Here is a 72,089-nt window from a genome sequence, read left to right as displayed (position 1 = left end):
AGTTGTTTGATAAGGTGGGCAAAGCTTATACTTGGGCCAGAAGGCAGAATATAGGAAACTACATGAAAACATGAATAATTCAATGAAAATGACTGTAAACAGATGAGAACTTGTTTAGAACAGCTGAAAGAGAATCTCCAAGTCAGTTCTTAGTGTAGAAAAGGTAGCTAAGATAAGGGAAATCCTTAATTCCAGTTAAGATCACATGAAACACTGTATGAATCCTATATTCATTACTTAAAGGAGACTAGAGTGGTAAATGTGTGTTATACAAGGCAGAATACCATTGAAATAGAGAAAGAAACAAGTTCGGGAGCTTTGGAAAGCCTTACACTTCACTGAAATGTAGTACTACACTCTATAACACAGTTGAGAGACAATGTTCCCTAGCTCCCTCAGTTCATAACAGTGTGTAGGAAGTTGTTTGATAAAGTGGGCAAAGCTTATACTTGGGCCAGAAGGCAGAATATAGGAAACTACATGAAAACATGAATAATTCAGTGAAAATGACTGTAAACAGATGAGAACTTGTTTAGAACAGCTGAAAGAGAATCTCCAAGTCAGTTCTTAGTGTAGAAAAGGTAGCTAAGATAAGGGAAATCCTTAATTCCAGATAAGATCACATGAAACACTGTATGAATCCTATATTCATTGCTTAAAGGAGACTAGAGTGGTAAATGTGTGTTATACAAGGCAGAATACCATTGAAATAGAGAAAGAAACATGTTCGGCAGCTTTGGAAAGCCTTACACTACACTGAAATGTAGTACTACACTCTATAACACAGTTGAGAGACAATGTTCCCTAGCTCCCTCAGTTCATAACAGTGTGTAGGAAGTTGTTTGATAAAGTGGGCAAAGCTTATACTTGGGCCAGAAGGCAGAATATAGGAAACTACATGAAAACATGAATAATTCAGTGAAAATGACTGTAAACAGATGAGAACTTGTTTAGAACAGCTGAAAGAGAATCTCCAAGTCAGTTCTTAGTGTAGAAAAGGTAGCTAAGATAAGGGAAATCCTTAATTCCAGTTAAGATCACATGAAACACTGTATGAATCCTATATTCATTGCTTAAAGGAGACTAGAGTGGTAAATGTGTGTTATACAAGGCAGAATACCATTGAAATAGAGAAAGAAACATGTTCGGCAGCTTTGGAAAGCCTTACACTACACTGAAATGTAGTACTACACTCTATAACACAGTTGAGAGACAATGTTCCCTAGCTCCCTCAGTTCATAACAGTGTGTAGGAAGTTGTTTGATAAAGTGGGCAAAGCTTATACTTGGGCCAGAAGGCAGAATATAGGAAACTACATGAAAACATGAATAATTCATTGAAAATGACTGTAAACAGATGAGAACTTGTTTAGAACAGCTGAAAGAGAATCTCCAAGTCAGTTCTTAGTGTAGAAAAGGTAGCTAAGATAAGGGAAATCCTTAATTCCAGTTAAGATCACATGAAACACTGTATGAATCCTATATTCTTTACTGAAAGGAGACTGGAGTGGTAAATGTGTGTTATACAAGGGAGAATACCATTGAAATAGAGAAACAAACACGTTCGGCAGCTTTGGAAAGCCTTACACTTCACTGAAATGTAGTACTACACTCTATAACACAGTTGAGAGACAATGTTCACGAGCTGCCTCAGTTCATAACAGTGTGTAGGAAGTTGTTTGATAAAGTGGGCAAAGCTTATACTTGGGCCAGAAGGCAGAATATAGGAAACTACATGAAAACATGAATAATTCATTGAAAATGACTGTAAACAGATGAGAACTTGTTTAGAATAGATGAAAGAGAATCTCCAAGTCAGTTCTTAGTGTAGAAAAGGTAGCTAAGATAAGGGAAATCCTTAATTCGAGTTAAGATCACATGAAACACTGTATGAATCCTATATTGCTTACTTAAAGGAGACTAGAGTGGTAAATGTGTGTTATACAAGGGAGAATACCATTGAAATAGAGAAACAAACACGTTCGGCAGCTTTGGAAAGCCTTACACTTCACTGAAATGTAGTACTACACTCTATAACACAGTTGAGAGACAATGTTCTCTAGCTCCCTAAGTTCATAACAGTGTGTAGGAAGTTGTTTGATAAGGTGGGCAAAGCTTATACATGGGCCAGAAGGCAGAATATAGGAAACTACATGAAAATATGAATAATTCATTGAAAATGACTGTAAACAGATGAGAACTTGTTTAGAACAGCTGAAAGAGAATCTCCAAGTCAGTTCTTAGTGTAGAAAAGGTAGCTAAGATAAGGGAAATCCTTAATTCTAGTTAAGATAACATCAAACACTGTATGAGTCCTATATTCATTACTTAAAGGAGACTAGAGTGGTAAATGTGTGTTATACAAGGCAGAATACCATTGAAATAGAGAAAGAAACAAGTTCGGCAGCTTTGGAAAGCCTTACACTTCACTGAAATGTAGTACTACACTCTATAACACAGTTGAGAGACAATATTCCCGAGCTGCCTCAGTTCATAACAGTGTGTAGGAAGTTGTTTGATAAAGTGGGCAAAGCTTATACTTGGGCCAGAAGGCAGAATATAGGAAACTACATGAAAACATGAATAATTCATTGAAAATGACTGTAAACACATGAGAACTTGTTTAGAACAGCTGAAAGAGAATCTCCAAGTCAGTTCTTAGTGTAGAAAAGGTAGCTAAGATAAGGGAAATCCTTAATTCCAGTTAAGATCACATGAAACACTGTATGAATCCTATATTCTTTACTGAAAGGAGACTAGAGTGGTAAATGTGTGTTATACAAGGGAGAATACCATTGAAATAGAGAAACAAACACTTTCGGAAGCTTTGGAAAGCCTTACACTTCACTGAAATGTAGTACTACACTCTATAACACAGTTGAGAGACAATGTTCCCGAGCTGCCTCAGTTCATAACAGTGTGTAGGAAGTTGTTTGATAAAGTGGGCAAAGCTTATACTTGGGCCAGAAGGCAGAATATAGGAAACTACATGAAAACATGAATAATTCAGTGAAAATGACTGTAAACAGATGAGAACTTGTTTAGAACAGATGAAAAATATTCTCCAAGTCAGTTCTTAGTGTAGAAAAGGTAGCTAAATCCGGGAAATCCTTAATTCGAGTTAAGATCACATCAAACACTGTATGAATCCTATATTGCTTACTTAAAGGAGACTAGAGTGATAAATATGTATTGTATAAGGCAGAATACCATTGAAATAGAGAAAGAAACACGTTCGGCAGCTTTGGAAAGCCTTACACTACACAGAAATATACTACTACACTCTATAACACAATTCAGAGACAATGTTCTCTAGCTCCCTAAGTTCATAACAGTGTGTAGGAAGTTGTTTGATAAGGTGGGCAAAGCTTATGCTTGGGCCAGAAGGCAGAATATAGGAAACTACATGAAAACATGAATAATTCATTGAAAATGAGTGTAAACAGATGAGAACTTGTTTAGAACAGCTGAAAGAGAATCTCCAAGTCAGTTCTTAGTGTAGAAAAGGTAGCTAAGATAAGGGAAATCCTTAATTCCAGTTAAGATCACATGAAACACTGTATGAATCCCATATTCTTTACTTAAAGGAGACTAGAGTGGTAAATGTGTGTTATACAAGGCAGAATACCATTGAAATAGAGAAAAAAACACGTTCGGCAGCTTGGGAAAGCCTTACACTTCACTGAAATGTACTACTACACTCTATAACACAGTTGAGAGACAATGTTCACGAGCTGCCTCAGTTCATAACAGTGTGTAGGAAGTTGTTTGATAAAGTGGGCAAAGCTTATACTTGGGCCAGAAGGCAGAATATAGGAAACTACATGAAAACATGAATAATTCATTGAAAATGACTGTAAACAGATGAGAACTTGTTTAGAACAGATGAAAGAGAATCTCCAAGTCAGTTCTTAGTGTAGAAAAGGTAGCTAAGATAAGGGAAATCCTTAATTCGAGTTAAGATCACATGAAACACTGTATGAATCCTATATTGCTTACTTAAAGGAGACTAGAGGGATAAATGTGTATTATATAAGGCAGAATACCATTGAAATAGAGAAAGAAACACGTTTGGCAGCTTTGGAAAGCCTTACACTACACAGAAATATACTACTACACTCTATAACACAGTTCAGAGACAATGTTCTCTAGCTCCCTAAGTTCATAACAGTGTGTAGGAAGTTGTTTGATAAGGTGGGCAAAGCTTATACTTGGGCCAGAAGGCAGAATATAGGAAACTACATGAAAACATGAATAATTCATTGAAAATGACTGTAAACAGATGAGAACTTGTTTAGAACAGCTGAAAGAGAATCTCCAAGTCAGTTCTTAGTGTAGAAAAGGTAGCTAAGATAAGGGAAATCCTTAATTCTTGTTAAGATAACATCAAACACTGTATGAGTCCTATATTCATTACTTAAAGGAGACTAGAGTGGTAAATGTGTGTTATACAAGGCAGAATACCATTGAAATAGAGAAAGAAACAAGTTCGGCAGCTTTGGAAAGCCTTACACTTCACTGAAATGTAGTACTACACTCTATAACACAGTTGAGAGACAATGTTCCCGAGCTGCCTCAGTTCATAACAGTGTGTAGGAAGTTGTTTGATAAAGTGGGCAAAGCTTATACTTGGGCCAGAAGGCAGAATATAGGAAACTACATGAAAACATGAATAATTCATTGAAAATGACTGTAAACACATGAGAATTTGTTTAGAACAGCTGAAAGAGAATCTCCAAGTCAGTTCTTAGTGTAGAAAAGGTAGCTAAGATAAGGGAAATCCTTAATTCCAGTTAAGATCACATGAAACACTGTATGAATCCTATATTCTTTACTGAAAGGAGACTAGAGTGGTAAATGTGTGTTATACAAGGGAGAATACCATTGAAATAGAGAAACAAACACTTTCGGAAGCTTTGGAAAGCCTTACACTTCACTGAAATGTAGTACTACACTCTATAACACAGTTGAGAGACAATGTTCCCGAGCTGCCTCAGTTCATAACAGTGTGTAGGAAGTTGTTTGATAAAGTGGGCAAAGCTTATACTTGGGCCAGAAGGCAGAATATAGGAAACTACATGAAAACATGAATAATTCAGTGAAAATGACTGTAAACAGATGAGAACTTGTTTAGAACAGATGAAAAATATTCTCCAAGTCAGTTCTTAGTGTAGAAAAGGTAGCTAAATCCGGGAAATCCTTAATTCGAGTTAAGATCACATCAAACACTGTATGAATCCTATATTGCTTACTTAAAGGAGACTAGAGTGATAAATGTGTATTATATAAGGCAGAATACCATTGAAATAGAGAAAGAAACATGTTCGGCAGCTTTGGAAAGCCTTACACTACACAGAAATATACTACTACACTCTATAACACAATTCAGAGACAATGTTCTCTAGCTCCCTAAGTTCATAACAGTGTGTAGGAAGTTGTTTGATAAGGTGGGCAAAGCTTATACTTGGGCCAGAACGCAGAATATAGGAAACTACATGAAAACATGAATAATTCATTGAAAATGACTGTAAACAGATGAGAACTTGTTTAGAACAGCTGAAAGAGAATCTCCAAGTCAGTTCTTAGTGTAGAAAAGGTAGCTAAGATAAGGGAAATCCTTAATTCCAGTTAAGATCACATGAAACACTGTATGAATCCTATATTCTTTACTTAAAGGAGACTAGAGTGGTAAATGTGTGTTATACAAGGCAGAATACCATTGAAATAGAGAAAAAAAACACGTTCGGCAGCTTTGGAAAGCCTTACACTTCACTGAAATGTAGTACTACACTCTATAACACAGTTGAGAGACAATGTTCCCTAGCTCCCTCAGTTCATAACAGTGTGTAGGAAGTTGTTTGATAAAGTGGCCAAAGCTTATACTTGGGCCAGAAGGCAGAATATAGGAAACTACATGAAAACATGAATAATTCAGTGAAAATGACTGTAAACAGATGAGAACTTGTTTAGAACAGCTGAAAGAGAATCTCCAAGTCAGTTCTTAGTGTAGAAAAGGTAGCTAAGATAAGGGAAATCCTTAATTCGAGTTAAGATAACATCAAACACTGTATGAATCCTATATTCATTACTTAAAGGAGACTAGAGTGGTAAATGTGTGTTATACAAGGCAGAATACCATTGAAATAGAGAAAGAAACAAGTTCGGCAGCTTTGGAAAGCCTTACACTTCACTGAAATGTAGTACTACACTCTATAACACAGTTGAGAGACAATGTTCCCTAGCTCCCTAAGTTCATAACAGTGTGTAGGAAGTTGTTTGATAAAGTGGGCAAAGCTTATACTTGGGCCAGAAGGCAGAATATAGGAAACTACATGAAAACATGAATAATTCAGTGAAAATGACTGTAAACAGATGAGAACTTGTTTAGAACAGCTGAAAGAGAATCTCCAAGTCAGTTCTTAGTGTAGAAAAGGTAGCTAAGATAAGGGAAATCCTTAATTCCAGTTAAGATCACATGAAACACTGTATGAATCCTATATTCATTGCTTAAAGGAGACTAGAGTGGTAAATGTGTGTTATACAAGGCAGAATACCATTGAAATAGAGAAAGAAACATGTTCGGCAGCTTTGGAAAGCCTTACACTACACTGAAATGTAGTACTACACTCTATAACACAGTTGAGAGACAATGTTCCCTAGCTCCCTCAGTTCATAACAGTGTGTAGGAAGTTGTTTGATAAAGTGGGCAAAGCTTATACTTGGGCCAGAAGGCAGAATATAGGAAACTACATGAAAACATGAATAATTCAGTGAAAATGACTGTAAACAGATGAGAACTTGTTTAGAACAGCTGAAAGAGAATCTCCAAGTCAGTTCTTAGTGTAGAAAAGGTAGCTAAGATAAGGGAAATCCTTAATTCCAGTTAAGATCACATGAAACACTGTATGAATCCTATATTCATTGCTTAAAGGAGACTAGAGTGGTAAATGTGTGTTATACAAGGCAGAATACCATTGAAATAGAGAAAGAAACATGTTCGGCAGCTTTGGAAAGCCTTACACTTCACTGAAATGTAGTACTACACTCTATAACACAGTTGAGAGACAATGTTCCCGAGCTGCCTCAGTTCATAACAGTGTGTAGGAAGTTGTTTGATAAAGTGGGCAAAGCTTATACTTGGGCCAGAAGGCAGAATATAGGAAACTACATGAAAACATGAATAATTCAGTGAAAATGACTGTAAACAGATGAGAACTTGTTTAGAACAGATGAAAAATATTCTCCAAGTCAGTTCTTAGTGTAGAAAAGGTAGCTAAATCCGGGAAATCCTTAATTCGAGTTAAGATCACATCAAACACTGTATGAATCCTATATTGCTTACTTAAAGGAGACTAGAGTGATAAATATGTATTGTATAAGGCAGAATACCATTGAAATAGAGAAAGAAACACGTTCGGCAGCTTTGGAAAGCCTTACACTACACAGAAATATACTACTACACTCTATAACACAATTCAGAGACAATGTTCTCTAGCTCCCTAAGTTCATAACAGTGTGTAGGAAGTTGTTTGATAAGGTGGGCAAAGCTTATGCTTGGGCCAGAAGGCAGAATATAGGAAACTACATGAAAACATGAATAATTCATTGAAAATGAGTGTAAACAGATGAGAACTTGTTTAGAACAGCTGAAAGAGAATCTCCAAGTCAGTTTTTAGTGTAGAAAAGGTAGCTAAGATAAGGGAAATCCTTAATTCCAGTTAAGATCACATGAAACACTGTATGAATCCTATATTCTTTACTTAAAGGAGACTAGAGTGGTAAATGTGTGTTATACAAGGCAGAATACCATTGAAATAGAGAAAAAAACACGTTCGGCAGCTTGGGAAAGCCTTACACTTCACTGAAATGTACTACTACACTCTATAACACAGTTGAGAGACAATGTTCACGAGCTGCCTCAGTTCATAACAGTGTGTAGGAAGTTGTTTGATAAAGTGGGCAAAGCTTATACTTGGGCCAGAAGGCAGAATATAGGAAACTACATGAAAACATGAATAATTCATTGAAAATGACTGTAAACAGATGAGAACTTGTTTAGAACAGATGAAAGAGAATCTCCAAGTCAGTTCTTAGTGTAGAAAAGGTAGCTAAGATAAGGGAAATCCTTAATTCGAGTTAAGATCACATGAAACACTGTATGAATCCTATATTGCTTACTTAAAGGAGACTAGAGGGATAAATGTGTATTATATAAGGCAGAATACCATTGAAATAGAGAAAGAAACACGTTTGGCAGCTTTGGAAAGCCTTACACTACACAGAAATATACTACTACACTCTATAACACAGTTCAGAGACAATGTTCTCTAGCTCCCTAAGTTCATAACAGTGTGTAGGAAGTTGTTTGATAAGGTGGGCAAAGCTTATACTTGGGCCAGAAGGCAGAATATAGGAAACTACATGAAAACATGAATAATTCATTGAAAATGACTGTAAACAGATGAGAACTTGTTTAGAACAGCTGAAAGAGAATCTCCAAGTCAGTTCTTAGTGTAGAAAAGGTAGCTAAGATAAGGGAAATCCTTAATTCTTGTTAAGATAACATCAAACACTGTATGAGTCCTATATTCATTACTTAAAGGAGACTAGAGTGGTAAATGTGTGTTATACAAGGCAGAATACCATTGAAATAGAGAAAGAAACAAGTTCGGCAGCTTTGGAAAGCCTTACACTTCACTGAAATGTAGTACTACACTCTATAACACAGTTGAGAGACAATGTTCCCGAGCTGCCTCAGTTCATAACAGTGTGTAGGAAGTTGTTTGATAAAGTGGGCAAAGCTTATACTTGGGCCAGAAGGCAGAATATAGGAAACTACATGAAAACATGAATAATTCATTGAAAATGACTGTAAACACATGAGAATTTGTTTAGAACAGCTGAAAGAGAATCTCCAAGTCAGTTCTTAGTGTAGAAAAGGTAGCTAAGATAAGGGAAATCCTTAATTCCAGTTAAGATCACATGAAACACTGTATGAATCCTATATTCTTTACTGAAAGGAGACTAGAGTGGTAAATGTGTGTTATACAAGGGAGAATACCATTGAAATAGAGAAACAAACACTTTCGGAAGCTTTGGAAAGCCTTACACTTCACTGAAATGTAGTACTACACTCTATAACACAGTTGAGAGACAATGTTCCCGAGCTGCCTCAGTTCATAACAGTGTGTAGGAAGTTGTTTGATAAAGTGGGCAAAGCTTATACTTGGGCCAGAAGGCAGAATATAGGAAACTACATGAAAACATGAATAATTCAGTGAAAATGACTGTAAACAGATGAGAACTTGTTTAGAACAGATGAAAAATATTCTCCAAGTCAGTTCTTAGTGTAGAAAAGGTAGCTAAATCCGGGAAATCCTTAATTCGAGTTAAGATCACATCAAACACTGTATGAATCCTATATTGCTTACTTAAAGGAGACTAGAGTGATAAATGTGTATTATATAAGGCAGAATACCATTGAAATAGAGAAAGAAACATGTTCGGTAGCTTTGGAAAGCCTTACACTACACAGAAATATACTACTACACTCTATAACACAATTCAGAGACAATGTTCTCTAGCTCCCTAAGTTCATAACAGTGTGTAGGAAGTTGTTTGATAAGGTGGGCAAAGCTTATACTTGGGCCAGAACGCAGAATATAGGAAACTACATGAAAACATGAATAATTCATTGAAAATGACTGTAAACAGATGAGAACTTGTTTAGAACAGCTGAAAGAGAATCTCCAAGTCAGTTCTTAGTGTAGAAAAGGTAGCTAAGATAAGGGAAATCCTTAATTCCAGTTAAGATCACATGAAACACTGTATGAATCCTATATTCTTTACTTAAAGGAGACTAGAGTGGTAAATGTGTGTTATACAAGGCAGAATACCATTGAAATAGAGAAAAAAAACACGTTCGGCAGCTTTGGAAAGCCTTACACTTCACTGAAATGTAGTACTACACTCTATAACACAGTTGAGAGACAATGTTCCCTAGCTCCCTCAGTTCATAACAGTGTGTAGGAAGTTGTTTGATAAAGTGGCCAAAGCTTATACTTGGGCCAGAAGGCAGAATATAGGAAACTACATGAAAACATGAATAATTCAGTGAAAATGACTGTAAACAGATGAGAACTTGTTTAGAACAGCTGAAAGAGAATCTCCAAGTCAGTTCTTAGTGTAGAAAAGGTAGCTAAGATAAGGGAAATCCTTAATTCGAGTTAAGATAACATCAAACACTGTATGAATCCTATATTCATTACTTAAAGGAGACTAGAGTGGTAAATGTGTGTTATACAAGGCAGAATACCATTGAAATAGAGAAAGAAACAAGTTCGGCAGCTTTGGAAAGCCTTACACTTCACTGAAATGTAGTACTACACTCTATAACACAGTTGAGAGACAATGTTCCCTAGCTCCCTAAGTTCATAACAGTGTGTAGGAAGTTGTTTGATAAAGTGGGCAAAGCTTATACTTGGGCCAGAAGGCAGAATATAGGAAACTACATGAAAACATGAATAATTCAGTGAAAATGACTGTAAACAGATGAGAACTTGTTTAGAACAGCTGAAAGAGAATCTCCAAGTCAGTTCTTAGTGTAGAAAAGGTAGCTAAGATAAGGGAAATCCTTAATTCCAGTTAAGATCACATGAAACACTGTATGAATCCTATATTCATTGCTTAAAGGAGACTAGAGTGGTAAATGTGTGTTATACAAGGCAGAATACCATTGAAATAGAGAAAGAAACATGTTCGGCAGCTTTGGAAAGCCTTACACTACACTGAAATGTAGTACTACACTCTATAACACAGTTGAGAGACAATGTTCCCTAGCTCCCTCAGTTCATAACAGTGTGTAGGAAGTTGTTTGATAAAGTGGGCAAAGCTTATACTTGGGCCAGAAGGCAGAATATAGGAAACTACATGAAAACATGAATAATTCAGTGAAAATGACTGTAAACAGATGAGAACTTGTTTAGAACAGCTGAAAGAGAATCTCCAAGTCAGTTCTTAGTGTAGAAAAGGTAGCTAAGATAAGGGAAATCCTTAATTCCAGTTAAGATCACATGAAACACTGTATGAATCCTATATTCATTGCTTAAAGGAGACTAGAGTGGTAAATGTGTGTTATACAAGGCAGAATACCATTGAAATAGAGAAAGAAACATGTTCGGCAGCTTTGGAAAGCCTTACACTACACTGAAATGTAGTACTACACTCTATAACACAGTTGAGAGACAATGTTCCCTAGCTCCCTCAGTTCATAACAGTGTGTAGGAAGTTGTTTGATAAAGTGGGCAAAGCTTATACTTGGGCCAGAAGGCAGAATATAGGAAACTACATGAAAACATGAATAATTCATTGAAAATGACTGTAAACAGATGAGAACTTGTTTAGAACAGCTGAAAGAGAATCTCCAAGTCAGTTCTTAGTGTAGAAAAGGTAGCTAAGATAAGGGAAATCCTTAATTCCAGTTAAGATCACATGAAACACTGTATGAATCCTATATTCTTTACTTAAAGGAGACTAGAGTGGTAAATGTGTGTTATACAAGGCAGAATACCATTGAAATAGAGAAAAAAACACGTTCGGCAGCTTTGGAAAGCCTTACACTTCACTGAAATGTACTACTACACTCTATAACACAGTTGAGAGACAATGTTCACGAGCTGCCTCAGTTCATAACAGTGTGTAGGAAGTTGTTTGATAAAGTGGGCAAAGCTTATACTTGGGCCAGAAGGCAGAATATAGGAAACTACATGAAAACATGAATAATTCATTGAAAATGACTGTAAACAGATGAGAACTTGTTTAGAACAGATGAAAGAGAATCTCCAAGTCAGTTCTTAGTGTAGAAAAGGTAGCTAAGATAAGGGAAATCCTTAATTCGAGTTAAGATCACATGAAACACTGTATGAATCCTATATTGCTTACTTAAAGGAGACTAGAGGGATAAATGTGTATTATATAAGGCAGAATACCTTTGAAATAGAGAAAGAAACACGTTCGGCAGCTTTGGAAAGCCTTACACTACACAGAAATATACTACTACAGTCTATAACACAGTTCAGAGACAATGTTCTCTAGCTCCCTAAGTTCATAACAGTGTGTAGGAAGTTGTTTGATAAGGTGGGCAAAGCTTATACTTGGGCCAGAAGGCAGAATATAGGAAACTACATGAAAACATGAATAATTCATTGAAAATGACTGTAAACAGATGAGAACTTGTTTAGAACAGCTGAAAGAGAATCTCCAAGTCAGTTCTTAGTGTAGAAAAGGTAGCTAAGATAAGGGAAATCCTTAATTCTAGTTAAGATAACATCAAACACTGTATGAGTCCTATATTCATTACTTAAAGGAGACTAGAGTGGTAAATGTGTGTTATACAAGGCAGAATACCATTGAAATAGAGAAAGAAACAAGTTCGGCAGCTTTGGAAAGCCTTACACTTCACTGAAATGTAGTACTACACTCTATAACACAGTTGAGAGACAATGTTCCCGAGCTGCCTCAGTTCATAACAGTGTGTAGGAAGTTGTTTGATAAAGTGGGCAAAGCTTATACTTGGGCCAGAAGGCAGAATATAGGAAACTACATGAAAACATGAATAATTCATTGAAAATGACTGTAAACACATGAGAACTTGTTTAGAACAGCTGAAAGAGAATCTCCAAGTCAGTTCTTAGTGTAGAAAAGGTAGCTAAGATAAGGGAAATCCTTAATTCCAGTTAAGATCACATGAAACACTGTATGAATCCTATATTCTTTACTGAAAGGAGACTAGAGTGGTAAATGTGTGTTATACAAGGGAGAATAGCATTGAAATAGAGAAACAAACACTTTCGGAAGCTTTGGAAAGCCTTACACTTCACTGAAATGTAGTACTACACTCTATAACACAGTTGAGAGACAATGTTCCCGAGCTGCCTCAGTTCATAACAGTGTGTAGGAAGTTGTTTGATAAAGTGGGCAAAGCTTATACTTGGGCCAGAAGGCAGAATATAGGAAACTACATGAAAACATGAATAATTCAGTGAAAATGACTGTAAACAGATGAGAACTTGTTTAGAACAGATGAAAAATATTCTCCAAGTCAGTTCTTAGTGTAGAAAAGGTAGCTAAATCCGGGAAATCCTTAATTCGAGTTAAGATCACATCAAACACTGTATGAATCCTATATTGCTTACTTAAAGGAGACTAGAGTGATAAATGTGTATTGTATAAGGCAGAATACCATTGAAATAGAGAAAGAAACACGTTCGGCAGCTTTGGAAAGCCTTACACTACACAGAAATATACTACTACACTCTATAACACAATTCAGAGACAATGTTCTCTAGCTCCCTAAGTTCATAACAGTGTGTAGGAAGTTGTTTGATAAGGTGGGCAAAGCTTATACTTGGGCCAGAAGGCAGAATATAGGAAACTACATGAAAACATGAATAATTCATTGAAAATGACTGTAAACAGATGAGAACTTGTTTAGAACAGCTGAAAGAGAATCTCCAAGTCAGTTCTTAGTGTAGAAAAGGTAGCTAAGATAAGGGAAATCCTTAATTCCAGTTAAGATCACATGAAACACTGTATGAATCCTATATTCTTTACTTAAAGGAGACTAGAGTGGTAAATGTGTGTTATACAAGGCAGAATACCATTGAAATAGAGAAAAAAACACGTTCGGAAGCTTTGGAAAGCCTTACACTTCACTGAAATGTACTACTACACTCTATAACACAGTTGAGAGACAATGTTCACGAGCTGCCTCAGTTCATAACAGTGTGTAGGAAGTTGTTTGATAAAGTGGGCAAAGCTTATACTTGGGCCAGAAGGCAGAATATAGGAAACTACATGAAAACATGAATAATTCATTGAAAATGACTGTAAACAGATGAGAACTTGTTTAGAACAGATGAAAGAGAATCTCCAAGTCAGTTCTTAGTGTAGAAAAGGTAGCTAAGATAAGGGAAATCCTTAATTCGAGTTAAGATCACATGAAACACTGTATGAATCCTATATTGCTTACTTAAAGGAGACTAGAGGGATAAATGTGTATTATATAAGGCAGAATACCTTTGAAATAGAGAAAGAAACACGTTCGGCAGCTTTGGAAAGCCTTACACTACACAGAAATATACTACTACACTCTATAACACAGTTCAGAGACAATGTTCTCTAGCTCCCTAAGTTCATAACAGTGTGTAGGAAGTTGTTTGATAAGGTGGGCAAAGCTTATACTTGGGCCAGAAGGCAGAATATAGGAAACTACATGAAAACATGAATAATTCATTGAAAATGACTGTAAACAGATGAGAACTTGTTTAGAACAGCTGAAAGAGAATCTCCAAGTCAGTTCTTAGTGTAGAAAAGGTAGCTAAGATAAGGGAAATCCTTAATTCTAGTTAAGATAACATCAAACACTGTATGAGTCCTATATTCATTACTTAAAGGAGACTAGAGTGGTAAATGTGTGTTATACAAGGCAGAATACCATTGAAATAGAGAAAGAAACAAGTTCGGCAGCTTTGGAAAGCCTTACACTTCACTGAAATGTAGTACTACACTCTATAACACAGTTGAGAGACAATGTTCCCGAGCTGCCTCAGTTCATAACAGTGTGTAGGAAGTTGTTTGATAAAGTGGGCAAAGCTTATACTTGGGCCAGAAGGCAGAATATAGGAAACTACATGAAAACATGAATAATTCATTGAAAATGACTGTAAACACATGAGAACTTGTTTAGAACAGCTGAAAGAGAATCTCCAAGTCAGTTCTTAGTGTAGAAAAGGTAGCTAAGATAAGGGAAATCCTTAATTCCAGTTAAGATCACATGAAACACTGTATGAATCCTATATTCTTTACTGAAAGGAGACTAGAGTGGTAAATGTGTGTTATACAAGGGAGAATAGCATTGAAATAGAGAAACAAACACTTTCGGAAGCTTTGGAAAGCCTTACACTTCACTGAAATGTAGTACTACACTCTATAACACAGTTGAGAGACAATGTTCCCGAGCTGCCTCAGTTCATAACAGTGTGTAGGAAGTTGTTTGATAAAGTGGGCAAAGCTTATACTTGGGCCAGAAGGCAGAATATAGGAAACTACATGAAAACATGAATAATTCAGTGAAAATGACTGTAAACAGATGAGAACTTGTTTAGAACAGATGAAAAATATTCTCCAAGTCAGTTCTTAGTGTAGAAAAGGTAGCTAAATCCGGGAAATCCTTAATTCGAGTTAAGATCACATCAAACACTGTATGAATCCTATATTGCTTACTTAAAGGAGACTAGAGTGATAAATGTGTATTATATAAGGCAGAATACCATTGAAATAGAGAAAGAAACATGTTCGGCAGCTTTGGAAAGCCTTACACTACACAGAAATATACTACTACACTCTATAACACAATTCAGAGACAATGTTCTCTAGCTCCCTAAGTTCATAACAGTGTGTAGGAAGTTGTTTGATAAGGTGGGCAAAGCTTATACTTGGGCCAGAAGGCAGAATATAGGAAACTACATGAAAACATGAATAATTCATTGAAAATGACTGTAAACAGATGAGAACTTGTTTAGAACAGCTGAAAGAGAATCTCCAAGTCAGTTCTTAGTGTAGAAAAGGTAGCTAAGATAAGGGAAATCCTTAATTCCAGTTAAGATCACATGAAACACTGTATGAATCCTATATTCTTTACTTAAAGGAGACTAGAGTGGTAAATGTGTGTTATACAAGGCAGAATACCATTGAAATAGAGAAAAAAACACGTTCGGCAGCTTTGGAAAGCCTTACACTTCACTGAAATGTAGTACTACACTCTATAACACAGTTGAGAGACAATGTTCACGAGCTGCCTCAGTTCATAACAGTGTGTAGGAAGTTGTTTGATAAAGTGGCCAAAGCTTATACTTGGGCCAGAAGGCATAATATAGGAAACTACATGAAAACATGAATAATTCATTGAAAATGACTGTAAACAGATGAGAACTTGTTTAGAACAGATGAAAGAGAATCTCCAAGTCAGTTCTTAGTGTAGAAAAGGTAGCTAAGATAAGGGAAATCCTTAATTCGAGTTAAGATCACATCAAACACTGTATGAATCCTACATTGCTTACTTAAAGGAGACTAGAGTGATAAATGTGTATTATATAAGGCAGAATACCATTGAAATAGAGAAAGAAACACGTTCGGCAGCTTTGGAAAGCCTTACACTACACAGAAATATACTACTACACTCTATAACACAGTTCAGAGACAATGTTCTCTAGCTCCCTAAGTTCATAACAGTGTGTAGGAAGTTGTTTGATAAGGTGGGCAAAGCTTATACTTGGGCCAGAAGGCAGAATATAGGAAACTACATGAAAACATGAATAATTCATTGAAAATGACTGTAAACAGATGAGAACTTGTTTAGAACAGCTGAAAGAGAATCTCCAAGTCAGTTCTTAGTGTAGAAAAGGTAGCTAAGATAAGGGAAATCCTTAATTCTAGTTAAGATAACATCAAACACTGTATGAGTCCTATATTCATTACTTAAAGGAGACTAGAGAGGTAAATGTGTGTTATACAAGGCAGAATACCATTGAAATAGAGAAAGAAACAAGTTCGGCAGCTTTGGAAAGCCTTACACTTCACTGAAATGTAGTACTACACTCTATAACACAGTTGAGAGACAATGTTCCCTAGCTCCTCAGTTCATAACAGTGTGTAGGAAGTTGTTTGATAAAGTGGCCAAAGCTTATACTTGGGCCAGAAGGCAGAATATAGGAAACTACATGAAAACATGAATAATTCAGTGAAAATGACTGTAAACAGATGAGAACTTGTTTAGAACAGCTGAAAGAGAATCTCCAAGTCAGTTCTTAGTGTAGAAAAGGTAGCTAAGATAAGGGAAATCCTTAATTCCAGTTAAGATCACATGAAACACTGTATGAATCCTATATTCTTTACTTAAAGGAGACTAGAGTGGTAAATGTGTTTTATACAAGGCAGAATACCATTGAAATAGAGAAAAAAACACGTTCGGCAGCTTTGGAAAGCCTTACACTTCACTGAAATGTAGTACTACACTCTATAACACAGTTGAGAGACAATGTTCCCGAGCTGCCTCAGTTCATAACAGTGTGTAGGAAGTTGTTTGATAAAGTGGGCAAAGCTTATACTTGGGCCAGAAGGCAGAATATAGGAAACTACATGAAAACATGAATAATTCATTGAAAATGACTGTAAACACATGAGAACTTGTTTAGAACAGCTGAAAGAGAATCTCCAAGTCATTTCTTAGAGTAGAAAAGATAGCTAAGATCCGGGAAATCCTTAATTCGAGTTAAGATCACATGAAACACTGTATGAATCCTATATTCTTTACTTAAAGGAAACTAGAGTGGTAAATGTGTGTTATACAAGGCAGAATACCATTGAAATAGAGAAAGAAACACGTTCGGCAGCTTTGGAAAGGCTTACACTTCACTGAAATGTAGTACTACAGTCTATAACACAGTTGAGAGACAATGTTCCCTAGCTGCCTCAGTTCATAACAGTGTGTAGGAAGTTGTTTGATAAGGTGGGCAAAGCTTATACTTGGGCCAGAAGGCAGAATATAGGAAACTACATGAAAACATGAATAATTCAGTGAAAATGACTGTAAACAGATGAGAACTTGTTTAGAACAGCTGAAAGAGAATCTCCAAGTCAGTTCTTAGTGTAGAAAAGGTAGCTAAGATAAGGGAAATCCTTAATTCCAGTTAAGATCACATGAAACACTGTATGAATCCTATATTCTTTACTTAAAGGAGACTAGAGTGGTAAATGTGTGTTATACAAGGCAGAATACCATTGAAATAGAGAAAGAAACACGTTCGGCATTTTTGGAAAGCCTTACACTTCACTGAAATGTAGTACTACACTCTATAACACAGTTGACAGACAATGTTCCCGAGCTGCCTCAGTTCATAACAGTGTGTAGGAAGTTGTTTGATAAAGTGGGCAAAGCTTATACTTGGGCCAGAAGGCAGAATATAGGAAACTACATGAAAACATGAATAATTCATTGAAAATGACTGTAAACACATGAGAACTTGTTTAGAACAGCTGAAAGAGAATCTCCAAGTCAGTTCTTAGAGTAGAAAAGGTAGCTAAGATCCGGGAAATCCTTAATTCGAGTTAAGATCACATGAAACACTGTATGAATCCTATATTCTTTACTTAAAGGAAACTAGAGTGGTAAATGTGTGTTATACAAGGCAGAATACCATTGAAATAGAGAAAGAAACACGTTCGGCAGCTTTGGAAAGGCTTACACTTCACTGAAATGTAGTACTACAGTCTATAACACAGTTGAGAGACAATGTTCCCTAGCTGCCTCAGTTCATAACAGTGTGTAGGAAGTTGTTTGATAAAGTAGGCAAAGCTTATACTTGGGCCAGAAGGCAGAATATAGGAAACTACATGAAAACATGAATAATTCAGTGAAAATTACTGTAAACAGATGAGAACTTGTTTAGAACAGCTGAAAGAGAATCTCCAAGTCAGTTCTTAGTGTAGAAAACGTAGCTAAGATAAGGGAAATCCTTAATTCGAGTTAAGATAACATCAAACACTGTATGAATCCTATATTCATTACTTAAAGGAGACTAGAGTGGTAAATGTGTGTTATACAAGGCAGAATACCATTGAAATAGAGAAAGAAACAAGTTCGGCAGCTTTGGAAAGCCTTACACTTCACTGAAATGTAGTACTACACTCTATAACACAGTTGAGAGACAATGTTCCCTAGCTCCCTCAGTTCATAACAGTGTGTAGGAAGTTGTTTGATAAAGTGGCCAAAGCTTATACTTGGGCCAGAAGGCAGAATATAGGAAACTACATGAAAACATGAATAATTCAGTGAAAATGACTGTAAACAGATGAGAACTTGTTTAGAACAGCTGAAAGAGAATCTCCAAGTCAGTTCTTAGTGTAGAAAAGGTAGCTAAGATAAGGGAAATCCTTAATTCGACTTAAGATCACATGAAACACTGTATGAATCCTATATTCATTGCTTAAAGGAGACTAGAGTGGTAAATGTGTGTTATACAAGGCAGAATACCATTGAAATAGAGAAAGAAACATGTTAGGCAGCTTTGGAAAGCCTTACACTACACTGAAATGTAGTACTACACTCTATAACACAGTTGATAGACAATGTTCCCTAGCTCCCTCAGTTCATAACAGTGTGTAGGAAGTTGTTTGATAAAGTGGGCAAAGCTTATACTTGGGCCAGAAGGCAGAATATAGGAAACTACAAGAAAACATGAATAATTCAGTGAAAATGACTGTAAACAGATGAGAACTTGTTTAGAACAGCTGAAAGAGAATCTCCAAGTCAGTTCTTAGTGTAGAAAAGGTAGCTAAGATAAGGGAAATCCTTAATTCGAGTTAAGATCACATGAAACACTGTATGAATCCTATATTCATTGCTTAAAGGAGACTAGAGTGGTAAATGTGTGTTATACAAGGCAGAATACCATTGAAATAGAGAAAGAAACATGTTCGGCAGCTTTGGAAAGCCTTACACTACACGGAAATGTAGTACTACACTCTATAACACAGTTGAGAGACAATGTTCCCTAGCTCCCTCAGTTCATAACAGTGTGTAGGAAGTTGTTTGATAAAGTGGGCAAAGCTTATACTTGGGCCAGAAGGCAGAATATAGGAAACTACATGAAAACATGAATAATTCAGTGAAAATGACTGTAAACAGATGAGAACTTGTTTAGAACAGCTGAAAGAGAATCTCCAAGTCAGTTCTTAGTGTAGAAAAGGTAGCTAAAATAAGGGAAATCCTTAATTCGAGTTAAGATCACATGAAACACTGTATGAATCCTATATTCATTGCTTAAAGGAGACTAGAGTGGTAAATGTGTGTTATACAAGGCAGAATACCATTGAAATAGAGAAAGAAACATGTTCGGCAGCTTTGGAAAGCCTTACACTACACGGACATGTAGTACTACACTCTATAACACAGTTGAGAGACAATGTTCCCTAGCTCCCTCAGTTCATAACAGTGTGTAGGAAGTTGTTTGATAAAGTGGGCAAAGCTTATACTTGGGCCAGAAGGCAGAATATAGGAAACTACATGAAAACATGAATAATTCAGTGAAAATGACTGTAAACAGATGAGAACTTGTTTAGAACAGATGAAAAATATTCTCCAAGTCAGTTCTTAGTGTAGAAAAGGTAGCTAAATCCGGGAAATCCTTAATTCGAGTTAAGATCACATCAAACACTGTATGAATCCTATATTGCTTACTTAAAGGAGACTAGAGTGATAAATGTGTATTGTATAAGGCAGAATACCATTGAAATAGAGAAAGAAACACGTTCGGCAGCTTTGGAAAGCCTTACACTACACAGAAATATACTACTACACTCTATAACACAATTCAGAGACAATGTTCTCTAGCTCCCTAAGTTCATAACAGTGTGTAGGAAGTTGTTTGATAAGGTGGGCAAAGCTTATACTTGGGCCAGAAGGCAGAATATAGGAAACTACATGAAAACATGAATAATTCATTGAAAATGACTGTAAACAGATGAGAACTTGTTTAGAACAGCTGAAAGAGAATCTCCAAGTCAGTTCTTAGTGTAGAAAAGGTAGCTAAGATAAGGGAAATCCTTAATTCCAGTTAAGATCACATGAAACACTGTATGAATCCTATATTCTTTACTTAAAGGAGACTAGAGTGGTAAATGTGTGTTATACAAGGCAGAATACCATTGAAATAGAGAAAAAAACACGTTCGGCAGCTTTGGAAAGCCTTACACTTCACTGAAATGTACTACTACACTCTATAACACAGTTGAGAGACAATGTTCACGAGCTGCCTCAGTTCATAACAGTGTGTAGGAAGTTGTTTGATAAAGTGGGCAAAGCTTATACTTGGGCCAGAAGGCAGAATATAGGAAACTACATGAAAACATGAATAATTCATTGAAAATGACTGTAAACAGATGAGAACTTGTTTAGAACAGATGAAAGAGAATCTCCAAGTCAGTTCTTAGTGTAGAAAAGGTAGCTAAGATAAGGGAAATCCTTAATTCGAGTTAAGATCACATGAAACACTGTATGAATCCTATATTGCTTACTTAAAGGAGACTAGAGGGATAAATGTGTATTATATAAGGCAGAATACCTTTGAAATAGAGAAAGAAACACGTTCGGCAGCTTTGGAAAGCCTTACACTACACAGAAATATACTACTACACTCTATAACACAGTTCAGAGACAATGTTCTCTAGCTCCCTAAGTTCATAACAGTGTGTAGGAAGTTGTTTGATAAGGTGGGCAAAGCTTATACTTGGGCCAGAAGGCAGAATATAGGAAACTACATGAAAACATGAATAATTCATTGAAAATGACTGTAAACAGATGAGAACTTGTTTAGAACAGCTGAAAGAGAATCTCCAAGTCAGTTCTTAGTGTAGAAAAGGTAGCTAAGATAAGGGAAATCCTTACTTCTAGTTAAGATAACATCAAACACTGTATGAGTCCTATATTCATTACTTAAAGGAGACTAGAGTGGTAAATGTGTGTTATACAAGGCAGAATACCATTGAAATAGAGAAAGAAACAAGTTCGGCAGCTTTGGAAAGCCTTACACTTCACTGAAATGTAGTACTACACTCTATAACACAGTTGAGAGACAATGTTCCCGAGCTGCCTCAGTTCATAACAGTGTGTAGGAAGTTGTTTGATAAAGTGGGCAAAGCTTATACTTGGGCCAGAAGGCAGAATATAGGAAACTACATGAAAACATGAATAATTCATTGAAAATGACTGTAAACACATGAGAACTTGTTTAGAACAGCTGAAAGAGAATCTCCAAGTCAGTTCTTAGTGTAGAAAAGGTAGCTAAGATAAGGGAAATCCTTAATTCCAGTTAAGATCACATGAAACACTGTATGAATCCTATATTCTTTACTGAAAGGAGACTAGAGTGGTAAATGTGTGTTATACAAGGGAGAATAGCATTGAAATAGAGAAACAAACACTTTCGGAAGCTTTGGAAAGCCTTACACTTCACTGAAATGTAGTACTACACTCTATAACACAGTTGAGAGACAATGTTCCCGAGCTGCCTCAGTTCATAACAGTGTGTAGGAAGTTGTTTGATAAAGTGGGCAAAGCTTATACTTGGGCCAGAAGGCAGAATATAGGAAACTACATGAAAACATGAATAATTCAGTGAAAATGACTGTAAACAGATGAGAACTTGTTTAGAACAGATGAAAAATATTCTCCAAGTCAGTTCTTAGTGTAGAAAAGGTAGCTAAATCCGGGAAATCCTTAATTCGAGTTAAGATCACATCAAACACTGTATGAATCCTATATTGCTTACTTAAAGGAGACTAGAGTGATAAATGTGTATTATATAAGGCAGAATACCATTGAAATAGAGAAAGAAACATGTTCGGCAGCTTTGGAAAGCCTTACACTACACAGAAATATACTACTACACTCTATAACACAATTCAGAGACAATGTTCTCTAGCTCCCTAAGTTCATAACAGTGTGTAGGAAGTTGTTTGATAAGGTGGGCAAAGCTTATACTTGGGCCAGAAGGCAGAATATAGGAAACTACATGAAAACATGAATAATTCATTGAAAATGACTGTAAACAGATGAGAACTTGTTTAGAACAGCTGAAAGAGAATCTCCAAGTCAGTTCTTAGTGTAGAAAAGGTAGCTAAGATAAGGGAAATCCTTAATTCCAGTTAAGATCACATGAAACACTGTATGAATCCTATATTCTTTACTTAAAGGAGACTAGAGTGGTAAATGTGTGTTATACAAGGCAGAATACCATTGAAATAGAGAAAAAAACACGTTCGGCAGCTTTGGAAAGCCTTACACTTCACTGAAATGTAGTACTACACTCTATAACACAGTTGAGAGACAATGTTCACGAGCTGCCTCAGTTCATAACAGTGTGTAGGAAGTTGTTTGATAAAGTGGCCAAAGCTTATACTTGGGCCAGAAGGCATAATATAGGAAACTACATGAAAACATGAATAATTCATTGAAAATGACTGTAAACAGATGAGAACTTGTTTAGAACAGATGAAAGAGAATCTCCAAGTCAGTTCTTAGTGTAGAAAAGGTAGCTAAGATAAGGGAAATCCTTAATTCGAGTTAAGATCACATGAAACACTGTATGAATCCTACATTGCTTACTTAAAGGAGACTAGAGTGATAAATGTGTATTATATAAGGCAGAATACCATTGAAATAGAGAAAGAAACACGTTCGGCAGCTTTGGAAAGCCTTACACTACACAGAAATATACTACTACACTCTATAACACAGTTCAGAGACAATGTTCTCTAGCTCCCTAAGTTCATAACAGTGTGTAGGAAGTTGTTTGATAAGGTGGGCAAAGCTTATACTTGGGCCAGAAGGCAGAATATAGGAAACTACATGAAAACATGAATAATTCATTGAAAATGACTGTAAACAGATGAGAACTTGTTTAGAACAGCTGAAAGAGAATCTCCAAGTCAGTTCTTAGTGTAGAAAAGGTAGCTAAGATAAGGGAAATCCTTAATTCTAGTTAAGATAACATCAAACACTGTATGAGTCCTATATTCATTACTTAAAGGAGACTAGAGAGGTAAATGTGTGTTATACAAGGCAGAATACCATTGAAATAGAGAAAGAAACAAGTTCGGCAGCTTTGGAAAGCCTTACACTTCACTGAAATGTAGTACTACACTCTATAACACAGTTGAGAGACAATGTTCCCTAGCTCCTCAGTTCATAACAGTGTGTAGGAAGTTGTTTGATAAAGTGGCCAAAGCTTATACTTGGGCCAGAAGGCAGAATATAGGAAACTACATGAAAACATGAATAATTCAGTGAAAATGACTGTAAACAGATGAGAACTTGTTTAGAACAGCTGAAAGAGAATCTCCAAGTCAGTTCTTAGTGTAGAAAAGGTAGCTAAGATAAGGGAAATCCTTAATTCCAGTTAAGATCACATGAAACACTGTATGAATCCTATATTCTTTACTTAAAGGAGACTAGAGTGGTAAATGTGTTTTATACAAGGCAGAATACCATTGAAATAGAGAAAAAAACACGTTCGGCAGCTTTGGAAAGCCTTACACTTCACTGAAATGTAGTACTACACTCTATAACACAGTTGAGAGACAATGTTCCCGAGCTGCCTCAGTTCATAACAGTGTGTAGGAAGTTGTTTGATAAAGTGGGCAAAGCTTATACTTGGGCCAGAAGGCAGAATATAGGAAACTACATGAAAACATGAATAATTCATTGAAAATGACTGTAAACACATGAGAACTTGTTTAGAACAGCTGAAAGAGAATCTCCAAGTCATTTCTTAGAGTAGAAAAGATAGCTAAGATCCGGGAAATCCTTAATTCGAGTTAAGATCACATGAAACACTGTATGAATCCTATATTCTTTACTTAAAGGAAACTAGAGTGGTAAATGTGTGTTATACAAGGCAGAATACCATTGAAATAGAGAAAGAAACACGTTCGGCAGCTTTGGAAAGGCTTACACTTCACTGAAATGTAGTACTACAGTCTATAACACAGTTGAGAGACAATGTTCCCTAGCTGCCTCAGTTCATAACAGTGTGTAGGAAGTTGTTTGATAAGGTGGGCAAAGCTTATACTTGGGCCAGAAGGCAGAATATAGGAAACTACATGAAAACATGAATAATTCAGTGAAAATGACTGTAAACAGATGAGAACTTGTTTAGAACAGCTGAAAGAGAATCTCCAAGTCAGTTCTTAGTGTAGAAAAGGTAGCTAAGATAAGGGAAATCCTTAATTCCAGTTAAGATCACATGAAACACTGTATGAATCCTATATTCTTTACTTAAAGGAGACTAGAGTGGTAAATGTGTGTTATACAAGGCAGAATACCATTGAAATAGAGAAAGAAACACGTTCGGCATTTTTGGAAAGCCTTACACTTCACTGAAATGTAGTACTACACTCTATAACACAGTTGACAGACAATGTTCCCGAGCTGCCTCAGTTCATAACAGTGTGTAGGAAGTTGTTTGATAAAGTGGGCAAAGCTTATACTTGGGCCAGAAGGCAGAATATAGGAAACTACATGAAAACATGAATAATTCATTGAAAATGACTGTAAACACATGAGAACTTGTTTAGAACAGCTGAAAGAGAATCTCCAAGTCAGTTCTTAGAGTAGAAAAGGTAGCTAAGATCCGGGAAATCCTTAATTCGAGTTAAGATCACATGAAACACTGTATGAATCCTATATTCTTTACTTAAAGGAAACTAGAGTGGTAAATGTGTGTTATACAAGGCAGAATACCATTGAAATAGAGAAAGAAACACGTTCGACAGCTTTGGAAAGGCTTACACTTCACTGAAATGTAGTACTACAGTCTATAACACAGTTGAGAGACAATGTTCCCTAGCTGCCTCAGTTCATAACAGTGTGTAGGAAGTTGTTTGATAAAGTAGGCAAAGCTTATACTTGGGCCAGAAGGCAGAATATAGGAAACTACATGAAAACATGAATAATTCAGTGAAAATGACTGTAAACAGATGAGAACTTGTTTAGAACAGCTGAAAGAGAATCTCCAAGTCAGTTCTTAGTGTAGAAAACGTAGCTAAGATAAGGGAAATCCTTAATTCGAGTTAAGATAACATCAAACACTGTATGAATCCTATATTCATTACTTAAAGGAGACTAGAGTGGTAAATGTGTGTTATACAAGGCAGAATACCATTGAAATAGAGAAAGAAACAAGTTCGGCAGCTTTGGAAAGCCTTACACTTCACTGAAATGTAGTACTACACTCTATAACACAGTTGAGAGACAATGTTCCCTAGCTCCCTCAGTTCATAACAGTGTGTAGGAAGTTGTTTGATAAAGTGGCCAAAGCTTATACTTGGGCCAGAAGGCAGAATATAGGAAACTACATGAAAACATGAATAATTCAGTGAAAATGACTGTAAACAGATGAGAACTTGTTTAGAACAGCTGAAAGAGAATCTCCAAGTCAGTTCTTAGTGTAGAAAAGGTAGCTAAGATAAGGGAAATCCTTAATTCGAGTTAAGATAACATCAAACACTGTATGAATCCTATATTCATTACTTAAAGGAGACTAGAGTGGTAAATGTGTGTTATACAAGGCAGAATACCATTGAAATAGAGAAAGAAACAAGTTCGGCAGCTTTGGAAAGCCTTACACTTCACTGAAATGTAGTACTACACTCTATAACACAGTTGAGAGACAATGTTCCCTAGCTCCCTCAGTTCATAACAGTGTGTAGGAAGTTGTTTGATAAAGTGGGCAAAGCTTATACTTGGGCCAGAAGGCAGAATATAGGAAACTACATGAAAACATGAATAATTCAGTGAAAATGACTGTAAACAGATGAGAACTTGTTTAGAACAGCTGAAAGAGAATCTCCAAGTCAGTTCTTAGTGTAGAAAAGGTAGCTAAGATAAGGGAAATCCTTAATTCCAGTTAAGATCACATGAAACACTGTATGAATCCTATATTCATTGCTTAAAGGAGACTAGAGTGGTAAATGTGTGTTATACAAGGCAGAATACCATTGAAATAGAGAAAGAAACATGTTCGGCAGCTTTGGAAAGCCTTACACTACACTGAAATGTAGTACTACACTCTATAACACAGTTGAGAGACAATGTTCCCTAGCTCCCTCAGTTCATAACAGTGTGTAGGAAGTTGTTTGATAAAGTGGGCAAAGCTTATACTTGGGCCAGAAGGCAGAATATAGGAAACTACATGAAAACATGAATAATTCATTGAAAATGACTGTAAACAGATGAGAACTTGTTTAGAACAGCTGAAAGAGAATCTCCAAGTCAGTTCTTAGTGTAGAAAAGGTAGCTAAGATAAGGGAAATCCTTAATTCCAGTTAAGATCACATGAAACACTGTATGAATGCTATATTCTTTACTGAAAGGAGACTGGAGTGGTAAATGTGTGTTATACAAGGGAGAATACCATTGAAATAGAGAAACAAACATGTTCGGCAGCTTTGGAAAGCCTTACACTTCACTGAAATGTAGTACTACACTGTATAACACAGTTGAGAGACAATGTTCACGAGCTGCCTCAGTTCATAACAGTGTGTAGGAAGTTGTTTGATAAAGTGGGCAAAGCTTATACTTGGGCCAGAAGGCAGAATATAGGAAACTACATGAAAACATGAATAATTCATTGAAAATGACTGTAAACAGATGAGAACTTGTTTAGAACAGCTGAAAGAGAATCTCCAAGTCAGTTCTTAGTGTAGAAAAGGTAGCTAAGATAAGGGAAATCCTTAATTCTAGTTAAGATAACATCAAACACTGTATGAGTCCTATATTCATTACTTAAAGGAGACTAGAGTGGTAAATGTGTGTTATACAAGGCAGAATACCATTGAAATAGAGAAAGAAACAAGTTCGGCAGCTTTGGAAAGCCTTACACTTCACTGAAATGTAGTACTACACTCTATAACACAGTTGAGAGACAATGTTCCCGAGCTGCCTCAGTTCATAACAGTGTGTAGGAAGTTGTTTGATAAAGTGGGCAAAGCTTATACTTGGGCCAGAAGGCAGAATATAGGAAACTACATGAAAACATGAATAATTCATTGAAAATGACTGTAAACACATGAGAACTTGTTTAGAACAGCTGAAAGAGAATCTCCAAGTCAGTTCTTAGTGTAGAAAAGGTAGCTAAGATAAGGGAAATCCTTAATTCCAGTTAAGATCACATGAAACACTGTATGAATCCTATATTCTTTACTGAAAGGAGACTAGAGTGGTAAATGTGTGTTATACAAGGGAGAATACCATTGAAATAGAGAAACAAACACTTTCGGAAGCTTTGGAAAGCCTTACACTTCACTGAAATGTAGTACTACACTCTATAACACAGTTGAGAGACAATGTTCCCGAGCTGCCTCAGTTCATAACAGTGTGTAGGAAGTTGTTTGATAAAGTGGGCAAAGCTTATACTTGGGCCAGAAGGCAGAATATAGGAAACTACATGAAAACATGAATAATTCAGTGAAAATGACTGTAAACAGATGAGAACTTGTTTAGAACAGATGAAAAATATTCTCCAAGTCAGTTCTTAGTGTAGAAAAGGTAGCTAAATCCGGGAAATCCTTAATTCGAGTTAAGATCACATCAAACACTGTATGAATCCTATATTGCTTACTTAAAGGAGACTAGAGTGATAAATGTGTATTATATAAGGCAGAATATCATTGAAATAGAGAAAGAAACACGTTCGGCAGCTTTGGAAAGCCTTACACTACACAGAAATATACTACTACACTCTATAACACAATTCAGAGACAATGCTCTCTAGCTCCCTAAGTTCATAACAGTGTGTAGGAAGTTGTTTGATAAGGTGGGCAAAGCTTATACTTGGGCCAGAAGGCAGAATATAGGAAACTACATGAAAACATGAATAATTCATTGAAAATGACTGTAAACAGATGAGAACTTGTTTAGAACAGCTGAAAGAGAATCTCCAAGTCAGTTCTTAGTGTAGAAAAGGTAGCTAAGATAAGGGAAATCCTTAATTCCAGTTAAGATCACATGAAACACTGTATGAATCCTATATTCTTTACTTAAAGGAGACTAGAGTGGTAAATGTGTGTTATACAAGGCAGAATACCATTGAAATAGAGAAAAAAACACGTTCGGCAGCTTTGGAAAGCCTTACACTTCACTGAAATGTAGTACTACACTCTATAACACAGTTGAGAGACAATGTTCCTGAGCTGCCTCAGTTCATAACAGTGTGTAGGAAGTTGTTTGATAAAGTGGGCAAAGCTTACACTTGGGCCAGAAGGCAGAATATAGGAAACTACATGAAAACATGAATAATTCAGTGAAAATGACTGTAAACAGATGAGAACTTGTTTAGAACAGCTGAAAGAGAATCTCCAAGTCAGTTCTTAGTGTAGAAAAGGTAGCTAAGATAAGGGAAATCCTTAATTCCAGTTAAGATCACATGAAACACTGTATGAATCCTATATTCTTTACTTAAAGGAGACTAGAGCGGTAAATGTGTTTTATACAAGGCAGAATACCATTGAAATAGAGAAAAAAACACGTTCGGCAGCTTTGGAAAGCCTTACACTTCACTGAAATGTAGTACTACACTCTATAACACAGTTGAGAGACAATGTTCCCGAGCTGCCTCAGTTCATAACAGTGTGTAGGAAGTTGTTTGATAAAGTGGGCAAAGCTTATACTTGGGCCAGAAGGCAGAATATAGGAAACTACATGAAAACATGAATAATTCATTGAAAATGACTGTAAACACATGAGAACTTGTTTAGAACAGCTGAAAGAGAATCTCCAAGTCATTTCTTAGAGTAGAAAAGATAGCTAAGATCCGGGAAATCCTTAATTCGAGTTAAGATCACATGAAACACTGTATGAATCCTATATTCTTTACTTAAAGGAAACTAGAGTGGTAAATGTGTGTTATACAAGGCAGAATACCATTGAAATAGAGAAAGAAACACGTTCGGCAGCTTTGGAAAGGCTTACACTTCACTGAAATGTAGTACTACAGTCTATAACACAGTTGAGAGACAATGTTCCCTAGCTGCCTCAGTTCATAACAGTGTGTAGGAAGTTGTTTGATAAGGTGGGCAAAGCTTATACTTGGGCCAGAAGGCAGAATATAGGAAACTACATGAAAACATGAATAATTCAGTGAAAATGACTGTAAACAGATGAGAACTTGTTTAGAACAGCTGAAAGAGAATCTCCAAGTCAGTTCTTAGTGTAGAAAAGGTAGCTAAGATAAGGGAAATCCTTAATTCCAGTTAAGATCACATGAAACACTGTATGAATCCTATATTCTTTACTTAAAGGAGACTAGAATGGTAAATGTGTGTTATACAAGGCAGAATACCATTGAAATAGAGAAAGAAACACGTTCGGCATTTTTGGAAAGCCTTACACTTCACTGAAATGTAGTACTACACTCTATAACACAGTTGACAGACAATGTTCCCGAGCTGCCTCAGTTCATAACAGTGTGTAGGAAGTTGTTTGATAAAGTGGGCAAAGCTTATACTTGGGCCAGAAGGCAGAATATAGGAAACTACATGAAAACATGAATAATTCATTGAAAATGACTGTAAACACATGAGAACTTGTTTAGAACAGCTGAAAGAGAATCTCCAAGTCAGTTCTTAGAGTAGAAAAGGTAGCTAAGATCCGGGAAATCCTTAATTCGAGTTAAGATCACATGAAACACTGTATGAATCCTATATTCTTTACTTAAAGGAAACTAGAGTGGTAAATGTGTGTTATACAAGGCAGAATACCATTGAAATAGAGAAAGAAACACGTTCGACAGCTTTGGAAAGGCTTACACTTCACTGAAATGTAGTACTACAGTCTATAACACAGTTGAGAGACAATGTTCCCTAGCTGCCTCAGTTCATAACAGTGTGTAGGAAGTTGTTTGATAAAGTAGGCAAAGCTTATACTTGGGCCAGAAGGCAGTATATAGGAAACTACATGAAAACATGAATAATTCAGTGAAAATGACTGTAAACAGATGAGAACTTGTTTAGAACAGCTGAAAGAGAATCTCCAAGTCAGTTCTTAGTGTAGAAAACGTAGCTAAGATAAGGGAAATCCTTAATTCGAGTTAAGATAACATCAAACACTGTATGAATCCTATATTCATTACTTAAAGGAGACTAGAGTGGTAAATGTGTGTTATACAAGGCAGAATACCATTGAAATAGAGAAAGAAACAAGTTCGGCAGCTTTGGAAAGCCTTACACTTCACTGAAATGTAGTACTACACTCTATAACACAGTTGAGAGACAATGTTCCCTAGCTCCCTCAGTTCAAAACAGTGTGTAGGAAGTTGTTTGATAAAGTGGCCAAAGCTTATACTTGGGCCAGAAGGCAGAATATAGGAAACTACATGAAAACATGAATAATTCAGTGAAAATGACTGTAAACAGATGAGAACTTGTTTAGAACAGCTGAAAGAGAATCTCCAAGTCAGTTCTTAGTGTAGAAAAGGTAGCTAAGATAAGGGAAATCCTTAATTCGAGTTAAGATAACATCAAACACTGTATGAATCCTATATTCATTACTTAAAGGAGACTAGAGTGGTAAATGTGTGTTATACAAGGCAGAATACCATTGAAATAGAGAAAGAAACAAGTTCGGCAGCTTTGGAAAGCCTTACACTTCACTGAAATGTAGTACTACACTCTATAACACAGTTGAGAGACAATGTTCCCTAGCTCCCTCAGTTCATAACAGTGTGTAGGAAGTTGTTTGATAAAGTGGGCAAAGCTTATACTTGGGCCAGAAGGCAGAATATAGGAAACTACATGAAAACATGAATAATTCAGTGAAAATGACTGTAAACAGATGAGAACTTGTTTAGAACAGCTGAAAGAGAATCTCCAAGTCAGTTCTTAGTGTAGAAAAGGTAGCTAAGATAAGGGAAATCCTTAATTCCAGTTAAGATCACATGAAACACTGTATGAATCCTATATTCATTGCTTAAAGGAGACTAGAGTGGTAAATGTGTGTTATACAAGGCAGAATACCATTGAAATAGAGAAACAAACATGTTCGGCAGCTTTGGAAAGCCTTACACTTCACTGAAATGTAGTACTACACTGTATAACACAGTTGAGAGACAATGTTCACGAGCTGCCTCAGTTCATAACAGTGTGTAGGAAGTTGTTTGATAAAGTGGGCAAAGCTTATACTTGGGCCAGAAGGCAGAATATAGGAAACTACATGAAAACATGAATAATTCATTGAAAATGACTGTAAACAGATGAGAACTTGTTTAGAACAGCTGAAAGAGAATCTCCAAGTCAGTTCTTAGTGTAGAAAAGGTAGCTAAGATAAGGGAAATCCTTAATTCTAGTTAAGATAACATCAAACACTGTATGAGTCCTATATTCATTACTTAAAGGAGACTAGAGTGGTAAATGTGTGTTATACAAGGCAGAATACCATTGAAATAGAGAAAGAAACAAGTTCGGCAGCTTTGGAAAGCCTTACACTTCACTGAAATGTAGTACTACACTCTATAACACAGTTGAGAGACAATGTTCCCGAGCTGCCTCAGTTCATAACAGTGTGTAGGAAGTTGTTTGATAAAGTGGGCAAAGCTTATACTTGGGCCAGAAGGCAGAATATAGGAAACTACATGAAAACATGAATAATTCATTGAAAATGACTGTAAACACATGAGAACTTGTTTAGAACAGCTGAAAGAGAATCTCCAAGTCAGTTCTTAGTGTAGAAAAGGTAGCTAAGATAAGGGAAATCCTTAATTCCAGTTAAGATCACATGAAACACTGTATGAATCCTATATTCTTTACTGAAAGGAGACTAGAGTGGTAAATGTGTGTTATACAAGGGAGAATACCATTGAAATAGAGAAACAAACACTTTCGGAAGCTTTGGAAAGCCTTACACTTCACTGAAATGTAGTACTACACTCTATAACACAGTTGAGAGACAATGTTCCCGAGCTGCCTCAGTTCATAACAGTGTGTAGGAAGTTGTTTGATAAAGTGGGCAAAGCTTATACTTGGGCCAGAAGGCAGAATATAGGAAACTACATGAAAACATGAATAATTCAGTGAAAATGACTGTAAACAGATGAGAACTTGTTTAGAACAGATGAAAAATATTCTCCAAGTCAGTTCTTAGTGTAGAAAAGGTAGCTAAATCCGGGAAATCCTTAATTCGAGTTAAGATCACATCAAACACTGTATGAATCCTATATTGCTTACTTAAAGGAGACTAGAGTGATAAATGTGTATTATATAAGGCAGAATATCATTGAAATAGAGAAAGAAACACGTTCGGCAGCTTTGGAAAGCCTTACACTACACAGAAATATACTACTACACTCTATAACACAATTCAGAGACAATGCTCTCTAGCTCCCTAAGTTCATAACAGTGTGTAGGAAGTTGTTTGATAAGGTGGGCAAAGCTTATACTTGGGCCAGAAGGCAGAATATAGGAAACTACATGAAAACATGAATAATTCATTGAAAATGACTGTAAACAGATGAGAACTTGTTTAGAACAGCTGAAAGAGAATCTCCAAGTCAGTTCTTAGTGTAGAAAAGGTAGCTAAGATAAGGGAAATCCTTAATTCCAGTTAAGATCACATGAAACACTGTATGAATCCTATATTCTTTACTTAAAGGAGACTAGAGTGGTAAATGTGTGTTATACAAGGCAGAATACCATTGAAATAGAGAAAAAAACACGTTCGGCAGCTTTGGAAAGCCTTACACTTCACTGAAATGTAGTACTACACTCTATAACACAGTTGAGAGACAATGTTCCTGAGCTGCCTCAGTTCATAACAGTGTGTAGGAAGTTGTTTGATAAAGTGGGCAAAGCTTATACTTGGGCCAGAAGGCAGAATATAGGAAACTACATGAAAACATGAATAATTCATTGAAAATGACTGTAAACACATGAGAACTTGTTTAGAACAGCTGAAAGAGAATCTCCAAGTCAGTTCTTAGAGTAGAAAAGATAGCTAAGATCCGGGAAATCCTTAATTCGAGTTAAGATCACATGAAACACTGTATGAATCCTATATTCTTTACTTAAAGGAAACTAGAGTGGTAAATGTGTGTTATACAAGGCAGAATACCATTGAAATAGAGAAAGAAACACGTTCGGCAGCTTTGGAAAGGCTTACACTTCACTGAAATGTAGTACTACAGTCTATAACACAGTTGAGAGACAATGTTCCCTAGCTGCCTCAGTTCATAACAGTGTGTAGGAAGTTGTTTGATAAAGTAGGCAAAGCTTATACTTGGGCCAGAAGGCAGAATATAGGAAACTACATGAAAACATGAATAATTCAGTGAAAATGACTGTAAACAGATGAGAACTTGTTTAGAACAGCTGAAAGGAAATCTCCAAGTCAGTTCTTAGTGTAGAAAAGGTAGCTAAGATAAGGAAAATCCTTAATTCGAGTTAAGATAACATCAACACTGTATGAATCCTATATTCATTACTTAAAGGAGACTAGAGTGGTAAATGTGTGTTATACAAGGCAGAATACCATTGAAATAGAGAAAGAAACACGTTCGGCAGCTTTGGAAAGCCTTACACTACACAGAAATATACTACTACACTCTATAACACAATTCAGAGACAATGTTCTCTAGCTCCCTAAGTTCATAACAGTGTGTAGGAAGTTGTTTGATAAGGTGGGCAAAGCTTATACTTGGGCCAGAAGGCAGAATATAGGAAACTACATGAAAACATGAATAATTCATTGAAAATGACTGTAAACAGATGAGAACTTGTTTAGAACAGCTGAAAGAGAATCTCCAAGTCAGTTCTTAGTGTAGAAAAGGTAGCTAAGATAAGGGAAATCCTTAATTCTAGTTAAGATAACATCAAACACTGTATGAGTCCTATATTCATTACTTAAAGGAGACTAGAGAGGTAAATGCGTGTTATACAAGGCAGAATACCATTGAAATAGAGAAAGAAACAAGTTCGGCAGCTTTGGAAAGCCTTACACTTCACTGAAATGTAGTACTACACTCTATAACACAGTTGAGAGACAATGTTCCCTAGCTCCTCAGTTCATAACAGTGTGTAGGAAGTTGTTTGATAAAGTGGCCAAAGCTTATACTTGGGCCAGAAGGCAGAATATAGGAAACTACATGAAAACATGAATAATTCAGTGAAAATGACTGTAAACAGATGAGAACTTGTTTAGAACAGCTGAAAGAGAATCTCCAAGTCAGTTCTTAGTGTAGAAAAGGTAGCTAAGATAAGGGAAATCCTTAATTCCAGTTAAGATCACATGAAACACTGTATGAATCCTATATTCTTTACTTAAAGGAGACTAGAGTGGTAAATGTGTGTTATACAAGGCAGAATACCATTGAAATAGAGAAAAAAACACGTTCGGCAGCTTTGGAAAGCCTTACACTTCACTGAAATGCAGTACTACACTCTATAACACAGTTGAGAGACAATGTTCCCGAGCTGCCTCAGTTCATAACAGTGTGTAGGAAGTTGTTTGATAAAGTGGGCAAAGCTTATACTTGGGCCAGAAGGCAGAATATAGGAAACTACATGAAAACATGAATAATTCATTGAAAATGACTGTAAACACATGAGAACTTGTTTAGAACAGCTGAAAGAGAATCTCCAAGTCAGTTCTTAGAGTAGAAAAGATAGCTAAGATCCGGGAAATCCCTAATTCGAGTTAAGATCACATGAAACACTGTATGAATCCTATATTCTTTACTTAAAGGAAACTAGAGTGGTAAATGTGTGTTATACAAGGCAGAATACCATTGAAATAGAGAAAGAAACACGTTCGGCAGCTTTGGAAAGGCTTACACTTCACTGAAATGTAGTACTACAGTCTATAACACAGTTGAGACACAATGTTCCCTAGCTGCCTCCTTTCATAACAGTGTGTAGGAAGTTGTTTGATAAAGTAGGCAAAGCTTATACTTGGGCCAGAAGGCAGAATATAGGAAACTACATGAAAACATGAATAATTCAGTGAAAATGACTGTAAACAGATGAGAACTTGTTTAGAACAGCTGAAAGGGAATCTCCAAGTCAGTTCTTAGTGTAGAAAAGGTAGCTAAGATAAGGAAAATCCTTAATTCGAGTTAAGATAACATCAACACTGTATGAATCCTATATTCATTACTTAAAGGAGACTAGAGTGGTAAATGTGTGTTATACAAGGCAGAATACCATTGAAATAGAGAAAGAAACAAGTTCGGCAGCTTTGGAAAGCCTTACACTTCACTGAAATGTAGTACTACACTCTATAACACAGTTGAGAGACAATGTTCCCTAGCTCCCTCAGTTCATAACAGTGTGTAGGAAGTTGTTTGATAAAGTGGCCAAAGCTTATACTTGGGCCAGAAGGCAGAATATAGGAAACTACATGAAAACATGAATAATTCATTGAAAATAACTGTAAACAAATGAGAACTTTTTAGAACAGCTGAAAGAGAATCTCCAAGTCAGTTCTTAGAGTAGAAAAGGTAGCTAAGATCCGGGAAATCCTTAATTCGAGTTAAGATCACATGAAACACTGTATGAATCCTATATTCTTTACTTAAAGGAAACTAGAGTGGTAAATGTGTGTTATACAAGGCAGAATATCATTGAAATAGAGAAAGAAACACGTTCGGCAGCTTTGGAAAGGCTTACACTTCACTGAAATGTAGTACTACAGTCTATAACACAGTTGAGAGACAATGTTCCCTAGCTGCCTCAGTTCATAACAGTGTGTAGGAAGTTGTTTGATAAAGTAGGCAAAGCTTATACTTGGGCCAGAAGGCAGAATATAGGAAACTACATGAAAACATGAATAATTCAGTGAAAATGACTGTAAACAGATGAGAACTTGTTTAGAACAGCTGAAAGAGAATCTCCAAGTCAGTTCTTAGTGTAGAAAACGTAGCTAAGATAAGGGAAATCCTTAATTCGAGTTAAGATAACATCAAACACTGTATGAATCCTATATTCATTACTTAAAGGAGACTAGAGTGGTAAATGTGTGTTATACAAGGCAGAATACCATTGAAATAGAGAAAGAAACAAGTTCGGCAGCTTTGGAAAGCCTTACACTTCACTGAAATGTAGTACTACACTCTATAACACAGTTGAGAGACAATGTTCCCTAGCTCCCTCAGTTCATAACAGTGTGTAGGAAGTTGTTTGATAAGGTGGGCAAAGCTTATACTTGGGCCAGAAGGCAGAATATAGGAAACTACATGAAAACATGAATAATTCATTGAAAATGACTGTAAACAGATGAGAACTTGTTTAGAACAGCTGAAAGAGAATCTCCAAGTCAGTTCTTAGTGTAGAAAAGGTAGCTAAGATAAGGGAAATCCTTAATTCTAGTTAAGATAACATCAAACACTGTATGAGTCCTATATTCATTACTTAAAGGAGACTAGAGAGGTAAATGCGTGTTATACAAGGCAGAATACCATTGAAATAGAGAAAGAAACAAGTTCGGCAGCTTTGGAAAGCCTTACACTTCACTGAAATGTAGTACTACACTCTATAACACAGTTGAGAGACAATGTTCCCTAGCTCCTCAGTTCATAACAGTGTGTAGGAAGTTGTTTGATAAAGTGGCCAAAGCTTATACTTGGGCCAGAAGGCAGAATATAGGAAACTACATGAAAACATGAATAATTCAGTGAAAATGACTGTAAACAGATGAGAACTTGTTTAGAACAGCTGAAAGAGAATCTCCAAGTCAGTTCTTAGTGTAGAAAAGGTAGCTAAGATAAGGGAAATCCTTAATTCCAGTTAAGATCACATGAAACACTGTATGAATCCTATATTCTTTACTTAAAGGAGACTAGAGTGGTAAATGTGTGTTATACAAGGCAGAATACCATTGAAATAGAGAAAAAAACACGTTCGGCAGCTTTGGAAAGCCTTACACTTCACTGAAATGCAGTACTACACTCTATAACACAGTTGAGAGACAATGTTCCCGAGCTGCCTCAGTTCATAACAGTGTGTAGGAAGTTGTTTGATAAAGTGGGCAAAGCTTATACTTGGGCCAGAAGGCAGAATATAGGAAACTACATGAAAACATGAATAATTCATTGAAAATGACTGTAAACACATGAGAACTTGTTTAGAACAGCTGAAAGAGAATCTCCAAGTCAGTTCTTAGAGTAGAAAAGATAGCTAAGATCCGGGAAATCCCTAATTCGAGTTAAGATCACATGAAACACTGTATGAATCCTATATTCTTTACTTAAAGGAAACTAGAGTGGTAAATGTGTGTTATACAAGGCAGAATACCATTGAAATAGAGAAAGAAACACGTTCGGCAGCTTTGGAAAGGCTTACACTTCACTGAAATGTAGTACTACAGTCTATAACACAGTTGAGACACAATGTTCCCTAGCTGCCTCCTTTCATAACAGTGTGTAGGAAGTTGTTTGATAAAGTAGGCAAAGCTTATACTTGGGCCAGAAGGCAGAATATAGGAAACTACATGAAAACATGAATAATTCAGTGAAAATGACTGTAAACAGATGAGAACTTGTTTAGAACAGCTGAAAGGGAATCTCCAAGTCAGTTCTTAGTGTAGAAAAGGTAGCTAAGATAAGGAAAATCCTTAATTCGAGTTAAGATAACATCAACACTGTATGAATCCTATATTCATTACTTAAAGGAGACTAGAGTGGTAAATGTGTGTTATACAAGGCAGAATACCATTGAAATAGAGAAAGAAACAAGTTCGGCAGCTTTGGAAAGCCTTACACTTCACTGAAATGTAGTACTACACTCTATAACACAGTTGAGAGACAATGTTCCCTAGCTCCCTCAGTTCATAACAGTGTGTAGGAAGTTGTTTGATAAAGTGGCCAAAGCTTATACTTGGGCCAGAAGGCAGAATATAGGAAACTACATGAAAACATGAATAATTCATTGAAAATAACTGTAAACAAATGAGAACTTTTTAGAACAGCTGAAAGAGAATCTCCAAGTCAGTTCTTAGAGTAGAAAAGGTAGCTAAGATCCGGGAAATCCTTAATTCGAGTTAAGATCACATGAAACACTGTATGAATCCTATATTCTTTACTTAAAGGAAACTAGAGTGGTAAATGTGTGTTATACAAGGCAGAATATCATTGAAATAGAGAAAGAAACACGTTCGGCAGCTTTGGAAAGGCTTACACTTCACTGAAATGTAGTACTACAGTCTATAACACAGTTGAGAGACAATGTTCCCTAGCTGCCTCAGTTCATAACAGTGTGTAGGAAGTTGTTTGATAAAGTAGGCAAAGCTTATACTTGGGCCAGAAGGCAGAATATAGGAAACTACATGAAAACATGAATAATTCAGTGAAAATGACTGTAAACAGATGAGAACTTGTTTAGAACAGCTGAAAGAGAATCTCCAAGTCAGTTCTTAGTGTAGAAAACGTAGCTAAGATAAGGGAAATCCTTAATTCGAGTTAAGATAACATCAAACACTGTATGAATCCTATATTCATTACTTAAAGGAGACTAGAGTGGTAAATGTGTGTTATACAAGGCAGAATACCATTGAAATAGAGAAAGAAACAAGTTCGGCAGCTTTGGAAAGCCTTACACTTCACTGAAATGTAGTACTACACTCTATAACACAGTTGAGAGACAATGTTCCCTAGCTCCCTCAGTTCATAACAGTGTGTAGGAAGTTGTTTGATAAAGTGGCCAAAGCTTATACTTGGGCCAGAAGGCAGAATATAGGAAACTACATGAAAACATGAATAATTCAGTGAAAATGACTGTAAACAGATGAGAACTTGTTTAGAACAGCTGAAAGAGAATCTCCAAGTCAGTTCTTAGTGTAGAAAAGGTAGCTAAGATAAGGGAAATCCTTAATTCCAGTTAAGATCACATGAAACACTGTATGAATCCTATATTCATTGCTTAAAGGAGACTAGAGTGGTAAATGTGTGTTATACAAGGCAGAATACCATTGAAATAGAGAAAGAAACATGTTCGGCAGCTTTGGAAAGCCTTACACTACACTGAAATGTAGTACTACACTCTATAACACAGTTGAGAGACAATGTTCCCTAGCTCCCTCAGTTCATAACAGTGTGTAGGAAGTTGTTTGATAAAGTGGGCAAAGCTTATACTTGGGCCAGAAGGCAGAATATAGGAAACTACATGAAAACATGAATAATTCATTGAAAATGACTGTAAACAGATGAGAACTTGTTTAGAACAGCTGAAAGAGAATCTCCAAGTCAGTTCTTAGTGTAGAAAAGGTAGCTAAGATAAGGGAAATCCTTATTTCGAGTTAAGATCACATGAAACACTGTATGAATCCTATATTGCTTACTTAAAGGAGACTAGAGTGATAAATGTGTATTATATAAGGCAGAATACCATTGAAATAGAGAAAGAAACACGTTCGGCAGCTTTGGAAAGCCTTACACTACACAGAAATATACTACTACACTCTATAACACAGTTCAGAGACAATGTTCTCTAGCTCCCTAAGTTCATAACAGTGTGTAGGAAGTTGTTTGATAAGGTGGGCAAAGCTTATACTTGGGCCAGAAGGCAGAATATAGGAAACTACATGAAAACATGAATAATTCATTGAAAATGACTGTAAACAGATGAGAACTTGTTTAGAACAGCTGAAAGAGAATCTCCAAGTCAGTTCTTAGTGTAGAAAAGGTAGCTAAGATAAGGGAAATCCTTAATTCTAGTTAAGATAACATCAAACACTGTATGAGTCCTATATTCATTACTTAAAGGAGACTAGAGAGGTAAATGTGTGTTATACAAGGCAGAATACCATTGAAATAGAGAAAGAAACAAGTTCGGCAGCTTTGGAAAGCCTTACACTTCACTGAAATGTAGTACTACACTCTATAACACAGTTGAGAGACAATGTTCCCTAGCTCCTCAGTTCATAACAGTGTGTAGGAAGTTGTTTGATAAAGTGGCCAAAGCTTATACTTGGGCCAGAAGGCAGAATATAGGAAACTACATGAAAACATGAATAATTCAGTGAAAATGACTGTAAACAGATGAGAACTTGTTTAGAACAGCTGAAAGAGAATCTCCAAGTCAGTTCTTAGTGTAGAAAAGGTAGCTAAGATAAGGGAAATCCTTAATTCCAGTTAAGATCACATGAAACACAGTATGAATCCTATATTCTTTACTTAAAGGAGACTAGAGTGGTAAATGTGTTTTATACAAGGCAGAATACCATTGAAATAGAGAAAGAAACAAGTTCGGCAGCTTTGGAAAGCCTTACACTTCACTGAAATGTAGTACTACACTCTATAACACAGTTGAGAGACAATGTTCCCGAGCTGCCTCAGTTCATAACAGTGTGTAGGAAGTTGTTTGATAAAGTGGGCAAAGCTTATACTTGGGCCAGAAGGCAGAATATAGGAAACTACATGAAAACATGAATAATTCAGTGAAAATGACTGTAAACAGATGAGAACTTGTTTAGAACAGATGAAAAATATTCTCCAAGTCAGTTCTTAGTGTAGAAAAGGTAGCTAAATCCGGGAAATCCTTAATTCGAGTTAAGATCACATCAAACACTGTATGAATCCTATATTGCTTACTTAAAGGAGACTAGAGTGATAAATGTGTATTGTATAAGGCAGAATACCATTGAAATAGAGAAAGAAACACGTTCGGCAGCTTTGGAAAGCCTTACACTACACAGAAATATACTACTACACTCTATAACACAGTTCAGAGACAATGTTCTCTAGCTCCCTAAGTTCATAACAGTGTGTAGGAAGTTGTTTGATAAGGTGGGCAAAGCTTATACTTGGGCCAGAAGGCAGAATATAGGAAACTACATGAAAACATGAATAATTCATTGAAAATGACTGTAAACAGATGAGAACTTGTTTAGAACAGCTGAAAGAGAATCTCCAAGTCAGTTCTTAGTGTAGAAAAGGTAGCTAAGATAAGGGAAATCCTTAATTCTAGTTAAGATAACATCAAACACTGTATGAGTCCTATATTCATTACTTAAAGGAGACTAGAGAGGTAAATGTGTGTTATACAAGGCAGAATACCATTGAAATAGAGAAAGAAACAAGTTCGGCAGCTTTGGAAAGCCTTACACTTCACTGAAATGTAGTACTACACTCTATAACACAGTTGAGAGACAATGTTCCCTAGCTCCTCAGTTCATAACAGTGTGTAGGAAGTTGTTTGATAAAGTGGCCAAAGCTTATACTTGGGCCAGAAGGCAGAATATAGGAAACTACATGAAAACATGAATAATTCAGTGAAAATGACTGTAAACAGATGAGAACTTGTTTAGAACAGCTGAAAGAGAATCTCCAAGTCAGTTCTTAGTGTAGAAAAGGTAGCTAAGATAAGGGAAATCCTTAATTCGAGTTAAGATCACATGAAACACTGTATGAATCCTATATTGCTTACTTAAAGGAGACTAGAGGGATAAATGTGTATTATATAAGGCAGAATACCATTGAAATAGAGAAAGAAACACGTTCGGCAGCTTTGGAAAGCCTTACACTACACAGTAATATACTACTACACTCAATAACACAGTTCAGAGACAATGTTCTCTAGCTCCCTAAGTTCATAACAGTGTGTAGGAAGTTGTTTGATAAGGTGGGCAAAGCTTATACTTGGGCCAGAAGGCAGAATATAGGAAACTACATGAAAACATGAATAATTCATTGAAAATGACTGTAAACAGATGAGAACTTGTTTAGAACAGCTGAAAGAGAATCTCCAAGTCAGTTCTTAGTGTAGAAAAGGTAGCTAAGATAAGGGAAATCCTTAATTCTAGTTAAGATAACATCAAACACTGTATGAGTCCTATATTCATTACTTAAAGGAGACTAGAGAGGTAAATGTGTGTTATACAAGGCAGAATACCATTGAAATAGAGAAAGAAACAAGTTCGGCAGCTTTGGAAAGCCTTACACTTCACTGAAATGTAGTACTACACTCTATAACACAGTTGAGAGACAATGTTCCCTAGCTCCTCAGTTCATAACAGTGTGTAGGAAGTTGTTTGATAAAGTGGCCAAAGCTTATACTTGGGCCAGAAGGCAGAATATAGGAAACTACATGAAAACATGAATAATTCAGTGAAAATGACTGTAAACAGATGAGAACTTGTTTAGAACAGCTGAAAGAGAATCTCCAAGTCAGTTCTTAGTGTAGAAAAGGTAGCTAAGATAAGGGAAATCCTTAATTCCAGTTAAGATCACATGAAACACAGTATGAATCCTATATTCTTTACTTAAAGGAGACTAGAGTGGTAAATGTGTTTTATACAAGGCAGAATACCATTGAAATAGAGAAAGAAACAAGTTCGGCAGCTTTGGAAAGCCTTACACTTCACTGAAATGTAGTACTACACTCTATAACACAGTTGAGAGACAATGTTCCCGAGCTGCCTCAGTTCATAACAGTGTGTAGGAAGTTGTTTGATAAAGTGGGCAAAGCTTATACTTGGGCCAGAAGGCAGAATATAGGAAACTACATGAAAACATGAATAATTCAGTGAAAATGACTGTAAACAGATGAGAACTTGTTTAGAACAGATGAAAAATATTCTCCAAGTCAGTTCTTAGTGTAGAAAAGGTAGCTAAATCCGGGAAATCCTTAATTCGAGTTAAGATCACATCAAACACTGTATGAATCCTATATTGCTTACTTAAAGGAGACTAGAGTGATAAATGTGTATTGTATAAGGCAGAATACCATTGAAATAGAGAAAGAAACACGTTCGGCAGCTTTGGAAAGCCTTACACTACACAGAAATATACTACTACACTCTATAACACAGTTCAGAGACAATGTTCTCTAGCTCCCTAAGTTCATAACAGTGTGTAGGAAGTTGTTTGATAAGGTGGGCAAAGCTTATACTTGGGCCAGAAGGCAGAATATAGGAAACTACATGAAAACATGAATAATTCATTGAAAATGACTGTAAACAGATGAGAACTTGTTTAGAACAGCTGAAAGAGAATCTCCAAGTCAGTTCTTAGTGTAGAAAAGGTAGCTAAGATAAGGGAAATCCTTAATTCTAGTTAAGATAACATCAAACACTGTATGAGTCCTATATTCATTACTTAAAGGAGACTAGAGAGGTAAATGTGTGTTATACAAGGCAGAATACCATTGAAATAGAGAAAGAAACAAGTTCGGCAGCTTTGGAAAGCCTTACACTTCACTGAAATGTAGTACTACACTCTATAACACAGTTGAGAGACAATGTTCCCTAGCTCCTCAGTTCATAACAGTGTGTAGGAAGTTGTTTGATAAAGTGGCCAAAGCTTATACTTGGGCCAGAAGGCAGAATATAGGAAACTACATGAAAACATGAATAATTCAGTGAAAATGACTGTAAACAGATGAGAACTTGTTTAGAACAGCTGAAAGAGAATCTCCAAGTCAGTTCTTAGTGTAGAAAAGGTAGCTAAGATAAGGGAAATCCTTAATTCGAGTTAAGATCACATGAAACACTGTATGAATCCTATATTGCTTACTTAAAGGAGACTAGAGGGATAAATGTGTATTATATAAGGCAGAATACCATTGAAATAGAGAAAGAAACACGTTCGGCAGCTTTGGAAAGCCTTACACTACACAGTAATATACTACTACACTCTATAACACAGTTCAGAGACAATGTTCTCTAGCTCCCTAAGTTCATAACAGTGTGTAGGAAGTTGTTTGATAAGGTGGGCAAAGCTTATACTTGGGCCAGAAGGCAGAATATAGGAAACTACATGAAAACATGAATAATTCATTGAAAATGACTGTAAACAGATGAGAACTTGTTTAGAACAGCTGAAAGAGAATCTCCAAGTCAGTTCTTAGTGTAGAAAAGGTAGCTAAGATAAGGGAAATCCTTAATTCTAGTTAAGATAACATCAAACACTGTATGAGTCCTATATTCATTACTTAAAGGAGACTAGAGAGGTAAATGTGTGTTATACAAGGCAGAATACCATTGAAATAGAGAAAGAAACAAGTTCGGCAGCTTTGGAAAGCCTTACACTTCACTGAAATGTAGTACTACACTCTATAACACAGTTCAGAGACAATGTTCTCTAGCTCCCTAAGTTCATAACAGTGTGTAGGAAGTTGTTTGATAAGGTGGGCAAAGCTTATACTTGGGCCAGAAGGCAGAATATAGGAAACTACATGAAAACATGAATAATTCATTGAAAATGACTGTAAACAGATGAGAACTTGTTTAGAACAGCTGAAAGAGAATCTCCAAGTCAGTTCTTAGTGTAGAAAAGGTAGCTAAGATAAGGGAAATCCTTAATTCTAGTTAAGATAACATCAAACACTGTATGAATCCTATATTATTTACTGAAAGGAGACTAGAGTGGTAAATGTGTGTTATACAAGGGAGAATACCATTGAAATAGAGAAACAAACACTTTCGGAAGCTTTGGAAAGCCTTACACTTCACTGAAATGTAGTACTACACTCTATAACACAGTTGAGAGACAATGTTCCCGAGCTGCCTCAGTTCATAACAGTGTGTAGGAAGTTGTTTGATAAAGTGGGCAAAGCTTATACTTGGGCCAGAAGGCAGAATATAGGAAACTACATGAAAACATGAATAATTCAGTGAAAATGACTGTAAACAGATGAGAACTTGTTTAGAACAGATGAAAAATATTCTCCAAGTCAGTTCTTAGTGTAGAAAAGGTAGCTAAATCCGGGAAATCCTTAATTCGAGTTAAGATCACATCAAACACTGTATGAATCCTATATTGCTTACTTAAAGGAGACTAGAGTGATAAATGTGTATTATATAAGGCAGAATACCATTGAAATAGAGAAAGAAACACGTTCGGCAGCTTTGGAAAGCCTTACACTACACAGAAATATACTACTACACTCTATAACACAATTCAGAGACAATGTTCTCTAGCTCCCTAAGTTCATAACAGTGTGTAGGAAGTTGTTTGATAAGGTGGGCAAAGCTTATACTTGGGCCAGAAGGCAGAATATAGGAAACTACATGAAAACATGAATAATTCATTGAAAATGACTGTAAACAGATGAGAACTTGTTTAGAACAGCTGAAAGAGAATCTCCAAGTCAGTTCTTAGTGTAGAAAAGGTAGCTAAGATAAGGGAAATCCTTAATTCCAGTTAAGATCACATGAAACACTGTATGAATGCTATATTCTTTACTGAAAGGAGACTGGAGTGGTAAATGTGTGTTATACAAGGGAGAATACCATTGAAATAGAGAAAGAAACACGTTCGGCAGCTTTGGAAAGCCTTACACTTCACTGAAATGTAGTACTACACTCTATAACACAGTTGAGAGACAATGTTCACGAGCTGCCTCAGTTCATAACAGTGTGTAGGAAGTTGTTTGATAAAGTGGGCAAAGCTTATACTTGGGCCAGAAGGCAGAATATTGGAAACTACATGAAAACATGAATAATTCATTGAAAATGACTGTAAACAGATGAGAACTTGTTTAGAACAGATGAAAGAGAATCTCCAAGTCAGTTCTTAGTGTAGAAAAGGTAGCTAAGATAAGGGAAATCCTTAATTCGAGTTAAGATCACATGAAACACTGTATGAATCCTATATTGCTTACTTAAAGGAGACTAGAGTGGTAAATGTGTGTTATACAAGGGAGAATACCATTGAAATAGAGAAACAAACACGTTCGGCAGCTTTGGAAAGCCTTACACTTCACTGAAATGTAGTACTACACTCTATAACACAGTTGAGAGACAATGTTCACGAGCTGCCTCAGTTCATAACAGTGTGTAGGAAGTTGTTTGATAAAGTGGGCAAAGCTTATACTTGGGCCAGAAGGCAGAATATAGGAAACTACATGAAAACATGAATAATTCATTGAAAATGACTGTAAACAGATGAGAAATTGTTTAGAACAGCTGAAAGAGAATCTCCAAGTCAGTTCTTAGTGTAGAAAAGGTAGCTAAGATAAGGGAAATCCTTAATTCGAGTTAAGATCACATGAAACACTGTATGAATCCCATATTGCTTACTTAAAGGAGACTAGAGTGATAAATGTGTATTATATAAGGCAGAATACCATTGAAATAGAGAAAGAAACACGTTCGGCAGCTTTGGAAAGCCTTACACTACACAGAAATATACTACTACACTCTATAACACAGTTCAGAGACAATGTTCTCTAGCTCCCTAAGTTCATAACAGTGTGTAGGAAGTTGTTTGATAAGGTGGGCAAAGCTTATACTTGGGCCAGAAGGCAGAATATAGGAAACTACATGAAAACATGAATAATTCAGTGAAAATGACTGTAAACAGATGAGAACTTGTTTAGAACAGCTGAAAGAGAATCTCCAAGTCAGTTCTTAGTGTAGAAAAGGTAGCTAAGATAAGGGAAATCCTTAATTCTAGTTAAGATAACATCAAACACTGTATGAATCCTATATTCTTTACTGAAAGGAGACTAGAGTGGTAAATGTGTGTTATACAAGGGAGAATACCATTGAAATAGAGAAACAAACACTTTCGGAAGCTTTGGAAAGCCTTACACTTCACTGAAATGTAGTACTACACTCTATAACACAGTTGAGAGACAATGTTCCCGAGCTGCCTCAGTTCATAACAGTGTGTAGGAAGTTGTTTGATAAAGTGGGCAAAGCTTATACTTGGGCCAGAAGGCAGAATATAGGAAACTACATGAAAACATGAATAATTCAGTGAAAATAACAGTAAACAGATGAGAACTTGTTTAGAACAGCTGAAAGAGAATCTCCAAGTCAGTTCTTAGTGTAGAAAAGGTAGCTAAGATAAGGGAAATCCTTAATTCCAGTTAAGATCACATGAAACGCTGTATGAATCCTATATTCTTTACTGAAAGGAGACTAGAGTGGTAAATGTGTGTTATACAAGGGAGAATACCATTGAAATAGAGAAACAAACACTTTCGGAAGCTTTGGAAAGCCTTACACTTCACTGAAATGTAGTACTACACTCTATAAAACAGTTGAGAGACAATGTTCCCTAGCTCCCTCAGTTCATAACAGTGTGTAGGAAGTTGTTTGATAAAGTGGCCAAAGCTTATACTTGGGCCAGAAGGCAGAATATAGGAAACTACATGAAAACATGAATAATTCAGTGAAAATGACTGTAAACAGATGAGAACTTGTTTAGAACAGCTGAAAGAGAATCTCCAAGTCAGTTCTTAGTGTAGAAAAGGTAGCTAAGATAAGGGAAATCCTTAATTGCAGTTAATATCACATGAAACACTGTATGAATCCTATATTCTTTACTGAAAGGAGACTAGAGTGGTAAATGTGTGTTATACAAGGGAGAATACCATTGAAATAGAGAAACAAACACTTTCGGAAGCTTTGGAAAGCCTTACACTTCACTGAAATGTAGTACTACACTCTATAACACAGTTGAGAGACAATGTTCCCGAGCTGCCTCAGTTCATAACAGTGTGTAGGAAGTTGTTTGATAAAGTGGGCAAAGCTTATACTTGGGCCAGAAGGCAGAATATAGGAAACTACATGAAAACATGAATAATTCAGTGAAAATGACTGTAAACAGATGAGAACTTGTTTAGAACAGATGAAAAATATTCTCCAAGTCAGTTCTTAGTGTAGAAAAGGTAGCTAAATCCGGGAAATCCTTAATTCGAGTTAAGATCACATCAAACACTGTATGAATCCTATATTGCTTACTTAAAGGAGACTAGAGTGATAAATGTGTATTATATAAGGCAGAATACCATTGAAATAGAGAAAGAAACACGTTCGGCAGCTTTGGAAAGCCTTACACTACACAGAAATATACTACTACACTCTATAACACAATTCAGAGACAATGTTCTCTAGCTCCCTAAGTTCATAACAGTGTGTAGGAAGTTGTTTGATAAGGTGGGCAAAGCTTATACTTGGGCCAGAAGGCATAATATAGGAAACTACATGAAAACATGAATAATTCATTGAAAATGACTGTAAACAGATGAGAACTTGTTTAGAACAGCTGAAAGAGAATCTCCAAGTCAGTTCTTAGTGTAGAAAAGGTAGCTAAGATAAGGGAAATCCTTAATTCTAGTTAAGATAACATCAAACACTGTATGAGTCCTATATTCATTACTTAAAGGAGACTAGAGAGGTAAATGTGTGTTATACAAGGCAGAATACCATTGAAATAGAGAAAGAAACAAGTTCGGCAGCTTTGGAAAGCCTTACACTTCACTGAAATGTAGTACTACACTCTATAACACAGTTGAGAGACAATGTTCCCTAGCTCCTCAGTTCATAACAGTGTGTAGGAAGTTGTTTGATAAAGTGGCCAAAGCTTATACTTGGGCCAGAAGGCAGAATATAGGAAACTACATGAAAACATGAATAATTCAGTGAAAATGACTGTAAACACATGAGAACTTGTTTAGAACAGCTGAAAGAGAATCTCCAAGTCAGTTCTTAGAGTAGAAAAGATAGCTAAGATCCGGGAAATCCTTAATTCGAGTTAAGATCACATGAAACACTGTATGAATCCTATATTCTTTACTTAAAGGAAACTAGAGTGGTAAATGTGTGTTATACAAGGCAGAATACCATTGAAATAGAGAAAGAAACACGTTCGGCAGCTTTGGAAAGGCTTACACTTCACTGAAATGTAGTACTACAGTCTATAACACAGTTGAGAGACAATGTTCCCTAGCTGCCTCAGTTCATAACAGTGTGTAGGAAGTTGTTTGATAAAGTAGGCAAAGCTTATACTTGGGCCAGAAGGCAGAATATAGGAAACTACATGAAAACATGAATAATTCAGTGAAAATGACTGTAAACAGATGAGAACTTGTTTAGAACAGCTGAAAGGGAATCTCCAAGTCAGTTCTTAGTGTAGAAAAGGTAGCTAAGATAAGGAAAATCCTTAATTCGAGTTAAGATATCATCAACACTGTATGAATCCTATTTTCATTACTTAAAGGGGACTAGAGTGGTAAATGTGTGTTATACAAGGCAGAATACCATTGAAATAGAGAAAGAAACAAGTTCGGCAGCTTTGGAAAGCCTTACACTTCACTGAAATGTAGTACTACACTCTATAACACAGTTGAGAGACAATGTTCCCTAGCTCCCTCAGTTCATAACAGTGTGTAGGAAGTTGTTTGATAAAGTGGCCAAAGCTTATACTTGGGCCAGAAGGCAGAATATAGGAAACTACATGAAAACATGAATAATTCAGTGAAAATGACTGTAAACACATGAGAACTTGTTTAGAACAGCTGAAAGAGAATCTCCAAGTCAGTTCTTAGTGTAGAAAAGGTAGCTAAGATAAGGGAAATCCTTAATTGGAGTTAAGATAACATCAAACACTGTATGAATCCTATATTCATTACTTAAAGGAGACTAGAGTGGTAAATGTGTGTTATACAAGGCAGAATACCATTGAAATAGAGAAAGAAACAAGTTCGGCAGCTTTGGAAAGCCTTACACTTCACTGAAATGTAGTACTACACTCTATAACACAGTTGAGAGACAATGTTCCCTAGCTCCCTCAGTTCATAACAGTGTGTACGAAGTTGTTTGATAAAGTGGGCAAAGCTTATACTTGGGCCAGAAGGCAGAATATAGGAAACTACATGAAAACATGAATAATTCAGTGAAAATGACTGTAAACAGATGAGAACTTGTTTAGAACAGCTGAAAGAGAATCTCCAAGTCAGTTCTTAGTGTAGAAAAGGTAGCTAAGATAAGGGAAATCCTTAATTCCAGTTAAGATCACATGAAACACTGTATGAATCCTATATTCATTGCTTAAAGGAGACTAGAGTGGTAAATGTGTGTTATACAAGGCAGAATACCATTGAAATAGATAAAGAAACATGTTCGGCAGCTTTGGAAAGCCTTACACTACACTGAAATGTAGTACTACACTCTATAACACAGTTGAGAGACAATGTTCCCTAGCTCCCTCAGTTCATAACAGTGTGTAGGAAGTTGTTTGATAAAGTGGGCAAAGCTTATACTTGGGCCAGAAGGCAGAATATAGGAAACTACATGAAAACATGAATAATTCATTGAAAATGACTGTAAACAGATGAGAACTTGTTTAGAACAGCTGAAAGAGAATCTCCAAGTCAGTTCTTAGTGTAGAAAAGGTAGCTAAGATAAGGGAAATCCTTAATTCCAGTTAAGATCACATGAAACACTGTATGAATGCTATATTCTTTACTGAAAGGAGACTGGAGTGGTAAATGTGTGTTATACAAGGGAGAATACCATTGAAATAGAGAAACAAACACGTTCGGCAGCTTTGGAAAGCCTTACACTTCACTGAAATGTAGTACTACACTCTATAACACAGTTGAGAGACAATATTCACGAGCAGCCTCAGTTCATAACAGTGTGTAGGAAGTTGTTTGATAAAGTGGGCAAAGCTTATACTTGGGCCAGAAGGCAGAATATTGGAAACTACATGAAAACATGAATAATTCATTGAAAATGACTGTAAACAGATGAGAACTTGTTTAGAACAGATGAAAGAGAATCTCCAAGTCAGTTCTTAGTGTAGAAAAGGTAGCTAAGATAAGGGAAATCCTTAATTCGAGTTAAGATCACATGAAACACTGTATGAATCCTATATTGCTTACTTAACGGAGACTAGAGTGGTAAATGTGTGTTATACAAGGGAGAATACCATTGAAATAGAGAAACAAACACGTTCGGCAGCTTTGGAAAGCCTTACACTTCACTGAAATGTAGTACTACACTCTATAACACAGTTGAGAGACAATGTTCACGAGCTGCCTCAGTTCATAACAGTGTGTAGGAAGTTGTTTGATAAAGTGGGCAAAGCTTATACTTGGGCCAGAAGGCAGAATATAGGAAACTACATGAAAACATGAATAATTCATTGAAAATGACTGTAAACAGATGAGAAATTGTTTAGAACAGCTGAAAGAGAATCTCCAAGTCAGTTCTTAGTGTAGAAAAGGTAGCTAAGATAAGGGAAATCCTTAATTCTAGTTAAGATAACATCAAACACTGTATGAATCCTATATTCTTTACTGAAAGGAGACTAGAGTGGTAAATGTGTGTTATACAAGGGAGAATACCATTGAAATAGAGAAACAAACACTTTCGGAAGCTTTGGAAAGCCTTACACTTCACTGAAATGTAGTACTACACTCTATAACACAGTTGAGAGACAATGTTCCCGAGCTGCCTCAGTTCATAACAGTGTGTAGGAAGTTGTTTGATAAAGTGGGCAAAGCTTATACTTGGGCCAGAAGGCAGAATATAGGAAACTACATGAAAACATGAATAATTCAGTGAAAATGACAGTAAACAGATGAGAACTTGTTTAGAACAGCTGAAAGAGAATCTCCAAGTCAGTTCTTAGTGTAGAAAAGGTAGCTAAGATAAGGGAAATCCTTAATTCCAGTTAAGATCACATGAAACGCTGTATGAATCCTATATTCTTTACTGAAAGGAGACTAGAGTGGTAAATGTGTGTTATACAAGGGAGAATACCATTGAAATAGAGAAACAAACACTTTCGGAAGCTTTGGAAAGCCTTACACTTCACTGAAATGTAGTACTACACTCTATAACACAGTTGAGAGACAATGTTCCCTAGCTCCCTCAGTTCATAACAGTGTGTAGGAAGTTGTTTGATAAAGTGGCCAAAGCTTATACTTGGGCCAGAAGGCAGAATATAGGAAACTACATGAAAACATGAATAATTCAGTGAAAATGACTGTAAACAGATGAGAACTTGTTTAGAACAGCTGAAAGAGAATCTCCAAGTCAGTTCTTAGTGTAGAAAAGGTAGCTAAGATAAGGGAAATCCTTAATTGCAGTTAAGATCACATGAAACACTGTATGAATCCTATATTCTTTACTGAAAGGAGACTAGAGTGGTAAATGTGTGTTATACAAGGGAGAATACCATTGAAATAGAGAAACAAACACTTTCGGAAGCTTTGGAAAGCCTTACACTTCACTGAAATGTAGTACTACACTCTATAACACAGTTGAGAGACAATGTTCCCGAGCTCCTCAGTTCATAACAGTGTGTAGGAAGTTGTTTGATAAAGTGGGCAAAGCTTATACTTGGGCCAGAAGGCAGAATATAGGAAACTACATGAAAACATGAATAATTCAGTGAAAATGACTGTAAACAGATGAGAACTTGTTTAGAACAGATGAAAAATATTCTCCAAGTCAGTTCTTAGTGTAGAAAAGGTAGCTAAATCCGGGAAATCCTTAATTCGAGTTAAGATCACATCAAACACTGTATGAATCCTATATTGCTTACTTAAAGGAGACTAGAGTGATAAATGTGTATTATATAAGGCAGAATACCATTGAAATAGAGAAAGAAACACGTTCGGCAGCTTTGGAAAGCCTTACACTACACAGAAATATACTACTACACTCTATAACACAATTCAGAGACAATGTTCTCTAGCTCCCTAAGTTCATAATAGTGTGTAGGAAGTTGTTTGATAAGGTGGGCAAAGCTTATACTTGGGCCAGAAGGCATAATATAGGAAACTACATGAAAACATGAATAATTCATTGAAAATGACTGTAAACAGATGAGAACTTGTTTAGAACAGCTGAAAGAGAATCTCCAAGTCAGTTCTTAGTGTAGAAAAGGTAGCTAAGATAAGGGAAATCCTTAATTCTAGTTAAGATAACATCAAACACTGTATGAGTCCTATATTCATTACTTAAAGGAGACTAGAGAGGTAAATGTGTGTTATACAAGGCAGAATACCATTGAAATAGAGAAAGAAACAAGTTCGGCAGCTTTGGAAAGCCTTACACTTCACTGAAATGTAGTACTACACTCTATAACACAGTTGAGAGACAATGTTCCCTAGCTCCCTCAGTTCATAACAGTGTGTAGGAAGTTGTTTGATAAAGTGGCCAAAGCTTATACTTGGGCCAGAAGGCAGAATATAGGAAACTACATGAAAACATGAATAATTCAGTGAAAATGACTGTAAACACATGAGAACTTGTTTAGAACAGCTGAAAGAGAATCTCCAAGTCAGTTCTTAGTGTAGAAAAGGTAGCTAAGATAAGGGAAATCCTTAATTGGAGTTAAGATAACATCAAACACTGTATGAATCCTATATTCATTACTTAAAGGAGACTAGAGTGGTAAATGTGTGTTATACAAGGCAGAATACCATTGAAATAGAGAAAGAAACAAGTTCGGCAGCTTTGGAAAGCCTTACACTTCACTGAAATGTAGTACTACACTCTATAACACAGTTGAGAGACAATGTTCCCTAGCTCCCTCAGTTCATAACAGTGTGTACGAAGTTGTTTGATAAAGTGGGCAAAGCTTATACTTGGGCCAGAAGGCAGAATATAGGAAACTACATGAAAACATGAATAATTCAGTGAAAATGACTGTAAACAGATGAGAACTTGTTTAGAACAGCTGAAAGAGAATCTCCAAGTCAGTTCTTAGTGTAGAAAAGGTAGCTAAGATAAGGGAAATCCTTAATTCCAGTTAAGATCACATGAAACACTGTATGAATCCTATATTCATTGCTTAAAGGAGACTAGAGTGGTAAATGTGTGTTATACAAGGCAGAATACCATTGAAATAGATAAAGAAACATGTTCGGCAGCTTTGGAAAGCCTTACACTACACTGAAATGTAGTACTACACTCTATAACACAGTTGAGAGACAATGTTCCCTAGCTCCCTCAGTTCATAACAGTGTGTAGGAAGTTGTTTGATAAAGTGGGCAAAGCTTATACTTGGGCCAGAAGGCAGAATATAGGAAACTACATGAAAACATGAATAATTCATTGAAAATGACTGTAAACAGATGAGAACTTGTTTAGAACAGCTGAAAGAGAATCTCCAAGTCAGTTCTTAGTGTAGAAAAGGTAGCTAAGATAAGGGAAATCCTTAATTCCAGTTAAGATCACATGAAACACTGTATGAATGCTATATTCTTTACTGAAAGGAGACTGGAGTGGTAAATGTGTGTTATACAAGGGAGAATACCATTGAAATAGAGAAACAAACACTTTCGGAAGCTTTGGAAAGCCTTACACTTCACTGAAATGTAGTACTACACTCTATAACACAGTTGAGAGACAATGTTCCCTAGCTCCCTCAGTTCATAACAGTGTGTAGGAAGTTGTTTGATAAAGTGGCCAAAGCTTATACTTGGGCCAGAAGGCAGAATATAGGAAACTACATGAAAACATGAATAATTCAGTGAAAATGACTGTAAACAGATGAGAACTTGTTTAGAACAGCTGAAAGAGAATCTCCAAGTCAGTTCTTAGTGTAGAAAAGGTAGCTAAGATAAGGGAAATCCTTAATTGCAGTTAAGATCACATGAAACACTGTATGAATCCTATATTCTTTACTGAAAGGAGACTAGAGTGGTAAATGTGTGTTATACAAGGGAGAATACCATTGAAATAGAGAAACAAACACTTTCGGAAGCTTTGGAAAGCCTTACACTTCACTGAAATGTAGTACTACACTCTATAACACAGTTGAGAGACAATGTTCCCGAGCTCCTCAGTTCATAACAGTGTGTAGGAAGTTGTTTGATAAAGTGGGCAAAGCTTATACTTGGGCCAGAAGGCAGAATATAGGAAACTACATGAAAACATGAATAATTCAGTGAAAATGACTGTAAACAGATGAGAACTTGTTTAGAACAGATGAAAAATATTCTCCAAGTCAGTTCTTAGTGTAGAAAAGGTAGCTAAATCCGGGAAATCCTTAATTCGAGTTAAGATCACATCAAACACTGTATGAATCCTATATTGCTTACTTAAAGGAGACTAGAGTGATAAATGTGTATTATATAAGGCAGAATACCATTGAAATAGAGAAAGAAACACGTTCGGCAGCTTTGGAAAGCCTTACACTACACAGAAATATACTACTACACTCTATAACACAATTCAGAGACAATGTTCTCTAGCTCCCTAAGTTCATAACAGTGTGTAGGAAGTTGTTTGATAAGGTGGGCAAAGCTTATACTTGGGCCAGAAGGCATAATATAGGAAACTACATGAAAACATGAATAATTCATTGAAAATGACTGTAAACAGATGAGAACTTGTTTAGAACAGCTGAAAGAGAATCTCCAAGTCAGTTCTTAGTGTAGAAAAGGTAGCTAAGATAAGGGAAATCCTTAATTCTAGTTAAGATAACATCAAACACTGTATGAGTCCTATATTCATTACTTAAAGGAGACTAGAGAGGTAAATGTGTGTTATACAAGGCAGAATACCATTGAAATAGAGAAAGAAACAAGTTCGGCAGCTTTGGAAAGCCTTACACTTCACTGAAATGTAGTACTACACTCTATAACACAGTTGAGAGACAATGTTCCCTAGCTCCTCAGTTCATAACAGTGTGTAGGAAGTTGTTTGATAAAGTGGCCAAAGCTTATACTTGGGCCAGAAGGCAGAATATAGGAAACTACATGAAAACATGAATAATTCAGTGAAAATGACTGTAAACACATGAGAACTTGTTTAGAACAGCTGAAAGAGAATCTCCAAGTCAGTTCTTAGAGTAGAAAAGATAGCTAAGATCCGGGAAATCCTTAATTCGAGTTAAGATCACATGAAACACTGTATGAATCCTATATTCTTTACTTAAAGGAAACTAGAGTGGTAAATGTGTGTTATACAAGGCAGAATACCATTGAAATAGAGAAAGAAACACGTTCGGCAGCTTTGGAAAGGCTTACACTTCACTGAAATGTAGTACTACAGTCTATAACACAGTTGAGAGACAATGTTCCCTAGCTGCCTCAGTTCATAACAGTGTGTAGGAAGTTGTTTGATAAAGTAGGCAAAGCTTATACTTGGGCCAGAAGGCAGAATATAGGAAACTACATGAAAACATGAATAATTCAGTGAAAATGACTGTAAACAGATGAGAACTTGTTTAGAACAGCTGAAAGGGAATCTCCAAGTCAGTTCTTAGTGTAGAAAAGGTAGCTAAGATAAGGAAAATCCTTAATTCGAGTTAAGATATCATCAACACTGTATGAATCCTATTTTCATTACTTAAAGGGGACTAGAGTGGTAAATGTGTGTTATACAAGGCAGAATACCATTGAAATAGAGAAAGAAACAAGTTCGGCAGCTTTGGAAAGCCTTACACTTCACTGAAATGTAGTACTACACTCTATAACACAGTTGAGAGACAATGTTCCCTAGCTCCCTCAGTTCATAACAGTGTGTAGGAAGTTGTTTGATAAAGTGGCCAAAGCTTATACTTGGGCCAGAAGGCAGAATATAGGAAACTACATGAAAACATGAATAATTCAGTGAAAATGACTGTAAACACATGAGAACTTGTTTAGAACAGCTGAAAGAGAATCTCCAAGTCAGTTCTTAGTGTAGAAAAGGTAGCTAAGATAAGGGAAATCCTTAATTGGAGTTAAGATAACATCAAACACTGTATGAATCCTATATTCATTACTTAAAGGAGACTAGAGTGGTAAATGTGTGTTATACCAGGCAGAATACCATTGAAATAGAGAAAGAAACAAGTTCGGCAGCTTTGGAAAGCCTTACACTTCACTGAAATGTAGTACTACACTCTATAACACAGTTGAGAGACAATGTTCCCTAGCTCCCTCAGTTCATAACAGTGTGTAGGAAGTTGTTTGATAAAGTGGGCAAAGCTTATACTTGGGCCAGAAGGCAGAATATAGGAAACTACATGAAAACATGAATAATTCAGTGAAAATGACTGTAAACAGATGAGAACTTGTTTAGAACAGCTGAAAGAGAATCTCCAAGTCAGTTCTTAGTGTAGAAAAGGTAGCTAAGATAAGGGAAATCCTTAATTCCAGTTAAGATCACATGAAACACTGTATGAATCCTATATTCATTGCTTAAAGGAGACTAGAGTGGTAAATGTGTGTTATACAAGGCAGAATACCATTGAAATAGATAAAGAAACATGTTCGGCAGCTTTGGAAAGCCTTACACTACACTGAAATGTAGTACTACACTCTATAACACAGTTGAGAGACAATTTTCCCTAGCTCCCTCAGTTCATAACAGTGTGTAGGAAGTTGTTTGATAAAGTGGGCAAAGCTTATACTTGGGCCAGAAGGCAGAATATAGGAAACTACATGAAAACATGAATAATTCATTGAAAATGACTGTAAACAGATGAGAACTTGTTTAGAACAGCTGAAAGAGAATCTCCAAGTCAGTTCTTAGTGTAGAAAAGGTAGCTAAGATAAGGGAAATCCTTAATTCCAGTTAAGATCACATGAAACACTGTATGAATGCTATATTCTTTACTGAAAGGAGACTGGAGTGGTAAATGTGTGTTATACAAGGGAGAATACCATTGAAATAGAGAAACAAACACGTTCGGCAGCTTTGGAAAGCCTTACACTTCACTGAAATGTAGTACTACACTCTATAACACAGTTGAGAGACAATATTCACGAGCAGCCTCAGTTCATAACAGTGTGTAGGAAGTTGTTTGATAAAGTGGGCAAAGCTTATACTTGGGCCAGAAGGCAGAATATTGGAAACTACATGAAAACATGAATAATTCATTGAAAATGACTGTAAACAGATGAGAACTTGTTTAGAACAGATGAAAGAGAATCTCCAAGTCAGTTCTTAGTGTAGAAAAGGTAGCTAAGATAAGGGAAATCCTTAATTCGAGTTAAGATCACATGAAACACTGTATGAATCCTATATTGCTTACTTAACGGAGACTAGAGTGGTAAATGTGTGTTATACAAGGGAGAATACCATTGAAATAGAGAAACAAACACGTTCGGCAGCTTTGGAAAGCCTTACACTTCACTGAAATGTAGTACTACACTCTATAACACAGTTGAGAGACAATGTTCACGAGCTGCCTCAGTTCATAACAGTGTGTAGGAAGTTGTTTGATAAAGTGGGCAAAGCTTATACTTGGGCCAGAAGGCAGAATATAGGAAACTACATGAAAACATGAATAATTCATTGAAAATGACTGTAAACAGATGAGAAATTGTTTAGAACAGCTGAAAGAGAATCTCCAAGTCAGTTCTTAGTGTAGAAAAGGTAGCTAAGATAAGGGAAATCCTTAATTCTAGTTAAGATAACATCAAACACTGTATGAGTCCTATATTCATTACTTAAAGGAGACTAGAGTGGTAAATGTGTGTTATACAAGGCAGAATAACATTGAAATAGAGAAAGAAACAAGTTCGGCAGCTTTGGAAAGCCTTACACTTCACTGAAATGTAGTACTACACTCTATAACACAGTTGAGAGACAATGTTCCCGAGCTGCCTCAGTTCATAACAGTGTGTAGGAAGTTGTTTGATAAAGTGGGCAAAGCTTATACTTGGGCCAGAAGGCAGAATATAGGAAACTACATGAAAACATGAATAATTCATTGAAAATGACTGTAAACACATGAGAACTTGTTTAGAACAGCTGAAAGAGAATCTCCAAGTCAGTTCTTAGTGTAGAAAAGGTAGCTAAGATAAGGGAAATCCTTAATTCCAGTTAAGATCACATGAAAGGCTGTATGAATCCTATATTCTTTACTGAAAGGAGACTAGAGTGGTAAATGTGTGTTATACAAGGGAGAATACCATTGAAATAGAGAAACAAACACTTTCGGAAGCTTTGGAAAGCCTTACACTTCACTGAAATGTAGTACTACACTCTATAACACAGTTGAGAGACAATGTTCCCGAGCTGCCTCAGTTCATAACAGTGTGTAGGAAGTTGTTTGATAAAGTGGGCAAAGCTTATACTTGGGCCAGAAGGCAGAATATAGGAAACTACATGAAAACATGAATAATTCAGTGAAAATGACTGTAAACAGATGAGAACTTGTTTAGAACAGATGAAAAATATTCTCCAAGTCAGTTCTTAGTGTAGAAAAGGTAGCTAAATCCGGGAAATCCTTAATTTGAGTTAAGATCACATCAAACACTGTATGAATCCTATATTGCTTACTTAAAGGAGACTAGAGTGATAAATGTGTATTATATAAGGCAGAATACCATTGAAATAGAGAAAGAAACACGTTCGGCAGCTTTGGAAAGCCTTACGCTACACAGAAATATACTACTACACTCTATAACACAATTCAGAGACAATGTTCTCTAGCTCCCTAAGTTCATAACAGTGTGTAGGAAGTTGTTTGATAAGGTGGGCAAAGCTTATACTTGGGCCAGAAGGCAGAATATAGGAAACTACATGAAAACATGAATAATTCATTGAAAATGACTGTAAACAGATGAGAACTTGTTTAGAACAGCTGAAAGAGAATCTCCAAGTCAGTTCTTAGTGTAGAAAAGGTAGCTAAGATAAGGGAAATCCTTAATTCTAGTTAAGATAACATCAAACACTGTATGAGTCCTATATTCATTACTTAAAGGAGACTAGAGTGGTAAATGTGTGTTATACAAGGCAGAATACCATTGAAATAGAGAAAGAAACAAGTTCGGCAGCTTTGGAAAGCCTTACACTTCACTGAAATGTAGTACTACACTCTATAACACAGTTGAGAGACAATGTTCCCTAGCTCCCTCAGTTCATAACAGTGTGTAGGAAGTTGTTTGATAAAGTGGCAAAAGCTTATACTTGGGTCAGAAGGCAGAATATAGGAAACTACATGAAAACATGAATAATTCAGTGAAAATGACTGTAAACAGATGAGAACTTGTTTAGAACAGCTGAAAGAGAATCTCCAAGTCAGTTCTTAGTGTAGAAAAGGTAGCTAAGATAAGGAAAATCCTTAATTGCAGTTAAGATCACATGAAACACTGTATGAATCCTATATTCTTTACTGAAAGGAGACTAGAGTGGTAAATGTGTGTTATACAAGGGAGAATACCATTGAAATAGAGAAACAAACACTTTCGGAAGCTTTGGAAAGCCTTACACTTCACTGAAATGTAGTACTACACTCTATAACACAGTTGAGAGACAATGTTCCCGAGCTGCCTCAGTTCATAACAGTGTGTAGGAAGTTGTTTGATAAAGTGGGCAAAGCTTATACTTGGGCCAGAAGGCAGAATATAGGAAACTACATGAAAACATGAATAATTCAGTGAAAATGACTGTAAACAGAGGAGAACTTGTTTAGAACAGATGAAAAATATTCTCCAAGTCAGTTCTTAGTGTAGAAAAGGTAGCTAAATCCGGGAAATCCTTAATTCGAGTTAAGATCACATCAAACACTGTATGAATCCTATATTGCTTACTTAAAGGAGACTAGAGTGATAAATGTGTATTATATAAGGCAGAATACCATTGAAATAGAGAAAGAAACACGTTCGGCAGCTTTGGAAAGCCTTACACTACACAGAAATATACTACTACACTCTATAACACAATTCAGAGACAATGTTCTCTAGCTCCCTAAGTTCATAACAGTGTGTAGGAAGTTGTTTGATAAGGTGGGCAAAGCTTATACTTGGGCCAGAAGGCATAATATAGGAAACTACATGAAAACATGAATAATTCATTGAAAATGACTGTAAACAGATGAGAACTTGTTTAGAACAGCTGAAAGAGAATCTCCAAGTCAGTTCTTAGTGTAGAAAAGGTAGCTAAGATAAGGGAAATCCTTAATTCTAATTAAGATAATATCAAACACTGTATGAGTCCTATATTCATTACTTAAAGGAGACTAGAGAGGTAAATGTGTGTTATACAAGGCAGAATACCATTGAAATAGAGAAAGAAACAAGTTCGGCAGCTTTGGAAAGCCTTACACTTCACTGAAATGTAGTACTACACTCTATAACACAGTTGAGAGACAATGTTCCCTAGCTCCTCAGTTCATAACAGTGTGTAGGAAGTTGTTTGATAAAGTGGCCAAAGCTTATTGGGCAAGAAGGCAGAATATAGGAAACTACATGAAAACATGAATAATTCAGTGAAAATGACTGTAAACACATGAGAACTTGTTTAGAACAGCTGAAAGAGAATCTCCAAGTCAGTTCTTAGAGTAGAAAAGATAGCTAAGATCCGGGAAATCCTTAATTCGAGTTAAGATCACATGAAACACTGTATGAATCCTATATTCTTTACTTAAAGGAAACTAGAGTGGTAAATGTGTGTTATACAAGGCAGAATACCATTGAAATAGAGAAAGAAACACGTTCGGCAGCTTTGGAAAGGCTTACACTTCACTGAAATGTAGTACTACAGTCTATAACACAGTTGAGAGACAATGTTCCCTAGCTGCCTCAGTTCATAACAGTGTGTAGGAAGTTGTTTGATAAAGTAGGCAAAGCTTATACTTGGGCCAGAAGGCAGAATATAGGAAACTACATGAAAACATGAATAATTCAGTGAAAATGACTGTAAACAGATGAGAACTTGTTTAGAACAGCTGAAAGGGAATCTCCAAGTCAGTTCTTAGTGTAGAAAAGGTAGCTAAGATAAGGAAAATCCTTAATTCGAGTTAAGATATCATCAACACTGTATGAATCCTATTTTCATTACTTAAAGGGGACTAGATTGGTAAATGTGTGTTATACAAGGCAGAATACCATTGAAATAGAGAAAGAAACAAGTTCGGCAGCTTTGGAAAGCCTTACACTTCACTGAAATGTAGTACTACACTCTATAACACAGTTGAGAGACAATGTTCCCTAGCTCCCTCAGTTCATAACAGTGTGTAGGAAGTTGTTTGATAAAGTGGCCAAAGCTTATACTTGGGCCAGAAGGCAGAATATAGGAAACTACATGAAAACATGAATAATTCAGTGAAAATGACTGTAAACACATGAGAACTTGTTTAGAACAGCTGAAAGAGAATCTCCAAGTCAGTTCTTAGTGTAGAAAAGGTAGCTAAGATAAGGGAAATCCTTAATTGGAGTTAAGATAACATCAAACACTGTATGAATCCTATATTCATTACTTAAAGGAGACTAGAGTGGTAAATGTGTGTTATACAAGGCAGAATACCATTGAAATAGAGAAAGAAACAAGTTCGGCAGCTTTGGAAAGCCTTACACTTCACTGAAATGTAGTACTACACTCTATAACACAGTTGAGAGACAATGTTCCCTAGCTCCCTCAGTTCATAACAGTGTGTAGGAAGTTGTTTGATAAAGTGGGCAAAGCTTATACTTGGGCCAGAAGGCAGAATATAGGAAACTACATGAAAACATGAATAATTCAGTGAAAATGACTGTAAACAGATGAGAACTTGTTTAGAACAGCTGAAAGAGAATCTCCAAGTCAGTTCTTAGTGTAGAAAAGGTAGCTAAGATAAGGGAAATCCTTAATTCCAGTTAAGATCACATGAAACACTGTATGAATCCTATATTCATTGCTTAAAGGAGACTAGAGTGGTAAATGTGTGTTATACAAGGCAGAATACCATTGAAATAGATAAAGAAACATGTTCGGCAGCTTTGGAAAGCCTTACACTACACTGAAATGTAGTACTACACTCTATAACACAGTTGAGAGACAATGTTCCCTAGCTCCCTCAGTTCATAACAGTGTGTAGGAAGTTGTTTGATAAAGTGGGCAAAGCTTATACTTGGGCCAGAAGGCAGAATATAGGAAACTACATGAAAACATGAATAATTCATTGAAAATGACTGTAAACAGATGAGAACTTGTTTAGAACAGCTGAAAGAGAATCTCCAAGTCAGTTCTTAGTGTAGAAAAGGTAGCTAAGATAAGGGAAATCCTTAATTCCAGTTAAGATCACATGAAACACTGTATGAATGCTATATTCTTTACTGAAAGGAGACTGGAGTGGTAAATGTGTGTTATACAAGGGAGAATACCATTGAAATAGAGAAACAAACACGTTCGGCAGCTTTGGAAAGCCTTACACTTCACTGAAATGTAGTACTACACTCTATAACACAGTTGAGAGACAATGTTCACGAGCTGCCTCAGTTCATAACAGTGTGTAGGAAGTTGTTTGATAAAGTGGGCAAAGCTTATACTTGGGCCAGAAGGCAGAATATTGGAAACTACATGAAAACATGAATAATTCATTGAAAATGACTGTAAACAGATGAGAACTTGTTTAGAACAGATGAAAGAGAATCTCCAAGTCAGTTCTTAGTGTAGAAAAGGTAGCTAAGATAAGGGAAATCCTTAATTCGAGTTAAGATCACATGAAACACTGTATGAATCCTATATTGCTTACTTAACGGAGACTAGAGTGGTAAATGTGTGTTATACAAGGGAGAATACCATTGAAATAGAGAAACAAACACGTTCGGCAGCTTTGGAAAGCCTTACACTTCACTGAAATGTAGTACTACACTCTATAACACAGTTGAGAGACAATGTTCACGAGCTGCCTCAGTTCATAACAGTGTGTAGGAAGTTGTTTGATAAAGTGGGCAAAGCTTATACTTGGGCCAGAAGGCAGAATATAGGAAACTACATGAAAACATGAATAATTCATTGAAAATGACTGTAAACAGATGAGAAATTGTTTAGAACAGATGAAAGAGAATCTCCAAGTCAGTTCTTAGTGTAGAAAAGGTAGCTAAGATAAGGGAAATCCTTAATTCGAGTTAAGATCACATGAAACACTGTATGAATCCCATATTGCTTACTTAAAGGAGACTAGAGTGATAAATGTGTATTATATAAGGCAGAATACCATTGAAATAGAGAAAGAAACACGTTCGGCAGCTTTGGAAAGCCTTACACTACACAGAAATATACTACTACACTCTATAACACAGTTCAGAGACAATGTTCTCTAGCTCCCTAAGTTCATAACAGTGTGTAGGAAGTTGTTTGATAAGGTGGGCAAAGCTTATACTTGGGCCAGAAGGCAGAATATAGGAAACTACATGAAAACATGAATAATTCATTGAAAATGACTGTAAACAGATGAGAACTTGTTTAGAACAGCTGAAAGAGAATCTCCAAGTCAGTTCTTAGTGTAGAAAAGGTAGCTAAGATAAGGGAAATCCTTAATTCTAGTTAAGATAACATCAAACACTGTATGAGTCCTATATTCATTACTTAAAGGAGACTAGAGTGGTAAATGTGTGTTATACAAGGCAGAATAACATTGAAATAGAGAAAGAAACAAGTTCGGCAGCTTTGGAAAGCCTTACACTTCACTGAAATGTAGTACTACACTCTATAACACAGTTGAGAGACAATGTTCCCGAGCTGCCTCAGTTCATAACAGTGTGTAGGAAGTTGTTTGATAAAGTGGGCAAAGCTTATACTTGGGCCAGAAGGCAGAATATAGGAAACTACATGAAAACATGAATAATTCATTGAAAATGACTGTAAACACATGAGAACTTGTTTAGAACAGCTGAAAGAGAATCTCCAAGTCAGTTCTTAGTGTAGAAAAGGTAGCTAAGATAAGGGAAATCCTTAATTCCAGTTAAGATCACATGAAAGGCTGTATGAATCCTATATTCTTTACTGAAAGGAGACTAGAGTGGTAAATGTGTGTTATACAAGGGAGAATACCATTGAAATAGAGAAACAAACACTTTCGGAAGCTTTGGAAAGCCTTACACTTCACTGAAATGTAGTACTACACTCTATAACACAGTTGAGAGACAATGTTCCCGAGCTGCCTCAGTTCATAACAGTGTGTAGGAAGTTGTTTGATAAAGTGGGCAAAGCTTATACTTGGGCCAGAAGGCAGAATATAGGAAACTACATGAAAACATGAATAATTCATTGAAAATGACTGTAAACAGATGAGAACTTGTTTAGAACAGCTGAAAGAGAATCTCCAAGTCAGTTCTTAGTGTAGAAAAGGTAGCTAAGATAAGGGAAATCCTTAATTCTAGTTAAGATAACATCAAACACTGTATGAGTCCTATATTCATTACTTAAAGGAGACTAGAGTGGTAAATGTGTGTTATACAAGGCAGAATACCATTGAAATAGAGAAAGAAACAAGTTCGGCAGCTTTGGAAAGCCTTACACTTCACTGAAATGTAGTACTACACTCTATAACACAGTTGAGAGACAATGTTCCCTAGCTCCCTCAGTTCATAACAGTGTGTAGGAAGTTGTTTGATAAAGTGGCCAAAGCTTATACTTGGGTCAGAAGGCAGAATATAGGAAACTACATGAAAACATGAATAATTCAGTGAAAATGACTGTAAACAGATGAGAACTTGTTTAGAACAGCTGAAAGAGAATCTCCAAGTCAGTTCTTAGTGTAGAAAAGGTAGCTAAGATAAGGAAAATCCTTAATTGCAGTTAAGATCACATGAAACACTGTATGAATCCTATATTCTTTACTGAAAGGAGACTAGAGTGGTAAATGTGTGTTATACAAGGGAGAATACCATTGAAATAGAGAAACAAACACTTTCGGAAGCTTTGGAAAGCCTTACACTTCACTGAAATGTAGTACTACACTCTATAACACAGTTGAGAGACAATGTTCCCGAGCTGCCTCAGTTCATAACAGTGTGTAGGAAGTTGTTTGATAAAGTGGGCAAAGCTTATACTTGGGCCAGAAGGCAGAATATAGGAAACTACATGAAAACATGAATAATTCAGTGAAAATGACTGTAAACAGATGAGAACTTGTTTAGAACAGATGAAAAATATTCTCCAAGTCAGTTCTTAGTGTAGAAAAGGTAGCTAAATCCGGGAAATCCTTAATTCGAGTTAAGATCACATCAAACACTGTATGAATCCTATATTGCTTACTTAAAGGAGACTAGAGTGATAAATGTGTATTATATAAGACAGAATACCATTGAAATAGAGAAAGAAACACGTTCGGCAGCTTTGGAAAGCCTTACACTACACAGAAATATACTACTACACTCTATAACACAATTCAGAGACAATGTTCTCTAGCTCCCTAAGTTCATAACAGTGTGTAGGAAGTTGTTTGATAAGGTGGGCAAAGCTTATACTTGGGCCAGAAGGCATAATATAGGAAACTACATGAAAACATGAATAATTCATTGAAAATGACTGTAAACAGATGAGAACTTGTTTAGAACAGCTGAAAGAGAATCTCCAAGTCAGTTCTTAGTGTAGAAAAGGTAGCTAAGATAAGGGAAATCCTTAATTCTAGTTAAGATAACATCAAACACTGTATGAGTCCTATATTCATTACTTAAAGGAGACTAGAGAGGTAAATGTGTGTTATACAAGGCAGAATACCATTGAAATAGAGAAAGAAACAAGTTCGGCAGCTTTGGAAAGCCTTACAGTTCACTGAAATGTAGTACTACACTCTATAACACAGTTGAGAGACAATGTTCCCTAGCTCCTCAGTTCATAACAGTGTGTAGGAAGTTGTTTGATAAAGTGGCCAAAGCTTATACTTGGGCCAGAAGGCAGAATATAGGAAACTACATGAAAACATGAATAATTCAGTGAAAATGACTGTAAACACATGAGAACTTGTTTAGAACAGCTGAAAGAGAATCTCCAAGTCAGTTCTTAGAGTAGAAAAGATAGCTAAGATCCGGGAAATCCTTAATTCGAGTTAAGATCACATGAAACACTGTATGAATCCTATATTCTTTACTTAAAGGAAACTAGAGTGGTAAATGTGTGTTATACAAGGCAGAATACCATTGAAATAGAGAAAGAAACACGTTCGGCAGCTTTGGAAAGGCTTACACTTCACTGAAATGTAGTACTACAGTCTATAACACAGTTGAGAGACAATGTTCCCTAGCTGCCTCAGTTCATAACAGTGTGTAGGAAGTTGTTTGATAAAGTAGGCAAAGCTTATACTTGGGCCAGAAGGCAGAATATAGGAAACTACATGAAAACATGAATAATTCAGTGAAAATGACTGTAAACAGATGAGAACTTGTTTAGAACAGCTGAAAGGGAATCTCCAAGTCAGTTCTTAGTGTAGAAAAGGTAGCTAAGATAAGGAAAATCCTTAATTCGAGTTAAGATATCATCAACACTGTATGAATCCTATTTTCATTACTTAAAGGAGACTAGAGTGGTAAATGTGTGTTATACAAGGCAGAATACCATTGAAATAGAGAAAGAAACAAGTACGGCAGCTTTGGAAAGCCTTACACTTCACTGAAATGTAGTACTACACTCTATAACACAGTTGAGAGACAATGTTCCCTAGCTCCCTCAGTTCATAACAGTGTGTAGGAAGTTGTTTGATAAAGTGGCCAAAGCTTATACTTGGGCCAGAAGGCAGAATATAGGAAACTACATGAAAACATGAATAATTCAGTGAAAATGACTGTAAACACATGAGAACTTGTTTAGAACAGCTGAAAGAGAATCTCCAAGTCAGTTCTTAGTGTAGAAAAGGTAGCTAAGATAAGGGAAATCCTTAATTGGAGTTAAGATAACATCAAACACTGTATGAATCCTATATTCATTACTTAAAGGAGACTAGAGTGGTAAATGTGTGTTATACAAGGCAGAATACCATTGAAATAGAGAAAGAAACAAGTTCGGCAGCTTTGGAAAGCCTTACACTTCACTGAAATGTAGTACTACACTCTATAACACAGTTGAGAGACAATGTTCCCTAGCTCCCTCAGTTCATAACAGTGTGTAGGAAGTTGTTTGATAAAGTGGGCAAAGCTTATACTTGGGCCAGAAGGCAGAATATAGGAAACTACATGAAAACATGAATAATTCAGTGAAAATGACTGTAAACAGATGAGAACTTGTTTAGAACAGCTGAAAGAGAATCTCCAAGTCAGTTCTTAGTGTAGAAAAGGTAGCTAAGATAAGGGAAATCCTTAATTCCAGTTAAGATCACATGAAACACTGTATGAATCCTATATTCATTGCTTAAAGGAGACTAGAGTGGTAAATGTGTGTTATACAAGGCAGAATACCATTGAAATAGAGAAAGAAGCATGTTCGGCAGCTTTGGAAAGCCTTACACTACACTGAAATGTAGTACTACACTCTATAACACAGTTGAGAGACAATGTTCCCTAGCTCCCTCAGTTCATAACAGTGTGTAGGAAGTTGTTTGATAAAGTGGGCAAAGCTTATACTTGGGCCAGAAGGCAGAATATAGGAAACTACATGAAAACATGAATAATTCAGTGAAAATGACTGTAAACAGATGAGAACTTGTTTAGAACAGCTGAAAGAGAATCTCCAAGTCAGTTCTTAGTGTAGAAAAGGTAGCTAAGATAAGGGAAATCCTTAATTCGAGTTAAGATCACATGAAACACTGTATGAATCCTATATTGCTTACTTAAAGGAGACTGGAGTGATAAATGTGTATTATATAAGGCAGAATACCATTGAAATAGAGAAAGAAACACGTTCGGCAGCTTTGGAAAGCCTTACACTACACAGAAATATACTACTACACTCTATAACACAGTTCAGAGACAATGTTCTCTAGCTCCCTAAGTTCATAACAGTGTGTAGGAAGTTGTTTGATAAGGTGGGCAAAGCTTATACTTGGGCCAGAAGGCAGAATATAGGAAACTACATGAAAACATGAATAATTCATTGAAAATGACTGTAAACAGATGAGAACTTGTTTAGAACAGCTGAAAGAGAATCTCCAAGTCAGTTCTTAGTGTAGAAAAGGTAGCTAAGATAAGGGAAATCCTTAATTCTAGTTAAGATAACATCAAACACTGTATGAATCCTATATTCTTTACTGAAAGGAGACTAGAGTGGTAAATGTGTGTTATACAAGGGAGAATACCATTGAAATAGAGAAACAAACACTTTCGGAAGCTTTGGAAAGCCTTACACTTCACTGAAATGTAGTACTACACTCTATAACACAGTTGAGAGACAATGTTCCCGAGCTGCCTCAGTTCATAACAGTGTGTAGGAAGTTGTTTGATAAAGTGGGCAATGCTTATACTTGGGCCAGAAGGCAGAATATAGGAAACTACATGAAAACATGAATAATTCATTGAAAATGACTGTAAACAGATGAGAAATTGTTTAGAACAGATGAAAGAGAATCTCCAAGTCAGTTCTTAGTGTAGAAAAGGTAGCTAAGATAAGGGAAATCCTTAATTCGAGTTAAGATCACATGAAACACTGTATGAATCCCATATTGCTTACTTAAAGGAGACTAGAGTGATAAATGTGTATTATATAAGGCAGAATACCATTGAAATAGAGAAAGAAACACGTTCGGCAGCTTTGGAAAGCCTTACACTACACAGAAATATACTACTACACTCTATAACACAGTTCAGAGACAATGTTCTCTAGCTCCCTAAGTTCATAACAGTGTGTAGGAAGTTGTTTGATAAGGTGGGCAAAGCTTATACTTGGGCCAGAAGGCAGAATATAGGAAACTACATGAAAACATGAATAATTCATTGAAAATGACTGTAAACAGATGAGAACTTGTTTAGAACAGCTGAAAGAGAATCTCCAAGTCAGTTCTTAGTGTAGAAAAGGTAGCTAAGATAAGGGAAATCCTTAATTCTAGTTAAGATAACATCAAACACTGTATGAGTCCTATATTCATTACTTAAAGGAGACTAGAGTGGTAAATGTGTGTTATACAAGGCAGAATAACATTGAAATAGAGAAAGAAACAAGTTCGGCAGCTTTGGAAAGCCTTACACTTCACTGAAATGTAGTACTACACTCTATAACACAGTTGAGAGACAATGTTCCCGAGCTGCCTCAGTTCATAACAGTGTGTAGGAAGTTGTTTGATAAAGTGGGCAAAGCTTATACTTGGGCCAGAAGGCAGAATATAGGAAACTACATGAAAACATGAATAATTCATTGAAAATGACTGTAAACAGATGAGAACTTGTTTAGAACAGCTGAAAGAGAATCTCCAAGTCAGTTCTTAGCGTAGAAAAGGTAGCTAAGATAAGGGAAATCCTTAATTCCAGTTAAGATCACATGAAACACTGTATGAATGCTATATTCTTTACTGAAAGGAGACTGGAGTGGTAAATGTGTGTTATACAAGGGAGAATACCATTGAAATAGAGAAACAAACACTTTCGGCAGCTTTGGAAAGCCTTACACTTCACTGAAATGTAGTACTACACTCTATAACACAGTTGAGAGACAATGTTCACGAGCAGCCTCAGTTCATAACAGTGTGTAGGAAGTTGTTTGATAAAGTGGGCAAAGCTTATACTTGGGCCAGAAGGCAGAATATTGGAAACTACATGAAAACATGAATAATTCATTGAAAATGACTGTAAACAGATGAGAACTTGTTTAGAACAGATGAAAGAGAATCTCCAAGTCAGTTCTTAGTGTAGAAAAGGTAGCTAAGATAAGGGAAATCCTTAATTCGAGTTAAGATAACATCAAACACTGTATGAATCCTATATTCATTACTTAAAGGAGACTAGAGTGGTAAATGTGTGTTATACAAGGCAGAATACCATTGAAATAGAGAAAGAAACAAGTTCGGCAGCTTTGGAAAGCCTTACACTTCACTGAAATGTAGTACTACACTCTATAACACAGTTGAGAGACAATGTTCCCTAGCTCCCTCAGTTCATAACAGTGTGTAGGAAGTTGTTTGATGAAGTGGGCAAAGCTTATACTTGGGCCAGAAGGCAGAATATAGGAAACTACATGAAAACATGAATAATTCAGTGAAAATGACTGTAAACAGATGAGAACTTGTTTAGAACAGCTGAAAGAGAATCTCCAAGTCAGTTCTTAGTGTAGAAAAGGTAGCTAAGATAAGGGAAATCCTTAATTCCAGTTAAGATCACATGAAACACTGTATGAATCCTATATTCTTTACTTAAAGGAGACTAGAGTGGTAAATTTGTGTTATACAAGGCAGAATACCATTGAAATAGAGAAAGAAACACGTTCGGCAGCTTTGGAAAGCCTTACACTACACTGAAATGTAGTACTACACTCTATAACACAGTTGAGAGACAATGTTCCCTAGCTCCCTCAGTTCATAACAGTGTGTAGGAAGTTGTTTGATAAGGTGGGCAAAGCTTATACTTGGGCCAGAAGGCAGAATATAGGAAACTACATGAAAACATGAATAATTCATTGAAAATGACTGTAAACAGATGAAAACTTGTTTAGAACAGCTGAAAGAGAATCTCCAAGTCAGTTCTTAGTGTAGAAAAGGTAGCTAAGATAAGGGAAATCCTTAATTCCAGTTAAGATCACATGAAACACTGTATGAATCCTATATTCTTTACTGAGAGGAGACTCGAGTGGTAAATGTGTGTTATACAAGGGAGAATACCATTGAAATAGAGAAACAAACACGTTCGGCAGCTTTGGAAAGCCTTACACTTAACTGAAATGTAGTACTACAGTCTATAACACAGTTGAGAGACAATGTTCCCTAGCTGCCTCAGTTCATAACAGTGTGTAGGAAGTTGTTTGATAAAGTGGGCAAAGCTTATACTTGGGCCACAAGGCAGAATATAGGAAACTACATGAAAACATGAATAATTCATTGAAAATGACTGTAAACACATGAGAACTTGTTTAGAACAGCTGAAAGAGAATCTCCAAGTCAGTTCTTAGTGTAGAAAAGGTAGCTAAGATAAGGAAAATCCTTAATTCGAGTTAAGATAACATCAAACACTGTATGAATCCTATATTCATTA

The sequence above is a fragment of the Pipistrellus hanaki genome (assembly GCF_964339955.1).
Source record: "Pipistrellus hanaki genome assembly, contig: scaffold_23, whole genome shotgun sequence".
NCBI lineage: Eukaryota > Metazoa > Chordata > Mammalia > Chiroptera > Vespertilionidae > Pipistrellus > Pipistrellus hanaki.
Note: the sequence above shows the minus strand (reverse complement) of the source record.